At 46.6% G+C, this 72,089-nt stretch overlaps 1 protein-coding gene across 1 annotated transcript; it reads left to right on the plus strand.

Annotated features, from left to right (window-relative positions):
• Window positions 1–5,915: 5,915 nt before the first annotated feature.
• LOC139234719 (pyroglutamylated RF-amide peptide receptor-like) lies at window positions 5,916–44,316 on the plus strand. Its single transcript, XM_070865400.1, has 6 exons — window positions 5,916–6,264; window positions 20,435–20,587; window positions 22,664–22,725; window positions 25,880–26,115; window positions 31,068–31,165; window positions 43,814–44,316. The coding sequence occupies exons 1-6, from the start codon at window positions 5,916–5,918 to the stop codon at window positions 44,212–44,214; spliced, it is 1,299 nt and encodes a 432-aa protein (XP_070721501.1). The 3' UTR covers window positions 44,215–44,316.
• The last annotated feature ends 27,773 nt before the right edge of the window (window positions 44,317–72,089 follow it).

Raw genomic sequence — 72,089 nt, forward strand, 5'->3', positions numbered from 1 at the left:
GAAGAGGACATCACCATCATCGATCCACCAACACACACCCAACCAGCAATCGACCTCACTGCCAATCAAGAGGATGAACCCACCATTCCCAACAGTCCCGTCAGACCAGCCGCGCCACAGTGCAGCAATGGTCCGACCAACTCACCTATGCCAGAGTTTGACCTCAGACGATCAACCAGGGAGCGTAGGGCCCCGGATCATCTCAACTTGTAAATAATTTGTATCAAAGACTTTGGGGGGGCGGGGGAGTGATGTTATGTATGTAAACATTGTAACTGTGTAAGACTTACCACCAGAGGGCGCAACTGTTGGAGGCCAAAGGGTCACCTGCACACCTCGTGCAAGCGAGTATAAAAGGTTGTCTGCCATACTGCTTAGGCACTCTGGAGTTGTATTAAAGAGACTAAGGTCACATCAGTTTTAGCTCACAGTACTCAGTCTTGTGGAGTTCTTCCATACCTAACAATACTTGCGCGTGATACATGGTGCTGTGAGGTGCTGGCCTCTTCTGAGCACTAGGAGCCACCTATAGATGCAGAAGAGGAGAATATATTAGAATGCTGACTGCGTAACACCTCTGTAAATATTACTTCAATGGGAATATGTAGTGTGGCATGGCATTATGCTCCAGTGGGTGAGAATCATGATGAATAAGGGGAGAAGAATCATGGAACAGTACAGCACAGAAGGAGGCCATTCGGCCCATCGAGTCTGTGTCGGCTCTTTTGAAGAGCGATCCTGTTAGTCCCGCTCCCCCGCTCTTTCGCTGTATCCCTGCCATTTTTTCTCCTTCAAGTATTTATCCAATTCCCTTTTGAACGCTACTATTGAATCTGTGTCCATCACCCGCTCAGGCAGTGCATTCCAAAACCTAACCACTCACTGCATAAAAAAGTTTTTCCTCGTGTCGCCTCAGGTTCTTTTGTCAATCACCTTGAATCTGTGAATTCTCGTTAGCGACCCTTCCGCCAATGGAAACAATTTCTCTTTGTTTACTCTATCTAAATCCTTCATGATTTTAAACACCTATTAACTCTCCTCTTAGCCTTCTCTGCTCTAAGGAGAACAACCCCAGCTTCTTCAACTTATCCAGGTAATTGTAATCCCCCATCCCTGGAAGCATTCTAGTAAATCTCCTCTGCACCTTCTCAAAGCCTTTACATCCTTCCGAAAGTGTGGTGCCCAGAATTTGACACACTACTCCAGCTGTGGCCGAATCAGTGTTTTATAATGGTTTAGCATAACTTCCTGGCTTTTATAAGAACATAAGTACATAAGAAATAGGAACAGGAGTAGGCCATACAGCTCCTCGAGCCTGCTCCGCCATTCAATAAGATCATGGCTGATCCGATCATGGACTCAGCTCCACTTCCCCGCCCACTCCCCATAACCCCTTATCCCCTTATCATTTAAGAAACTGTCTATTTCTGTCTTAATTTATTCAATATCACACCTCCCACAGCACTCTGAGGCAGTGAATTCCACAGATTTACAACCCTCTGAGAGAAGAAATTTCTCCTCAGCTCAGTTTTAAATGGGCGGCCCCTTATTCTAAGATCATGCCCTCTAGTTCTAGTCTGCCCCATCAGTGGAAACATCCTCTCTGCATCCACCTTGTCAAGCCCCCTCATAACCTTATACGTTTCGATACGATCACCTCTCATTCTTCTGAATTTCAATGAGTAGAGGCCCAACCTTTCCTCATAAGTCAACCCCCTCATCTCTGGAATCAACCTAGTGAACCTTCTCTGAACTGCCCCCAAAGCAAGAATATCCCTTTGTAAATATGGAAACCAAAACTGCACGCAGTATTCCAGGTGTGGCCTCACCAATACCCTGAATAGCTGTAGCAAGACGTCCCTGCTTTTATACTCCATCCCCTTTGCAATAAAGGCCATGATTCCATTGGCCTTTCTCATCACTTGCTGTACCTGCATACTATCCTTTTATGTTTCATGCACAAGTACCCCCAGGTCCTGCTGTACTGCAGCACTATGCAATCTTTCTCTATTTAAATAATAACTTGCTCTTTGATTTTTTTCTGCCAAAGTGCATGACCTCACACTTTGCAACATTATACTCTATCTGCCAAATTTTTGCCCACTCACTTTTGTACTCTTTGCCTCTATTTATAAAGCCCAGGATCCCATACGCTTTATTAACTGCTTTGTTAACCTGCCCTGCCACCTTCAAAGATTTGTGCACAAACACCCCAAGGTCTCTCTGTTTTTGCAAATGCTTTAAAATTGTACCCCCATTCTTCCTACTAAAATGAATCGCCTCATACTTTTCTGCATTGAATTTCATCTGCCATATGCCCGCCCATTCCGCCAGCCTGTTGATGTCCTCTTGAAGTCCTATTACTATCTTCCTCACTTCCAATTTTCACGCCATCTGGAAATTTCAAAATGTTGCCGCCAAGTCCAAATCGTTCCAACTATTTAGTACACAACTAAAACCATATTTAAATCAATGGAAAGGTTCGGCAGTTGCACAGAGTATGGCCACCTCAGAAACACAATCACTGACAACAGACACGGCGGCCATTCTGCACGCAGCAAGACTCTGCAATGAAGAGAACGGCCCATTCATCTGTTTTTGGTGGTCGAGGGTTGAAATGTTCGCCAGGACACCGGGAGAACTCCTACACCAATACAGCCGGGCTGTGCTCCCCAAGAGAGAACAGGAAAATGATGGCAGCAGCCCAGGAGGCCTCTGACTTCTTGTCCAGTTTCTCTTTGATCTCATTGCCAACAACTGAGAGTGGACATCTCGAAGGCACATAATGGCATAAGATTACCAATTGCTTCACATGCACTTCTCCTTCCTGCTTCAGTATTCTGCCTTGTCCTGCAAGCAGAGAAGTTTAGAAATATAGAAACATAAAAAACAGGTGCAGGAGTAGGCCATTCGGCCCTTCGAGCCTGCACCACCATTCAATAAGATCATGGCTGATCATTCACCTCAGTACCGCTTTCCTGCTTTCTCTCCATACCCTTGATCCCTTTAGCCATAAGGGCCACATCTAACTCCCTCTTGAATATATCCAACGAACTGGCATCAACAACTCTCTTCGTGTTTTTGCCACCAAAGTGGATAACCTCACATTTATCCACATTATACTGCATCTGCCATGCATTTTCCCACTCGCCTAACCTGTCCAAGTCACCCTGCAGCCTCTTAGCATCCCCCTCACAGCTCACACCACCACCCAGCTTAGTGTCATCTGCAAACTTGGAGATATTACACTCAATTCCTTCATCTAAATCATTGATGTATATTGTAAATAGCTGGGGTCCCAGCACTGAGCCCTGCGGCACCCCACTAGTCACTGCCTGCCATTCTGAAAAGGACTAGTTTATCCCGACTCTCTGCTACCAACCAGTTCTCTATCCACATCGGTACATTACCCCCAATACTGTGCTTTAATTTTGCACACCAATCTCTTGTGTGGGACCTTGTCAAAAGCCTTTTGAAAGTCTAAATACACCACATCCACTGGTTCTCCCTTGTCCACTCTACTAGTTCCATCCTCAAAAAATTCTAGAAGATTTGTCAAGCATAATTTCCCTTTCGTAAATCCATGCTGACTTGGATCAATCCTGTCACTGCTTTCCAAATGCGCTGCTATTTCATCTTTAATAATTGATTCCAACATTTTCCCCACTACTGATGTCAGGCTAATCAGTCTATTATTACCTGCTTTCTCTCTCCCTCCTTTATTAAAAAGCGATGTTACATTAGCTATCTTCCAGTCCATAAGAACTGATCCAGAGTCGATAGACTGTTGGAAAATGATCACCAATGCATCCACTATTTCTAGGGCCACTTCCTTAAGTACTCTTGGATGCAGACTATCAGGCCCTGGGGATTTATCGGCCTTCAATCCCATCAATTTCCCTAACACAATTTCCCGACTAATAAGGATTTCCTTCAGTTCCTCCTTCTCACTAGACCCTCGGTCCCCTAGTATTTCCAGAAGGTTATTTGTGTCTTCCTTCGTGAAGACAGAACCAAAGTATTTGTTCAACTGATCTGCCATTTCTTTTTTCCCCATTATAAATTCTGACTGTAAGGGACCTACGTTTGCCTTCACTAATTTTTTTCTCTTCACATATCTATAGAAGCTTTTGCAGTCAGTTTTTATGTTCCCAGCAAGCTCTCTCTCATATTCTATTTTCCCCCTTCTAATTAAACGCTTTGTCCTCCTCTGTTGAATTCTAAATTTCTCCCAGTCCTCGGGTTTGCTGCTTTTTCTGGCTAATTTATATGCCTCTTCCTTGGATTTAACACTATCCTTAATTTCCCTTGTTAGCCACGGTTGAGCCACCTTCCCCGTTTTATTTTTATTCCAGACAGGGATGTACAATTGTTGAAGTTCATCCATGTGATCTTTAAATGTTTGCCATTGCCTATCCACCGTCAACCCTTTAAGTATCATTTGCCAGTCCGTTCTAGCCAATTCACACCTCAAACCATCGAAGTTACCTTTCCTTAAGTTCAGGATCCTAGTCTCTGAATTAACTGTGTCACTCTCCATCATAATAAAGAATTCTACCATATTATGGTCACACTTCCCCAAGGGGCTTCGCACAACAAGATTGCTAATTAGTCCTTTATTCAGTTGTTGGAAGTTTGAAGTGAACATGCAGCCATACTCAAGTGCTTAACCTTCAGTCTGTGAGATGCACTGAGTACATGTGACAAAAGAACATACTTCATTGGGGTATTTGACAATTCAGAAGGACAGACAGAAAGGAAAAGGTGGTGGGGTAGCACTGATAATGTGGATGAGATCAGGGTGTTAGTGAGAAATGATATTGGCTCAGAAGATCAAGATGTTGAATCAGTTTGGGTGGAGATAAGGAATAATAAGGGAAAAAAGTTGTGTTCTTATTGGCTGTAAAACATCTTGGGATGTCCTGAGGTGTGAACGGTGTTCTTTCTTTATGCCTTTACTGACCTTATAAGATCATAAGAAATAGGAGCAGGGGTCGGCTATTTGGCCCCTCGAGCCTGCTCCGCCATTCAATAAGTTCATGGCTGATCTGATCCTGGTCTCAACTCCACTTTGCTGTCCACTCCCCATAATCCTTGACTCCCTTATCATTCAAAAGTCTGTCTATCTCCACCTTAAATATATTCAATGACCCATCCTCCACAGCTCTCTGGGGTAGAGAATTCCAAAGATTCACGACCCTCCGAGAGAAGAAATTCCTCCTCATCTCCGCTTTAAATGGGCAACCCCTTATTCTGAAACTATGCCCCCTAGTTCTAGATTCCCCCATGAGGGGAAACATCCTCTCTGCATCTACCCTCAGAATCTTATATGTTTCAATAAGATCACCTCTCATTCTTCTAAATTCCAATGAGTTTAGGCCCAACCTGCTGAACCTTTCTTCAAAAGATAACCCCTTCATCTCAGGAATCAACCGAGTGAACCTTCTCTGAACTGCCTGCAATGCAAGTTTAACCCTCCTCAAATAAGGAGATCCAAACTGCATGCAGTACTCCAGGTGTAGTCTCACCGACCTTCTGTATGCTTCAACGGATGTTTTTCTTCCTGATCAGGTTTCACGCCCTAAAACCTGTCAAAATGCATTTCCATCAGTATGTCTTTCTGCCCCTGGACTAAAGCACCTGGGATTACAGGTGCTATCTTCACGGATTGACAGATGCACCTATCTGGCTGAATTCCCTCGGTGAAATAAAAGCGGCTGATCACTTACAGCAGCGATGCTTTGTATTTATAAAGGAAGTCGTACCTGGGTGGTTGGGCAGGATCGGGAGAGAACTACAACAGTCCCCACTCTTGAACCAGTTGGCACAATTAGCAATCTTCAGAAAGCTACCTTCTCGACTGGCACTGTCTTATCGCAGCTGTAGGAAGGAGGGTGAGAGAGCGAGAAAACAACATGAAAAACCCCGGCTCCTTTAACTTTACCCCCGAAATCCTCAACCAGTTGCTGGATTTTTACAACCTCTCCCGCGAGACATTCATCCAGACGTACAAACTGCAGCCGCTGATGTACGTCCCCGAGTTGCCCTTCGCCGCCGAGGTAACTTTTGTGCTAATCTACTGCATGATCTTCCTGCTCGCCTTCTGTGGAAACAGCCTGGTGTTGTGTGTTGTGAAACGGGCGAAAAAGTCTCGGACGGTTACCACCATGTTCATCTGCTCCCTCGCCATCAGCGACCTGCTCATCACCTTCTTCTGCATCCCATTCACCCTGCTGCAGAACATCTCCTCGGAGTGGATTGGGGGTGAGTGAACCAGTCTGCCTCTCACACACACTATTATTTTTACTGCATCAGTGTATTTCATCCAATAAACCTCTAAACAGGGGTCTCCGACTGCAATATAGGACAGCTTAAATGCTGATATTATTGCAATTATTCTATATGGAGTGACGCTCTTGAATATTTCTTGTAACACTTAACTACAACTTGCATTTATATAGCGCCTTTCACGACCACCGGACGTCTCAAAGCACTTTATATCCAATGAAGTACTTTTGGAGTGTAGTCACTGTTGTAATGCAGGAAACACAGCCGCCAACCTGCGCACAGCAAGCTCCCACAAACAGCAATGTGATAATGACCAGACAATCTTTTTTTGTTATGTTGTTGAGGGATAAATATTGGCCAGGACACCGGGGATAACTCCCCTGTTCTTCTTCGAAATAGTGCCACGAGATCTTTTACGTCCACCTGAGAGAGCAGACGGGCCTCGGTTTAACGTCTCATCCAAAAGACGGCACCTCCGACAGTGCAGCACTCCCTCAGCACTGGACTGGAGTGTCAGCCTAGATTTTTTGTGACCAAGTCCCTGGAGTGGGACTTGAACCCACAAGCTTCTGACTCAGACTATGGAGTGATTACACTTCTTTAAGTGACGTTGTTAAACATTTATTGTCAAACTTAATTACTGCTTGCATTTTTATAGCGCCCTTAACGATTCAACGACCCCCCCAGAAATTTAACCAAAAAGTTAAGGAAGTTTTTTTTTAACTGCATCTGTGTTAGGTTTACGAAGATCTCCATTCCTAGGTCCCTGCACATGATGAGAATGGCCAATTTATATCCCCATACTTTCAAAAGTGATTTTTGTTTTTAATGTCCTCATTCCTGTGATAATATTTCTAACAGTTGCTGCTTATTTTCTTTTAACTCATTCACAAAATATTTAATTCTGTAGAACAGAGCATTGGCCACAGCAAACGTTACAATTCCATGCCGTGGTCTCAGACCTGTCCTTCGGGGGTACATCACTCAACTACTTCCACTCAGAAGGTTGTGGGTTCAAGTCCCACTCCAGGGACTTGAGCACAAAAATCTAGGCTAACACTCCAGTGCAGTGCTGAGGGAGTGCTGCACTGTCAGAGATGCCGTCTTTCAGATGAGACGTTAAACCGAGGCCCCGTCTGCCCTCTCAGGTGGATGTAAAAGATCGCGTGGCACTATTTTGAAGAAGAGCAGGGGAGTTATCCCCGATGTCCTGGTCAATATTTATCCCTCAATCAACATAACTACAAAACAGATTATCTGATCATCACCACGTTATAGTTTGTGGGAGCTGCTGTGTGCAAATTGGCTGCTGCGTTTTCTACATTATTTTTGGTCGAAACTTTAAATCAAGTACTCCCTTTTGGCACTAGAACCCACAAATTAACAATTTAAAACTGTTACGAAAACCTTTAATCAAATTAAAATTTGGTTGCCAGGGGTGATGATGCACTCCAGTCCCTCCGGCGTCCACCTCTTGCGGAAGGCCACGAGTGTACCGGTGGACACCGCATGCTCCATCTCCAGGGGCACCCTAGCTCGAACGTATTGCTACATTACAAGAATAACTACACTTCAAAGTACTTAATTGGCTGTAAAGCATTTTGGGACGTCCTGAGGTTGTGAAAGGCGCTATATAAATGCAAGTCTTTCTTATTTCTTTTACTTTGATTGATGATAGCAGGGCAAAGTTCAAACAGTTGGTCACACACTATGCCACAGCAGCCCTTTCGAATCTCCTTCTTGTCATTTGCCTCCACTCTAATGTTACAGAGCCATCCAAACTACCAAGATTTAATTTAACTGGAATTTGACGGTTGAGAGCCAGCCAGACATCTCCTTGGAAATTGGGATGAGGATTGGGGATTCATCATTACTGATTCTTGACAGCTGGAGAGACAGACGGAAAGAAACGACTCAGACCCAATGGGAACAGAACGAAGTATTAATATGTAGGAGAAAGAAGTTCACTGCGAGGTAGCTAACTAAGCACAAAAGGAAATTGGGCGCGTAATTGCGAAGCTGCACCCAAAATTACGCCCATTCCTGCGCTAATTTTGCCGATATCTAATTACACCCAAATCTCCTGCCAATCGCATTAGCATACACTGGAACGTAAAATTAGGACCTGAGGAGGCACCGCACTCACAGCAAATATTTCTCCTTTGAGTTGAAAATTAAAGTTTCAAGCAATCTATGATTCATGCACATTAGCCATAACCTGCTTAAGAACCAGAAATCATGGAGGCTTTCCAATGTTTAATGTTACTGATGCCATAAAAATGCACTGAAAGAAACAGAAATAAAGAGCAGGTGTCAGTGAGGATAAATAAAACATTGCAAACAAAACACTACTTTGTTTCCTGCTGTGTCTAAAATTCGGGGCTTGATTTTACACCCGTTTTGAACTAGTGTAATTGCAGGAAATTCATGTGTAAGCCTGGGGGTAGAGCTATTATAATATGTCCGGGCACGGGGATCGACAGACGGTTACAGTAGCGTGATTACCTGCGCGACACACTGGCACCCGAGTTTACTTGCTCTTTTACGCCGGGTATTTGCTTTACGCCACAGTTGCACGTGTCTCTGGGGGCAAATTCCAACCCGTGGTACATTGAGAATGATTTGTTGGACCAAATGGACTTTCCCTGCTCTGCATGTTCGGACAAGGTCCCGGGTGCAATGGATTATGTTAATAACTAGAATGATTCAACGATTAGACATCGAATCGTGAAATATACTGCTGGCGTTACATTAATGCGCGCTCTATTTCTGCGTTCCAGTTCAGTAATTCCACGAGCATCTATTAGAGCGCATTTTGCTTGATTCTATCACACGCTACAAAGTTATTCTGTGAAGTGGCTGGTCAGCCTGAATCTTTTTGCAGTCGCATAGTTGAGCTTGTTATCGGTTCCCGAGCTGATAATCAGACCCATTGCTCTTGTTCCCGCGGATGATGCGAAAGCTGATGTATAACTGGAATTACAGCAGTGGCCGCGGTTACTCTGGTCGGAGCTGAAGCTGTACATGAGAGGAATGATACTGACTCTGTTGAGGACAGTAGGAATTGGATTTAGTGGTGATGGTACTCCCATAATGGTGTTGGGTAGGGAATTAGACAGGATCGATGCTGAGAGGTTGTTCCCCTGGGCCGGAGAGTCTAGAACTAGGGGGCATAGTCTCAGGGTAAGGGCTCGGCCATTGAACACTGAGATGAGGAGGAATTTCTTCACTCAGAGAGGGTTGTGAATCTTTGAAATCTCTGCGCCAGAGGACTGTGGATGTTGAATGGTTGGGTGTACTGCAGCCGGGCTGATATTGCACAGATCGCCCGTAGCTGTCTGGAATGAGACATTGCCACACAAATTGAGGGTGGCAGTGCCCTTCATAGCCACCACGAGAGCAATGCAGGCAGATGATCGAGGCTTCAGGTCTTCCTGCAACAACAACAACTTGTCTTTATATAGCTCCAAAGGGCCGAATTAGAGGAGCGCAGACATCTGGGGTGGGGTGGCGGGGTGTTTGTGAGGCTAGAGGAGATTACAGAGATAGGGAGGGGCGAGGCCATGGAGGGATTTGAAAACGAGGATGAGAATTTTGAAATCGAGGCGTTGCTTGGGAGCCAATGTAGGTCAGCGAGCACAGGGGTGGTGGGTGAGCGGGACTTGGGTCACAGACATGCCCTATTGCATCTTTGGTGAATCGTGCTCTTCTAATGCACAGTTAACCCGAATGCTACACTGCCTTTATATTCAGTGAAAGGAGAGGGGTAAGAGATCACTTGGGGAACTGCAGCCTTCTTCATCCTGTACTCCATCCTGTGCTCCTCCTCCTCCATGATAATGGCATACAGTGATACATCCACATGGGATGTTAAAGCTGCTCCTGAGATGCCCTAACTGCGTGTGCATTGGGGCGGGGGGAGGTGGTCTGAAAGCCTTCCCGTGGACTGACCCTGTGATTCACAATCAGATATATGGTATTTGTAGAGGCAAATGCAAAAGTAGAAATGAGTACGAAATACATTTCCAAGCGGCAGAAAGCAGTGTTTAAACTTACCAGGTTCTGCAAGCTCACAAACTGCTCTCCTCCGCCTTATCAGGTGATCCTGGTAGCTGCCTGACTTGCGAAATCACAGTCTAATTCTGACGTATGCTGATGAGGCCAGTAAGGACCCAACAGGTAGATCAGTGGAAGGTTCAGTGAGAGCAAGTGCTGCCAGTAGCGATTGAAATGGCATCGACTGTACGTGGAGTGAAAGTCACAGATTAGCTAAGTCTCACTGCATTATCTGATGACATGGCTAGCCACAGAACTGCCCACAGGCCAGGAGAAGAGCAGCTAGTCGAAACACTGAGCCGAAGCTCTCTTCCTGCACAATGGGCTCAATTTTGGTCAGTAGTTGCTCCGTTTTTTTTGGAGTAACCTGCTTTTTCTGGCGTAGCTTTAAAATCCCCAGTTTCCCCAATCAATTTGCACCAGTGTAACTCACTTAGTTACGTTTTTTTTAGGTTAGTTTTTTTTCTCAAAAGGGGGCGTTACCAGCCACCTACGCCAGTTCTGCCCATTTAGGCAACTTTGGCCAGCTAATAGTTATTCCATTTCTACTTGGGCCAGCGTATGTGGCCACTTGAGAAAACCCTTGCGGAAAGTTAAAGAAATCGGCACAGGTTAGTACATTGGAGGCCATTCAGCCTGGGCTAGGGGGCAGGACAATGCACCGGGAGGCCACTCGGCCAGGGCTAGGGGTGGGCAGGAGAACTGATAGAAATCACCGGCAGGCAAGAGCACTACCAGTTCTCCTGCCCGCCCCTAGCCCTGGTCGAGTGGCCTCCCGGTGCGATCGATCTCTTAGTGCTCCCGCCTGCCGGTGATTCCTATCAGTTCTCCTACCTGCCCCTAGCCCAACAAAGGAGGCAGAATTTATGAGACAGAGAATTTTAGCTAAAGGAGCCCAGCAACACAGATTCGAAGAGAGGGAATGATGTAAATTCAGCACCAATGAGATGGCAAAATAGCGGCAGTGTGAGGAGAAACAGCACAAGGCTGACAAGAGGGATTGGGACCGTTGTTGCAGACTCGCAGCACTACTGCGCATGCGCGGACATCACTGTGCCTGTGCAGACGTCCCAGCACATTTTCCAGCACAGAATGACTGGCCACGCTGCGCAACTGCAATGAAGCGGCCAGACAGTGGGCAAAGTTCCAACATTTATTTTCGGCGCATCTGAGAACGTACATAAGCGGTGCAACTCCAGTAAACAGGCTCGTCCAAAATTGAGCCCTATCAGCTGACGAAAGTACTGACTTGTGCCAATGCAGCACACAAGATGATTTTTGTTCATTGCATCAGCTCATCTGAAATCAAACAGGAGTTTTTATTTTGCTGTTCTGCCCCAACAAGAACAGCAAGTGAGGAGTTGTTCAAAATTGTAGACCAGGACATGACAAATTAAAGAAAGCCAAATGGAATTGTCCCATCAAGGTTTGCACAGCGGGGCAAAAAGCCATGATGTTGGACATGTTGGAGAGTTAAGGGTTAATACTCGAACTGACCTGTATGACTATAACTAGTCATGGGGCAACAGGCTTTTTAAAATAAACAGAAAGACTGCAGGTTGCCTGTGCAAGGAAATAAATGACTGGGATAACATTGACCATGAGTGATAATGTATAACTTTAGTGACTAGTGGAATAAACATAGGCAAAGGGATCAATTAACCATGGTATAGAGTGGATGTTTAAGTAAGTAAGCTGCCAATAAACTATTCTTGAAAGGATCGGAGAACAGATAAATCATGAGGTCATATCTGTGAAATGTACCTTTGAGGTACGCAAACTGGGATATATAAGTGTGGGAGAGGTGGAAAGAGAGAGGAACACAAAGCTGCCCCTTTTTACTGTATAGATTAATCACCTATGCTGTATATGAATAAAGTCTGTTCCATATATTCCACTATCGAGTGTCTCGTGCTTACTCGAAGCGTGTCGTAGTGAACCACAATAGGAAGGAGATTGACTGATGGTTAATTCAACACATGAAAGACTTTCTATTTAGGATGACAGCTGTTGTACTGCATGGTATATGGTGCCACTGTTGTATACACAGGGGAGTGCTAGTGGCGAAAGCGATGCCAAAAGAGCTCTCAGATGTAGTCAAGGTTGTGAGCTTCCCCCAGTCATCATGATTCATGGCGCGGCCCTCGACAACGTGGACCGTTTCCCATAGCTCGGGAGACTCTTATCAACAAAAGCAGACATTGATGCGGAGATCCAACACTGCCTCCAGTGCGCCAGTACAGCCTTCGGCCACCTGAGGAAAAGAGTGTTTGAAGATCAGGCTCTCAAATCTGCCACCAAGCTCATGGTCTACAGGGCTGTAGTGATACCCGCCCTCCTGTATGGCTCAGAGACGTGGACCATATACAGCAGACACCACAAATCGCTGGAGAAATACCACCAACGATGTCTCCGCAAGATCCTGCAAATCCCCTGGGAGGACAGACGCACCAACGTTAGCGTCCTCGACCAGGCCAACATCCCCAGCATTGAAGCAATGACCACACTCGACCAGCTCCATTAGGCAGGCCACATTGTTCGCATGCCTGACACAAGACTCCCAAAACAAGCGCTCAACTCGGAACACCTACACGGCATGCGAGCCCCAGTTGGGCAGAGGAAACATTTCAAGGACACCCTCAAAGCCTCCTTGATAAAATGCAACATCCCCACCGACACCTGGGAGTCCCTGACTAAAGACCGCCCTAGGTGGAGGAGGTGCATCTAGGAGGGCGCTGAGCATCTCGAGTCTCGTCGCCGAGAACATGCAGAAAACAGATGCAGGCAGCGGAAGGAGTGTGCGGCAAACCAGTCCCACCCTCCCTTTCTTTCAACGACTGTTTGTCCCACCTGTGACAGAAACTGTGGTTCCCATATTGTACTGTTCAGTCACCTAAGAACTCAATTTTAGAGTGGGAGCAAGTCTTCCTTGATTTCGAGGGACTGTCTATGATGACCTCCCCTCGGTGCTGTGTGAAGAGATGGGATCTTTGCACCAGCAAATTCTGCATCACACTGAAGATTGATGTTTGTCTCGCAGTTTTGAAAGTATCTGCAAATTGGAGGACTGCTGTGTGTTTTGGTCAGCTCTGAATCACCACTTCACTATCATTTCCTCGGCCTGCGCTTCAGGTTTTAAAGGGCTATTTTGCCAACCAATTTGACAAGCATGATGCATTCTTTGAAAGGCAAGAACAATTCAATAAATTGTGCACTATCGAACAGATGCATCGTATTTACTAAGACTGGGCGAATCATCCAGTGTTCTTTTATTATCAAGTATACTCAGCGATAGAGGCCTGGTATTTTTCTATTGATGTTGTTTTCTGTCTGAAGGAATATGTTACGTTAACTGAGAAAATAAAAGCCTTTTTTTCATGAAAAGGTACAGGGTCAGATTTTGCTGAAAGAATATTGACATCAACAACACAAGCTGATATCCTGTGAATTGCAAATCGCCACCAGTTACTGGCCGATTTGTGCCGCTCCGCCATTAGAAAGAAAAACTTGCATTTATATAGCGCCTTTCACAACCTCAGGATCAAAGCGCTTTACAGACAATGAAGTACCTTTGAAGCATAGTCACTGTGGTTATGTAGGAAACACGGCAGCCAATTTGCACGCAGCAAGCTCTCACAAACAGCAATGTGATAATGATCAGATAATCTATTTTAGTGATGTTGATTGAGGGATAAATATTGGCCAAGACACCGGAGATAACTTCCCTGCTCTTCTTCGATATAGTGCTATGGGATCTTTAACATCTACCTGAGACAGGAGGCAGGGCCTTGTTTACATCTTGTCCGAAAGATGGCACCTCTGATAGTGCAGCACTTGCTCAGTATTGCACTGGATTTTTGTGCTCAAGTCTCTGGAGTGGGACTTGAACCCAAACCTTATGACACAGAGGGGTGAGTGGTACCAACTGAGCCATGGCTGACACTTCACTAAATGGCATCTCGCACTAAACCTCCCCATGAGTTTCATAAAGTTGCTGTATTTGCATATTAATTGCCCATTAAACTTGCCACAGAAAGTTAAACCTAGTAATTAGCAGTTTAAGTACCATTTCAACACGTGATAATTGTTAATAACCGACAATCAGCCTCCCTTGCACAGAAGGTAAACAATTGCAAGTGTGTAATCTCATTCCTTCAGGTTGTGAATTGTTTTAGGAGATTTAAAAAACATCAAATTAAATGTTTTTCTTTTTCATTTCTTACTTTTCCTTTCTGTCTCTTTTTTTTCTCTTTCTCGCTTAATCCAACCTTTCTATCCCTCTCTTTATTTCTCTTTCTATATCTGGTTTGACATTGAATTCACTCACTGTAATTCACTCTCCTTAGTCCTTCCTGTTTATTTCTCAATCCTTAAATCTCATTGGTTAAGGAGACGCCTTGTTGGTTCCGTTGTTTACCAGGATCCCAGATTCCCTGTTGCCCGACAATCAACATTGTAGGCAAAATTTTTAAAAGCTAAACTTGTACGAACAAATCTAACTAATGGGGTACATCGCAAGATGTCCCACTTTAGAAAGAGTGGGAAACCCATGGGATGTGAATCTCTAAAAGAGGGGGGGGGGGAAGGGGGGATGCTCAGCAAGAGCAAATTGTGAACCTCTGCTTTATTACATTTGTCACCGTGGTAACCCAGAAAGGCAGTTCTAATAGGATGGGGGTAATTTTCACCATCACTGCTGGTGGTAAGCGAGCGGAATGACTATCGACTGTTGTAGAACCAGCTCGATAGTCATCCCATTGGTAGAGTTTGCCACAGAACACAAAATGGAGCCAGCCTACTCAGGATGGATTACCCCCTGAGATGTCTGCACTCCTCAAATTCTGCCCTCTTGAGCATCCCTGATTATAATTGCTCAACCATCGGTGGGCATGCCTTCAGCTGCCTGGGCCCTAACCTCTCGAACTCCCTCCCTAAACCTCTCCGCCTCTCCATCTCTCTTTCCTTCTTTAAGACGCCCCTTAAAACCTATCTCTTTGACCAAGCTTTTGGTCACCTGCTGTAATTTCTTCTTATGTGGCTCGGGGTCAAATTTATCTGTTTTGTAACACTGCTGTGAAGCGCCTTACGACGTTTTACTACGTTAAAGGCGCTATAGAAATAAAAGTTGGTGTTGTTGTATGTACACTAGTAGTTGTGGATGTAGTTGGAAGCTATGAGCCAAACTAACAGTATGCTTCAGGACAGAGGTGGGACTAACCATGCTGAGTCAGAGGCAAGCCCACACGTACAATTGCTGCCCTTCAGAGTCAGTCATTGTGTGTGCAGCACTGTTGAGATGTGGTAAGGTACTATAAAGTAGCAGGTATTGTTTTGCATTTCAATATTTTTTCGAACGAACAAATTTATATTGCACCTTTCACAACTTCAGGATGTCCCAGAAACTCACAGACAATGAAGTCCCTTTTGAAATGTAGTTACTGTTGTAGTGCAGGGAAACACAGCAGCCAATTTGCGCACGGCTAGCTCCCACAAACAGCGGAGATAAGCGGCCAGGTAATTTGGAGTTGATTGAAGAATAAAAGTCGGCTAGGACACTAGGTGAACTCTCCTGCGCTTCTTCTCACAGGGCCGTGGGATCCTTTAGCTTTCACCCGACCAGGCTTCAGTTTAACATCTCATTTGAAAGACGGCACCTCCAACAGGGCAGCACATCCTCAGTACAGTACTGAAGCGTTAACCTAGATCATGCGCTCAGGAGTGGAACTTGAACCCATGACCCGTCTGACTCAGCAGCAAGAATGCTACCAGTGAGCTAAAGTCGACACCTTTAACTTGTTTTTTTAGTACATGTACACCAGTTACTCTTGAAGTTAACAAATATACTGTTATACAAAAATTGTATTGCTTATAAGCCTTGCTTACTGTGGTATATGATTGGATTAAGGGTGTACTGTACTGATATTTCTCTTACATTAATGAAGATCTAATATCTTCTGATTGGTTTTTAGGGCCATTGGTTACATTTTACGCCTATATGACAACATAGAAGTCTATAAAAAAAATGAATGGATTTCTTACATGCAAATGGAAAATTGGCTCAGCTGTACAAGGAGAATGGTGAAACTATTTTCATTTAATAAACACATTCCTTCAGCTTTGATAGAATACTTAAGGAGCCACAGTCTTTGTGAAAATATTGCTTAGCAATCATTTTTTCATTTGGAGATGGTTTCATCTTTATGTTTACATCACTGTTGTGTACATTGTTATGTTGCATTGCTGGGTTAACACTTCTGACTCTTAATTATTTATTCATCTGCCAACTGTGGTTCATATTTCAGTTTTATTAAAATATCACACAAATATTATTTATTGTAAAGTTGTATTGTGCATCAGTAATGTTAAACAAAGAAATAAAGAGCTTTAATTTATATAGCACTTTTCACAACCTCAGTATGTCCTAAAGCACTCTACAGCCATTGAATTACTTTTGCAGTGTAGTCACTGTTATAATGTAAAAATGCAGCAGCCAATTTGTGCACAGCAAGCTCCCACAAACAGCATGTGATCATGACCAGATAATCTATTTTAGTGATATCGGTTGAAGGATAAACATTGGTCCAGGACACCGGGGAGAACCCACCTGCGTTTCTTCAAAATAGTGCCATGATTTCTTTTACAGCGCAATGAACTTTTTGACGTTCCATACAATTGAGGAAGAAGGCCATGGAGGGATTTGAAAACAAAGATGATAATTTTAAAATCGAAGTGTTGCCAGCCCGGGAGCCAGTGTAGGTCAGTGAGCACGGGGGGTGATGGGTAAATGGGATTTGGTGTGAGTTAGGATACGGGCAGCAGAGTTTTGGATGAGCTCAAGTTTACAGAGTGTGAAAGGTGCAAGGACAACTACCTGTTGGTTCGATCTCCTGGTTGGGTTCGTTAGCTTATTATTGGCATGCAGCGGGTGTGGGTGTGGGGCACATTATTCAGCACTGCATAGAAAAGAAAAGTAACTCCAAGCACATCCTGCAGTACATTCGTAGATGCTTCAGACTTTTCATTGTCTCGATTGTCTGGTACGGCCTGTATTTCAAAAAGATAATTGCCTTGAAATCCCGACCTCTCTGGGTCCGTACGGAGTGTGTACGGACCCGGGAAGGCATCGCGAAAGCTGGTTTTTGGCGCGCAATGCACATGTGCCGATAACCGGCTTTTCCGATCTGTCAAGTTTCTGGCTTGAGATTGCGCTGTTTGCCAGTCTCTTGCCCTGTGAATGTCCTGAAAACTCTTGCACCCGGTAAAAGCAAGCGCATAGCCTACTTTTACCAGCATAAGAGTTTTAAAACATCAAAAACAGATCAAAATAAAATTTAAAAATACATATTTAATTTAAAAACCTTGCCCACTCGGGTAATTTTAATTTTAAATCATAATTAAAACTTTTTTTTTTAAATCGGCAAATATTTTTTTCAAAAACATTTCTATCAACTTTAATTTCTATAATGTATTTACGTGAGGTGTTTTCAAAATTTTTTTAATGTAGTGTTTGGATGTGCTTTTCAGTCATGGGCCTAGAAATCCCAGCATCCCCGGGTCCGTACGGAGTGTGTACGGAGTGTGCACGGAGTGTGCACGGGTTGTATACGAAGTGTGTACGGAGTATGTACGAACCCGGGAAGGCATTGCAAAAGCCGGTTTTCAGAGCACAATGCACATGCGCTGAAAACCGGCTTTTCTGATCTGTCAAGCTCCAGCCTGAATACCTGAAATTTCCATCCCTCACCTTTCTCTCTCTCACTAATCTGAGAGAAGTCCGGCGAGAACAAACCAAAAAAACCCACTGGAAATGTGCATGCGCGACCGCCGTTTGTTGTCGGCAGCATTCGCAGGTGTGGGAATAGGAGAAGGGTGCTGACTTTTATTTTTAATTCGGGTAGCATGGTGTCAGGGACAGGGAAGACTTCTTGGGGTTAATGTTACCTTGGGATCATGGTGTAAAAGGGACAATATCAGATTGGCTACTCGTCATACACTCCGCCCCATATTCATTTCTGTTGCAGTTGTAAGTGGCACCCGTGGCTGAGTGGGAAGCACACTCGTGTCTGCGTCACAAGGTTGTGGGTTCAAGACCCACTCCAGAAACTGGAGCACATAAATCTAGGCTGACACTCCAGTGCATGCCACATGCCCTACATGAGACTCCCAAAGCAAGCGTTCTACTCGGAACTCCGACACGGCAAGCGAGCCCCAGGTGGGCAGAGGAAACCTTACAAGGACACCCTCAAAGCCTCCTTGATAAAGTGCAACATCCCCACCGGTACCTGGGAATCCCTGGACCAGACTGCTGAATGTGGAGGAAGAGCATCCAGGAGGGGCAAATCAAGTCGAGTCTCGTTGCTGAGAGCATGCAGAAATCAAGCACAGACAGCGGAAGGAGCGTGCGGCAAACCAAGCTCCCCACCCACACTTTCCTTCAACCACTGTCTGTCCCACCTGTGACAGAGACTGTAATTCCCGCATTGGCCTGTACAGCCATCTCAGAACTCACTTTTAGGATGGAAGCAAGTCTTCCTCGATTCCGAGGGACAGCCTATGAGGATGAATCTGACACTCCAGTGCAGTACTGAGGGAGTGCTGCACTGTCAGAGGTGTTGTCTTTCGGATGAGATGTTAAACTGAGGCCCTGTCTGCTATCTCAGGGGGATGTAAAAGATCCCATGGCACTATTTCGAAGATGAGCAGGGGAGTTATCCTTGGTGTCCTGGCCAATATTTATCCCTCATTCAACATCAATAAAACAGATTATCTGTTCGCTATCACATTGCTGTAGTGGGAGCTTGCTGTGCGCAAATTGGCTGCTGTGTTTCCTGCACTACAACCGTGACTATCCTTCAAAAGTACTTAATTGGCTCTAAGTGGTCGTGAAAGGCGCTATATAAATGCAAGTCATCCTTTTTTTCTTTTATTGGAAGGGAAAATCAGGTCGGGCGTCTAATGATCGGCTAATTCATTATTAACCATTATACATCATCGCACAACGTTAAAATTATCCTCTCACTCTGTAGCTGAGAAACAGTAGTTACTGGTTCAGGAGGGGGCCGAGTGAATTGCTTCAGCAGCTGTCCAGGAAGCTTGTGGTTATTTCCTCTTGTCTGCCTCTGAGGAAGCCATATTGCAAAAGGAGGGGGTTGGCACAGTACTAAACTCTGCTTCCATGGCTAAGTGCAGAAGAGGAACAGTGTTCCACAACAAATACTGAAGCAGCAAAAGGCCAAAAATAAAGACCTTTCTAAAACAAACCCACCAAGTTGTCCTTTTAATACAGCACCTAGGCAATGATGAAGAAACGGTGTCAGGTTTTGATGGGAAATTTGCCCCTGAACTTGACTCAGCACTCTTACAGGAAATCTGTGCGCAGAGCCATCTGACATTCATTTGCATGTAATTTACAATACGATACCATATTTGGGGGCAGCCAGTACAGCTGTAGAGGAAGTTCGGAGGGCAGTGCTGTTCAGGTGCGGAACGGAGGGTGGGGGCCAAAGGATTAGTACCCGTTTTTCTAGTGCGCTGCACCTGTTTTTCAGGCCCCTTATCTGGGCACTAAAGAAAGGGAAAAAAGACTTGGATTTATGTAGGGTTTTCCACAACCACCGGACGTCCTAAAGTGCTTTAAAGCCAATTAAGAACTTTTGAAGTGTTCTTCTTAGGCTGTCCCCGGGAGTCGAAGATGACTTGCTTCCACACTAAAATGAGTTCTCAGGTGACTGATGAGACCAATGCGGGATCTACAGTCTCTGTCACAGGAGGGACAGACGGTGGTTGGAGGGGTGGGTGGGGTGCTTGCTTTGCCCTATGCTCCTTCCGCTTTTTGTGCTTGGCTTCCGCATGCTCCTGACGCAGAGACTCGAAGAGTCTTTGAAGTGTAGTCACTGTTGTAATGTGGGAAACGCGGCAGCCGATTTGCGCACAGCAGGCTCCCACGAACAGCAACGTGATAATGACCAGATAATCTGTTTTAGTGATGTTGATTGAAGCATAATTCAATCTTGCAAAACTGTAGATTAACATTGTTGGTCAAACTTTCTGTAGATATTTTCTAATCTTTTAATTGATATTTGATTTCCAGGGGCTTTTGTCTGCAAGATGGTTCCTTTTGTTCAGACGACCGCTGTGGTGAGCTGTATCCTAACAATGGTGTGCATAGCTGTGGAGCGGTATGAAGGGATCGTGCACCCACTGAGGAGGCACTATCAGAACACAAGGGCGTACAAAATGCTGGGTAGGTCTTCAATAAAATAATCATTGCTATGTAGGTTAACTACATTTTTTTGTTGGAGTTGTTGATTAAGGAAGTTGTTGACAAAACCACAAGGAGATCTGTCTGCTCTTCGTTTGAGAGGCCCATGAGATCTTTAATGTCCACTTGAACCACCAGAACAAGGGCAGACAGAGCCTCATTGCTTCATCCACACCATGCGAGCACCATCGGTGCAGGCCGGAGAGCGGAAGGAGCAACATGGTGTCATACCACTCCAGGGAGCAGCACGTACTGGAGCAGGAGAGCAACGGCAGTGAAAAGGGACATCACCAAGATCCAGGTGATTGGAGCGTGGGCAGATCCAGCAGGAGCGGCGAGGTCAGGGCGAAGGAGTGACGAGAGATTGTAGAGGCACATGATCAGGGCCCAGGAGAGGGGTGAGTTCGGGACCAGAAGAGGCGAGGGCCCAGGGGCAGCACGGGCCAGCCCACACTGCGATATGTGCGCGTACTAGGTCCGTGCAGCAGAGCTGGTCTCCAGTCGTCCTGGTTAATCCTTGTTACTGGACCAAGACCTAGCTCTGTCAAGCCCATGTGGTGGCTGGTGTGCAACGGTCACCACACGTTAAAAAAAATCCACGCACAGGCATCTTCCACCCTTCAAGGTTTAGTTCGGAACCTGGAATTTGAGGTCCTTCATTGAAACACCTGTGAACTTTTTGACGTGGAAGCAAGTCATTCTCGATTCGAGGGACTGCCTTTGATGATGACGATGATGATGGCTTCATCCACAGGATTGCACCACCTCTGGCGCACTGCTCCCTTTCTACTGCAATAGAATGCTCATCTGGATTTGAGTTCAAATCTTGGTATTGGGCTTGAACTTTATAACCTAGAGGTTGCTCAAAGTCATGGAGAAAATTAGCAAGAGATGGTGCATTATTTAGAAAATAAAATTGAGTGCAAATGCACATTGGGGCTGATTTGGTTACAAGCGTAAGTCAGTTTTAATTGGTTAAGAACTGATGCCAAATTCGCAAGAAGGAGAAAGTGCTAATAAAGCTCAATTTTCCAGTATAAGCTCATTCGCATAATCGTCCACCGGCAGACTTGGATTGGTCTAGGGCAGCATCAGTCATGAACCAGCGTAATCGGGCAGCATAATAGAACATAATTGTTCCTTTCTTTTTCTTTCCATTTAAAAAGTATTCCTTGATGTATTTAAGAGTGAGAACCTCCGTAGTTTTATTAATACAGCTGAAATTGGGTTTAACACCAAGTAATCATAATAAGGCTGTCCTGTCCTCCACCTGTGAGTAACCTGATTTTAAATGACAGACAGTGACTTTAACAAACTATACTAAACCATTTAACAGTTTCATTGATATACATGAGTCAGTTTTTAGTAAATTAACTATTTTTTGATATGAAATAACTTTAAAAGCGTGCCTGTGCGCTGAAGAAAATGAATTCAATTTGAATAACCTTCCCGAACCAGTGCTTTGAACGATAAGGGAGTCAAGGGTTATGGGGAGCGGGCAGGGAAGTGGAGGCCAAGATCAGACCAGCCATGATCTTATTGAATGGCAGAGCAGGCTCGAGGGGCCAAATGGCCTACTCCTGCTCCTATTTCTTGTGTTCTTATGTTTAATTGGCGGAAACTGGCAATGGGGTTGTGGCCAGTTTTGTGGGCGGGGCCCGATTCGGGCGAGTTGAATCTTGAACCAGGGTAAAAGGGCACGGGAAATCCAAAATTAAGTGGTCTTAGGCGTAACTCACGTTTAAAATTCATCAAGCTTTTATGCTGGTTTGGCCAAATCTGTCCAGACTGCGCTGAGAGTACGGACGGAAACAAGTGGCAACTCGATCCCAGGTGCTACAACATGGCAGTTCTGGTTCTCCGACTGTTGTAATCTGCAAGCACTGCTCCTCGATGGGATCCCGGAATTAGCTTAAGGTTTCGCTTGAAACCGTGCATCACGGTGACAACAGCACAACTAATTTCTCCATCTGTAGCATCCTCCAGTGGGCTAAAGTTTATTGTCCACACAATTTGACTGGAGTATGAGTCATACTAATGTGTATTGTTCCTTGTCAGGGTTCGTGTGGTCAGTGGCTGTAACCGTTGGATCACCAATGTTGTACATTCAACAGCTTGAGGCAAGTTCTCCTATTTACTTTATATTAATATGTCATTCAAAATAAAAACCTTTTTTGATTATTGATTAATTTAACGTATGTATAAAGGTTTTCTGAGATAATGGCCCAGATTTTGCACTTATACTACATCATTAACATCCTTAGGTGCCCCGCAGGAGCATTATCAAACAACATTTGAGATCAAGCCATATGATGAGATATTCGGACATGTTACCAAAAGCCTGGTCAAAGAAGTAGATTTTAAGGAGCGACTTAAAAGGAGGAGAAAGAGGTAGGGAGGGACTTCCAGAAGATAGGGCCTAGGCAGCTGAAGGCACGGCAGGAAATGGTGGGGCGAAGGAAATCGGGGATGCACAAGAGGCCAGAATTGGAGTAACTTGGAGGGGTGTAGGGGCTGGAGAAGGTTACAGAGATAGGGAGGGTTGCAGAGCTGGAGGAGGTTACAGAGATAGGGAGGGGTGTAGGGACTGGAGGTGATTACAGAGATAGGGAGGGTTATAGGAGGTTACAGAGATAAGGAGGGTTGTAGGGCTGGAGGAGATTACAGAGATAGGGAGGGTTATAGGAGGTTACAGAGATAAGGAGGGTTGTAGGGCTGGAGGAGGTTACAGAGATAGGGAGGGTTGTAGGGCTGAAGGAGGTTACAAAGATAGGGAGGGTTGTAGGGCTGAAGGAGGTAACAGAGATAGGGAGGGTTGTAGGGCTGGAGGAGGTTGCAGAGATAGGGAGGGGCGAGGCCATGGAAGAATTTGAATATGAGGATGAGAATTTCTTCTATTCTCACTCCCTCACCATTACCTCTGGAAATCCCCCCCAATTCTCCGCCCCTCTCCAACTCTTTCCTCCTTTGAGTCGCTTCTGAAAACCTACCTCTCTGATGAAGCTTTTGGTCATCTGCCCTCGTATCTTCTTATGTGACTCCGTGTCAAATTTTGTTTGATAATGATGTTGTAAAGCGCCTAGGAACACTTTAATATGTTAAAGGGCACTATCTAAATGTGACGCAATTATCTGCACAAAACATTTTTGTGTCCTCTGTGCATGCGCGCGGTCGGCCCTGACCCTTTTGGTGCATGCGCACCCCGTCCCCTTCTGCACATGCGCGCCGGCACCACAGTCGTGGCTGCAGTGCAGCGTGGGTCATGCCTTGTTCACCTCAGTGGGCGTTCTGGATCCATGCTGGCCGGGGGGAGGGGAGAGGATCAGAGAGAGAGAGAGAGAGAGAGGGGTTGGGGGGAGAGAGAGCGGGGGCGAGAGGGGGGGGGGTGGAGAGACGGGGGAGGAGGGAGAGGGAGTGGGTGGGGGAAGAGAGAGAGGGGGGAGGAGAGAGTTGGGGGGAAGAGAGGATCAGAGAGAGAGAGGGGTGGAGAGAGGATCGGGGAGAGAGAGAGAGGGGGGTAGGGGATGGGGGGGGAGGAGGGTGGGGGTTGAGAGAGAGGGGAGGGAGAGAGAGGAGGGAGAGAAAGAGAGGGGAAGAGAGAGAGGGGGGAGGAGAGCGTTGGGGGGAGAGAGGATCGGGGAGAGAGAGAGAGGGGGGTAGGGGACGGGGGGGGGAGGGTGGGGGTTGAGAGAGAGGGGAGGGAGAGAGAGGAGGGAGAGAAAGAGAGGGGGAGAGAGAGAGGGAGAGAGAAAGAAAGGGAGAGAGAGAGAATGGAGAGAGAGAAGGGGGATCGGAAGGAGAGAGGAGATCAGGAACCCGTGGTGGGGGGGGGGGGGGGCGTAAAGAGTATGGAGAGCTCAGTGGGATGGCGGAAGAATGTGATCCAGGTCTAAAGCGAGGGTTGAGAGCGAGAAACTGATCCAGATGGTAAGACTGGATGAACTCCGGAAGTCGTGACACTGTCACTGTTCACTTCATATCCAATAAACCTGTTAATAATCCATTACCCACACACAATGCTACACATATTATCAGGAACTTGTTGGGGGGAGAAGGTCATGAATTCGTGGGGGAGGAATTTGGGCAGCGGGGGGAGGTCAGGAACCCGGTGGTGTGGGGGGTGGGGGGGTGGTGGTGGGGGAGGACATGGTGGGGAAAGGTCAGGAACTTGGTTGGGGAGGGGGGGGGCAGGTCAGGCATTTGGGCTGGTGGGGAGAAGGTCTTAACTTGCGAGAGTGAACACTGCCTGTTCCAAGTGAGCTCTGTTCTGTCTGGAATCGGCAGTCAGAAAGGCTCGAATTAAACTTTGCAAAGGAGAAACTGCTGGATGTATCTTATCCTGCAAGGGGACCAATCAGCAATCAGGACTTGTCATCAAGGGGGTCCAATCAGAGCTTTAGGTGTTGCAAATTAACACATCCATATAAAAGCAGAGTATTTTTGTTTTACATTAGTGGTGTTGCTGGCCCAAGAGCCAATGTAGATCAGCGAACATGGGTGATGGGTGATGGGTGAATGCGACTTGATGAGAGATTGTCAAGCTAGATGGGGAGATTTACGGTGTACATTGCCGATCTCACTGTTGCCGCAGCATCTGGACCAAAGCAAAATTAATTGTTGACTGACTTGACCAGCAAATGATAAATTTTGGTGCTCCATGTTTAAGCAGTGATGTAGCTTATCCGATAATAATGCCATTTGTATTTCCAGAAGGTGCCACATAAAAGTTTACTGCACAAGATAAAAGCTCACTGGGTTGAGGGTAATATATTAGCATAGGTAACGGATTAGCTAACTAACAGAAAACAGAGAATCGGGATAAATGGGTCATTTTCCAGTTGGCAAACGGTAACTAGTGGGGTGCCACAGGGATCGGTGCTGGGGCCTCACCTATTTACAATATATATTAATGACTTGGATGAAGGGGCAGAGTGTAATGTAGCCAAGTTTGCTGATGATACAAAGATGGGTGGGAAAGCAAGTTGTGAGGAGGGCACAAAAAATCTGCAAAGGGCTATAGACAGGCTAAGTGAGTGGGCAAACATTTGGCAGATGGAATATAATGTGGGAAAGCGTGAGGTTATCCACTTTGGCAGAAAAAATAAAAGAGTGAATTATTATTTAAATGAAGAGAAATTACAAAATGCTACAGTACAGCGGGACCTGGGGGTCCTTGTGCATGAAACACAAAAAGTTAATATGCAGGTACAGCAAGTAGTTATGTTCTTATGTAAACAGCTGTCTTAAAAGCAGGACTGTGCTTTGTATTCACAGGTGAAATATGATTTTCTCTTTGACCGACACTATGTTTGCTGCCTTGAACACTGGAACTCGCTCTCACTCCGGCAATTCTATACCATTTTCATCTTGGTGGCACTCTTCCTGTTGCCACTCATGACAATGCTGCTGCTTTATAGCAGAATTGTCTTTCACCTCTGGATCAAAAAGCAAGTTGGGGATTGCTTTGTTTTCGGCACCCTGAACCAACGGGAAATGTCCAAGATTATAAGGTGAGCATTTTTCTCAAACATCATACGTCGAATTACAGCACAGAGTACTGTGTGCAGTACTGGTCACCACATTACAGGAAAGATGTGATTGCACTAGAGAAGGTACAGAGGAGATTTACAAGGATGCTGCCTGGAGTAGAGAATTTTAGCTATGAGAACAGATTGGATAGGCTGGGGTTGTTTTCTTTGGTTTTTTGGAACAGAGGAGGCTGAGGGGAGACCTTATTGAGATGTATAACATTATGAGGGGCCTAGATAGAGTGTGTAGGTAGGACATATTTCCCTTAGCAGAAGGGTTAACAACCAGGGGGCATAGATTTAAAGTAATTGGTCAGAGGTTTAGAGGGGATTTGAGGGGAAATTTCTTCACCCAGAGGGTGGTGGAGATCTGGAACACACTGCCAGAAAGAGTGGTAGAGGCAAGTGCTTGGATATGCACTTAAGAATATAAGAGAATAAGAAATAGGAGCAGGAGTAGGCCATTTGGCGCCTCAAGCCGGCTCCGCATTCAATAAGACTATGGCTGATCTGATCATGGACTCAGCTCCACTTCCCTGCCCGCTCCCCATAACCCTTTACTCCCTTGAAGTGCTATAACCTACAGGGCTACGGACCAAGAGCTGGAAAGTGGGATTAGGCTAGATAGCTCTTTGACAGCCGGCACGGACACAATGGGCCGAAATGGCCTCCTTCCGTTTTGTAAATTTCTATGATTCTATGAAACAGGCCCCAACTGGTCCATGTCAGTGTTTATGCTCCACATGAACCTCCTCTCGCCTTACTTCATCTCACCCTATCAACAGATCCTTCAATTCCTTTCTGCCGCACGTACTTATCTAGATTCCCTGTAAAGACATCCATGCTATTCCCCTTTACACTCCAGTTGGATTTTTTTTTTGCCTTTTCTTCTCTTGGCCAATTTTCTCCCCTCCACTCCTTTCCTGGCGTCATTGATTCCACGGCGGGAAGCACTTCTAAAGATACCAGGCCAGCATCAGTACCACACACACGTGGTCTGTATTCATGTATGAACATGGGCTCTAATTGTTGCTGTCCTATCTGACTTTATGGGGGACGGGAGCTCGGTCCTGTCATCCAGCAGGGGCTGATTGATGGTCATCAGGAATGGGAACCCACCCTTCATCCAATGGAACTGAGGCATACTACTGTTCATGCCGAGTTCAGCTAACAGACCAGGAATTGACCCTGGGACCTTCCTGATATGTGTAGCAATAATCACAAAACATGTTATTCTTAAAGAGAAATTTGAGTTGACTTTTGAGATATGTTTACTTCATGTTCTTAATTTTTGTAAATTCAAAAAAAATTCTGATAGCTTTTCTTGTAATGCACTATAAGATAATGTCTCAGCGAATGGGATTGCTTGAATATTTGGCAGCTTTTGGCAATTATCTTAAGGTCATGTTAACTAAACTGTGACTTAATTAGGCAAAAATAAATAGAAGTGGAATAATGTGCGATGTAGAGGCTAAGTACACTGCATTTTTTGATTCTGGGATCAGACCAAGCTGATGGGATCAAAAATCTCTCACGCTCACTGAAATAGGTTTGGGCAGCTCAACACAGTTGGTAACGAATGCTGTTCCATACCATAACATTGCTGGCATTTTGCAATTGGCACTGTTGCTTAGAGATACATAAGGATGGCTGTGAAGACAAATCACAGAGTGATATTCTTTGGAAGTTAAGGTTAAGACCTTTAAGAGAGCAGAGTAAACGCAGTTACACCCTGAATTTTTCTGTACGATACCCCAAGTTGGAACGTTCCATAGGCGCCCAAAATTGAATGGCATTCTATTTCCCAGTGGTTACATCCATTGGATCCATTACAGACCCAATCCACGTCCAGACCGGGATCAAACAGGGCTGCATCATTGCCCCAACCCTCTTCTCAATCTTCCTCACAGTCAACAAGCTCCCCGCTGGAGTGGAACTATCTACAGAACCAGTGGGAACGTGTTCAAAATTTGCCTTCTCCAAGCCAGGTCCAAGACTACCCCAACCTCTGTCATCGAGCTACAGTACGTGGACGATGCCTGCGTCTGCACACATTCAGAGGCTGAACTCCAGGACATAATTGATGTATTTACTGAGGCGTATGAAAGCATGGGCCTTATGCTTGGCATCCGTAAGACAAAGGTCCTCAAATGCCAGTCCTCGCTGCACAGCACTGTCCCCCAGTCATCAAGATTCATGGCAGGGCCCTGGACAACGTGGACCATTTCCCATACCTCAGGAGCCTTTTATCAACAAAAGCAGACATTGATATGGAGATTCAACACCGCCTCCAGTGCGCCAGCGCAGCCTTCGGCCGCCGGAGGAAAAAAGAATGTTCGAAGATCAGGCACTCAGCTCTTGGTCTACAGGGCTGTAGTAATACCCGCCCTCCTGTATGGCTCAGAGACATGGACCATGTACAGTAGACATCTCAAGTCGCTGGAGAAATACCACCAACGATGCCTCCGCAAGATCATACAAATCCCCTGGGAGGACAGACGCACCAACATTAGTGTCCTCGACCAGGTCAACATCCCCAGCATTGAAGCACTGACCACACTTGATCAGCTCCGCTGGGCAAGCCACATTGTTTGCATGCCAGACACGAGACTCCCAAAGCAAGCGCTCTACTCAGAACACCTTCATAGCAAACGAGCCAAAGGTGGACAGAGGAAATGTTACAAGGACACCCTCAAGGCCTCCCTGATAGAGTGCAACATCCCCACCGACACCTGGGTGTCCCTGGCCAATGAGTGGAGGAAGTGCATCCGGGAGGGCACTGTGTGCCTCGAGTCTCATCGCCGAGTGCATGCAGGCAGCGGAAAGAACATGCGGCAAACTTGTCCCACCCTCCCTTACCCTCAACAACTGTCTGTCCCACCTGTGACAGGGACTGTGGCTCTCATATTGGACTGTTCAGCCACCTAAGGACTCATTCTGAGTGGAAGCAAGTCTTCCTTGATTCCGAGGGACTGCCTATGATCAGGGTTACCTCCTTCACTTGGAGTAGGCAAATTCTTAGAAGTTTTTCATGGCATTAAGTAGATCATACTTAACATTCAGTGAGTGTGAGGGATCTTTGATCCCATCAGCTTGGTCTGATCCCAGAATCAAAAAAGGCAGCGTACTTAACCACTATGTCACACATTATTCCACTTCTCCTACTTATTTTTGCCTAATTAGTCACAGTTTAGTTAACATGGCCTTAAGATAATTGCCAAAAGCTGCCAAATATTCAAGCAATTCCATTCGCTGAGACATTATCTTATGAGTGAATTACAAGAAAAGCGATCAGAATTTTTTTTGAATTTACAAAGATTATTAAAAACATGGAGTAAATATATCTCAGGAGGTAGACAAAAAGAAGGACACTATAGACCAGTTAGTCTAACATCTGTCGTTGGGAAAATGCTGGAGTCCATTATTAAGGAAGCAATAGCGGGACATTTGGAAAAGCAAAATTCAATCAAGCAGAGTCAGCATGGTTTTATGAAAGGGAAATCATGTTTGACAAATTTGCTGCCGTTCTTTGAGGATGTAATGAGTAGGGTGGATAAGGGGGAACCAGTGGATGTGGTGTATTTGGACTTCCAGAAGGCATTCGATAAGGTGCCACATTAAAGGTTATTACACAAGATAAAAGCTCACGGGGTTGGGGGTAATATATTAGCATGGATAGAGGATTGGCTAACTAACAGAAAACAGAGAGTTGGGATATTTTCCGGATGTCAAACAGTGACTAGTGGGATGCCGCAGGGATCGGTTCTGGGTCCTCAACTATTTACAATCTATATTAATGACTTTGATGAAGGGACCAAGTGTAATATGGTCAAGTTTGCTGATGATACAAAGATGGTTGGGAAAGCAAATTGTGAGGAGGACACAAAAAATCTACAAACGGATATAGACAGGCTAAATGACTAGATAAAAAATTGGCAGATGGAGTAGAATGTGGGAAAATGTGAGGTTATCCACTTTGGCAGAAATAATAGAAAAGCAAATTATAATTTAAATGGAGAAAAATTGCAAAGTGCTGCAGTACAGAGGGACCTGGGGGCCCTTGTGCATGAAACACAAAACGTTAGTATGCAGGTACAGCAAGTAATCAGGAAGGCAAATGGAATGTTGGCCTTTATTGCAAGGAGAATAGAGTATAAAAGCAGTGAAGTCCTGCTACAACTGTACAGGGTATTGGTAAGGCCACACCTAGAGTACTGCGTACAGTTTTGATCTCTGTATTTAAGGAACGATATAATTGCATTGGAGGCTGTTCAGAGAAGGTTCACTCAGTTGATTCCGGAGATGAGGGGGTTGACTTATGAGGATAGGTTGAGTAGGCTGGGTCTATACACATTGGAGTTCAGAAGAATGAGAGGCAATCTTATTGAAATTTATAAGATAATGAGGGGGCTCGACAAGGTGGATGCAGAGAGGATATTTCCACTCATAGGGGAAACTACTACCAGGGGACATACTCTTAGAATAAGGGAATAACTGAGATGAGGAGAAATTTCTTCTCTGAGGGTTGTAAATCTATGCAATTCTCTGTCCCAGAGAGCTGTGGAGGCTGGGCCATTGAATACATTTAAGGCGGAGATGGACAGATTTTTGAGAGATAAGGGAATTAAGGGTTATGGAGAGTGGGCAGGGAAGTGGAGCTGAGTCCATGATCCCATCAGCCATGATCTTATTCAGTCGAGGAGCAGGCTCGAGGGGCCGTATGGCCTACTCCTGCTCCTATTTTTTATGTTCATATACCATAATTAATTTGGCATGTTATATGTTTTTAAATATTTATTATTCCAGTAATGTACAGTGTCTGTAAGATACAAGTCTGGGTATATGATATAATATGTACATTTTATTGATACCAATATCCAACCTTTACTATCCTATCTTATCAAGGACTGACAGTTATTAACATCTTTTTTAAGGAAGAAGAAACGAGCGATTGTTATGATGATAACAGTTGTCGTGCTCTTCACCATATGTTGGGCCCCATTCCATGTGGTACACATGCTGTTTGAATTCAGTAAGCCAATCTTTGATTTTTGCCTTGTTAATTAGTTTCATTCACTAGGTCTGCCATTAAATTATAACTCTGTTGAGAGTATCTTATTCTCTACACATTAGACCACTTTGATACAGTGTCAGCTGTGGCCTAGTGGGTAACGTGCTTGCTTCTGAGTCAGAAGGTTTTGGGTTCAAGTCCCACTCCAGGGACTTGAGCACATTAGAAAAAAATCTAGGCTGACACTCCAGTGCAGTGCTGAGGGAGTGCTGCATTGTCGAAGGTGTTGTCTTTCAGATGAGATGTTGAACAGAGGCCCCGTCTGCCCTCTCAGGTGAGAGTAAAAGATCCCATGGTATTCTTTCAAAGGTGAGCAGGGGCGTTCTCCCTGGTGTTCTGACCAATATTTACCTCTCAATCAACATAACAAAAACAGTTTATCTGGTTATTATCACATTGCTGTTTGTGGGAGCTTGCTGTGTGCAAATTGGATGCCGCGTTTCCCACATTACAACAGTGACTACACTCTAAAAGTACTTCATTGGCTGTAAAGTACTTTGAGGTGCATATTGGTCTTAATTTTTCTTTTTGATTTAGTTAGCGCAGCATTTCCAACAACTTAAAGGTCTAGTGATGAACTAGCACAGGTATAGGAGGGATGGGGGCGCAGGGTGTGGGGGTTGGGGGGCGCTCCTGGGTCGACAGGGTATGATCAGTTCCGACTTAAAATGGCAATCGGGTCCTATATACGCCATAGGATCCCGATTGAAACAGGCAGGGCTTTGGACACCCGTCGGTAGGCCCCTTTCAAAATGGTGTCGGTCGCATTGTCAGATGCAACAGGCAGTAAGGCCACCGACCAATGTTCCCGCTAAAGTGCACGGCCGCGTAGTAATCTGAAAGTTCCCGCGCAGGCCGCTTACCGGCTTTTACATTGTAAATGCTGCATATGCGCAGACATTTAAAGAGACTGCACATTAAAAGAAACAGGCCAGGCAGAACACAGCGCAGCTTACAGGGAACATTGCTACTGACCCCATTTTAATGCCATTACCGCCCCTGTTAACGACAGGCAAGAACAGTCAAAATCATCCCTGTAAAGTCAGGTAAATGATGTTTGGTGTATAGAATTCCATGTGAGAGTACATTTGGAGTTCTATTTGAGGGAGATTAACTCTGCAACTAATTGGAGATATTTGCTTTTAAAAAAATGATATCATCTGAATGACAGATTGAAACATTTACTGATTAGTTTCCAGTTTAGACATTTCTACTTTTATTGCAATCAATTACAGCCTTTGCACCACTCCCTGCACTAAATTGGCAACAGACAAGAACTAGTCTAGTCCCTAGATCGCTGGCTGTATATTTCAGCAGACAAATCCACCAGCTTTTTGGAGCAAAAGCTAAGTTAAGATTCAATTCTTTGATCTGATCTTGGACTATATTGTCCTTTCTTTCAATTGCTGGGGCATCTCCAGTGGATCAGCAAGTTTGTCCAGTGAGTAGATGAGCTATACAAATTGGATGGGGTCTATTGTGTTCCGAACATGATGAGACTGCACACAGGGAGGTTAAAGTAACAGTGACCTCAGTCTTTAATAAGACACTGCAGAGTGAGGAACAGGCCTTAGGGGCCGGCTTATATACAGTGCTCCCAAGGGATGCTGGGATCCCTTGGGACTTCAGGGGATGCGCTCCCTGGTGGCGGAACATGGGAGTGCATGCTTTACAGATACACAACATCACTCCCCCCCAAAGTCAAAGTGAAAACTATTTACAAGGTGAGGCGGTCGGGAGCCTTTCTTTCCCTGGTGGACCGCCTCGGTACAAATGTCTGTTCTGGTGTGTTGGCTGTGCCCTGCATGGCTGCTCGGTGAGCCTGGCCTTGCTGGGCTGTTGGGCATGATGTGTTCGATTTCCTGGTCCGGTGTGGTGTTGTTGATCATTTGGGTGTGTGTTGTGGGCTCAAGAAAGGTGGTGTTTGCTGTGGGTTGTTCAGGACAGTCTGTGAACCGCAGCCTGGTTTGGTTCAGGTGCTTTCTGCAAATTTGTCCATTGTCTAGTTTGGCTACAAACACCCTATTCACTTCTTTAGCTATCACCGTGCCTGCGATCCACTTGGGACCATGTCCATAGTTTAGCACATATACAGGGTCATTCAGATCAATTTCCCATGACACAGTGGTTTACATTTTGTTGCTGCTGCCTGCTCTCTACCTGATCATGCAGGTTGGGGTGAACCAGCGAGAGTCTGGTTTTAAGTGTCCTTTTCATGAGTAGCTCAGCCGGGCCACCCCTGTGAGCGAGTGGGGTCTCGTGCGGTAGCTGAGCAGTACTCGGGACAGGCGGGTTTGGAGTGAGCCTTCTGTGACTCGTCTAAGGCTCTGTTTGATGGTTTGTACTGCCCGCTCTGCCTGCCCATTGGAGGTTGTTTAAACGGGGCCGAGGTGACATGTTTGATCCCATTGCGGGTCATGAATTCTTTAAATTTGGCACTGGTGAAACATGGTCCGTTGTCACTGGCCAGTATGTCAGGCAGGCCATGGGTGGCAAACATGGCCCTCAGGCTTTCAATGGTGGCGGTGGCGATGCTTCCCGACATTATTTCACATTCAATCCATTTTGAAAAAGCATCCACCACCACCAGGAACATTTACCGAGAAACGGGCCAGCATAGTCGACATGGATCCTCGATCATGGTCTGGAGGGCCAGGACCACAAACTTAGTGGTGCCTCTCTGGGCGCTTTGCTCAAATGAGCACATGCGCTGCATTGCCGTACACACGACTCTAAGTTTGAGTCGATAGCGGGCCACCACACGTCGGATCTGGCTATCGCTTTCATCATTACTCTACCCGGGTGTGTGCTGTGGAGATCTGAGATGAACATCTACCTGCCCTTTTTTGGTAGCACTACACGGTTACCCCACAACAGGCAGTCTGCCTGAATGGACAGCTCGTCCTTTCGCCGCTGGAACGGCTTGATTGGCTCTTACATTTCAACGGGGATGCTGGCCCAGCTCCCATGCAGTACACAGTTTTTTTTATTAGGGACAGCAGAGGATCTTGGCTGGTCCAAGTCCTAATCTGGCGGGTCGTTACAGGTGATTTATCATTTTCAAACGCTTCCATGACCATCAACAAGTCTGCGGGCTGCGCCAGCATCAACAAGTTTGCAGGCTGCGCCATTTCCACCCCCGTGGTGGGCAATGGTAGCCGACTGAGAGCATCCGCACAGTTCTCGGTGCCTGGTCTGTGGCGGATGGTATAGTTATACGCTGATAGCGCGAGCGCCCACCTTTGTATGCGGGCTGAGGCATTAGTATTTATCCCCTTGTTTTCAGCGAACAGGGATATGAGGGGCTTGTGATTGGTTTCCTGCTCAAATTTGAGGCCAAACAGGTACTGATGCATTTTCTTTACCCCGAACACAAACGCTAATGCCTCTTTCTCAATCATGCTGTAGGCCCTCTCGGCCTTAGACAAGCTCCTGGAAGCATAGACGACAGGTTGCAACTTCCCCGCAACGTTAGCTTGTTGTAATACACACCCGACTCCGTATGACAACGCATCACATGCGAGCACAAGTCTTTTACACGGGTTAAACATAGAAACATAGAAACATAGAAAATAGGTGCAGGAGTAGGCCATTCGGCCCTTCGAGCCTGCACCGCCATTCAATAAGAACATGGCTGATCATTCCCTCAGTACCCCTTTGCTGCTTTCCCTCCATGCCCCTTGATCCCCTTAGCCGTAAGGGCCATATTTAACTCCCTCTTGAATATATCCAATGAACTGGCATCAACAACTCTCTGCGGCAGGGAATTCCACAGGTTGACAACTCTCTGAGTGAAGAAGTTTCTCCTCATCTCCGTCCTAAATGGCCTACCCCTTATCCTAAGACTATGTCACCTGGTTCTGGACTTCCCCAACATCGGGAACATACTTCCCGCATCTAACCTGTCTAGTCCCGTCAGAATCTTATACGTTTCTATGAGATCCCCTCTCATCCTTCTAAACTCCAGTGAATAAAGGCCCAGTTGATCCAGTCTCTCCTATATGACAGTCCAGCCACCCCTGGAATCAGTCTGGTGAACCTTCGCTGCACTCCCTCGATAGCAAGAATGTCCTTCCTCAGATTAGGAGACCAAAACAGTACACAATATTCCCGGTGAGGCCTCACTAAGGCCCTGTACAACTGCAGTGAGATCTCCCTGTTCCTATACTCAAATCCCGTAGCTATGAAGGCCAACATACCATTTGCCTTCTTCACCACCTGCTTTACCTGCATGCCCACTTTCAGTGACTGATAAACCATGATACCCAGGTCTCGTTGCACCTCCCCTTTTCCTAATCTGCCGCCATCCAGATAATATTCTGCCTTCGTGTTTTTTTCCCCAAAATGGATAACCTCACATTTATCCACTTAATACTGCATCTCCATGCATTTGCCCACTCACCTAACCTGTCCAAGTCACCCTGCAGCCTCTTAGCGTCCTCCTCACAGCTCACACCGCCACCCAGTTTAGTGTCATCCGCAAACTTGGAGATATTACACTCAATTCCTTCATCTAAATTGTTAATGTATATTGTAAAGAGCTTGGGTCCCAGCACTGAGCCCTGCAGCACTCCACTAGTCACTGCCTGCCATTCTGAAAAGGACCCGTTTACCCCGACTCTCTGCAATACAATACAAGCAGCTTGTTGGACCATAAAATGTTTCTGGCTTTCTCAAAAGCAATTACTTGGTTTTTTTCCCCATACCCAGTTCTCAACTTTGCGCAATAACACATGTAGGGGCTCTAAAAGTGTGCTTAGCCCTGGTAGGAAGTTACCAAAATAGTTGAGGAGTCCCAGGAACAACCGCAGCTCCGTGACGTTCTGTGGCCTGGGTGCGTTCTTGATAGCCTCTGTCTTGGCATCTGTGGGCGGAATGCTGTCCACCGCGATCTTTCGCCCCAAAAACTGCACTTCTGCTGCCAGGAAGACGCATTTCCACCTCTTCAGCCGTAGGACCTCCTCCAGGTTTTGTAGGTGCTCAGCGGTGTCCCGACCCGTGACCAATATGTCGTCCTGAAAGACCACTGTGTGTGGTACCGACTTGAGTAGGCTCTCCATGTTTCTCTGGAAGATCGCTGCAGCCGACCGAATTCCAAACGGGCATCTGTTGTAGATGAACAGTCCCTTGTGCGTATTGATGCAGGTGAGGCCCTTCGAAGACTCCTCCAGCTCCTGCGTCATGTAGGCTGAAGTCAGGTCGAGCTTGGTGAACGTCTTGCCTCCTGCCAGTGTCGCAAATAGGTCATCTGCTTTAGGTAGCGGGTATTGGTCCTGCAGCGAGAAACGATTAATAGTTACTTTATAATCGCCGCAAATCCTGACTGTGCCATCACTTTTTAGTACTGGAACAATCGGGCTGGCCCACTCACTGAATTCCACTGGGGAGATGATGCCCACGCATTGCAGCCTGTCCAGCTTGATTTCCACTCTCTCCCTCATCATGTGAAGTACCGCTCACGCCTTGTGGTGAATGGGTCGTGCCTCTGGGACCAAGTGGACCGCACCTTCACCCCGGAAAAGTTTCCAATGCCTGGCTCAAAAAGGGAAGGAAATTTGTTAAGAACTTGGGTACATGAGACCTCATCGACATGTGATAGCGCTCGGATGTCATCCCAGTTCCAGCGGATTTTGCCCAGCCAGCTCCTTCCAAGCAGTGTGTGGCCATCGTCCAGAGTGGCAGTTCATGCACCATGCCCTCGTAGGTGACCTTGATCATGGTGCTGCCCAGGACAGTGAGAAACTCTTTGGTGTACGTTCTCAGTTTCGTGTGGATTGGGCTCAGGATTGGTCTGAATGCCTTGTTGCACCAAAGTCTCTCAAACATCTTTTTACTCATGATGGATTGGCTAGCGCCAGTGTCCAGTTCCATGGGTAAGCCATTCAATTTTACATTTAGCTTTATAGGTGGACATTTCGTTGAAAATGTGTGCACTCCGTGTACTTCAGCATCTGCCTCCTCTCTCTGAGGCTTGAAATTGCTTTGATCCACCATCTTCCTCTGCCACGTGTAGTTAGCAGGTTTTGCAGAGCTTGCAGCTCATTTGCAAGCTCGTTGGAGGTGCCCCATTGTTCCACAGCTCTTGCAAACATACCCTTTGAAGCGGCATGAATAGGCTGAATGGAAGCCTCCACAATGCCAACAAGGTGTGAATTGCCTTGCATTCATCCTTTGTTGGGGACTCAGTCATCTGGGTCACCTGAGGCCTGCTGGCAGTTGCAGACTCGTGGGTTCTGCCCTCTACATTTCTGCTCGCAAACACAGTTCCAGTTAATTTATGAACATTGCTAGCACTTGTGTGCTGAGAGATTTGTTTGGTATTATCACTGGTGGACATAAACGCCTGTGCTATCGCAATGGCCTTACTGAGGGGCGGTGTCTCTACAGTCAAAAGTTTTTGTAGGATGGTCTCGTGGCCAATGCCCAGTACAAAAAAGTCTCTGAGCATTTGCTCCAGGTAGCCATCAAACTCACATTGTCCAGCAAGTCGCCTTAGCTCGGCAACGTAGCTCGCCACTTCCTGACCTTCAGATCGCTGGCACGTGTAGAACCGATACCTCACCATCAGCATGCTTTCCCTCGGGTTAAGATGCTCCCGAACCAGTGTACACAGCTCCTCATATGACTTGTCTGTGGGTTTCACCGGAGCCAGAAGATTCTTCATGAGGCTGTAGGTCGGTGCCCCGCAGACTGTGAGGAGGACTGCTCTCCTTCTTGCAGAGCTTCCTTCTCCGTCCAGCTCGTTGGCTACAAAGTACTGGCCTCGCCGTTCGACATAGGCTTCCCAGTCCTCACCCTCCGAGAACTTCTCCAGGATGCCCACAGTTTGCTGCATCTTTACATTGGATTCGTATTCTCGTCGCCAGTTATTGTGTTCCACACACAGGGAGGTTAAAGTAATAGTGATCTCAGTCTTTAATAAGACATTCCAGAGTGAGGAACAGTGCTCCCAAGGGATGCTGGGATCCCTTGGGACTTCAGGGGATGAGCTCCCTGGTGGCGGAACATGGGAGTGCATTCTTTACAGATACACAACAGGGTCCAGGTCTGATCCTGTGATATAATCCTTACAACATCACCAACACATACATTATATAAGATGGCTCTTACTGGAAACTATCACGTGACCTTGTTACATGACCCTTTTATTATCCATCAGGAGTTACATTACCACAGTATTCCAATGGGTGGAGCAGTAGTCCACCAGAGGGAGCTGTATTACGGATCTTTGAATCTGTGATGAATTTGCTGGTCTCAGTTGGGCCGGAGGTGGCAGCACTGGTAATTGGCCTCAGCACCCCGGATTGACCAAGGGGAAAAGTGGCCATAATGTCCCGCTGCTGATGTCCATTGAGTGCTTCCTGATGGATCAGCTGCAAACCAAATCAGGCTCAATGATGATAGGCTGCAAATCCTTCCTGTTGATACTTGAATAATGATCAACTGAGTGAAGTATCAGAGGGTGGCCATGCACCTTTAGGGGACGAGAAAGTTAGCAGAGGGAAACAATTTTTCTTTCAATGGCGTGTCTTAACTCTCCTGAGAGCTGGGCTTTTTGAAAAAGGTGGTGCGGCACCTCACAGGTGTCTGCCAACCGACGTTTGCCATGCAGGGATCCCTGTGCTGAGAATCAGTCCGGGTTCTGATCCTCACAGATTGGCTCAGGGTCTCTGTGACTGGCTCAGGGGGCTCCGTGATTGGCTCAAGGGCTCTGTGACTGGTTCATGAAGCTCTGTAATTGGCTCAAGGGCTCTGTGACTGGTTCATGAGGCTGTGTGATTGGCTCAAGGGCTCTGTGACTGGTTCATGAAGCTCTGTAATTGGCTCAAGGGCTCTGTGACTGGTTCATGAGGCTGTGTGATTGGCTCAAGGGCTCTGTGACTGGCTCAGGGGGCTCAGTGATTGGCTCAAGGGCTCTGTGACTGGTTCATGAAGCTCTGTGATTGGTTCATGAGGCTGTGTGATTGGCTCAAGGGCTCTGTGACTGGTTCATGAAGCTCTGTGATTGGCTTAAGGGCTCTGTGACTGGTTCATGAGGCTCTGTGATTGGCTCAAGGGCTCCGTGACTGGTTCATGAGGCTCTGTGATTGGCTCGGGGGTTCTGTGATTGTGGTTCAGTGCAGATTTACAAATTTACGAATTTACGAATATGACGGACAGGTCATCACAACTTATACACTCCACCACACCCGAAACCCTGTGACCATGTGATCTCCTGGGAGAGGCAAAAAAAACAGATTAAGAACCCAGGCCAATTTGGGAAAAATATCTGGGAAATTCCTCTCCGACCTATCTAGGAGATAGAAGCTAGTCCAGGAGATCACTCTGGCCATTCAATTCCCTGCAGCACCTTCCTTCTGTAAGAGGTGATCTCCGCCGCAGCCAGAAACAAATCCAGCTTTTGCTTGAAGGAATTCAGTGAGTCTGCATTCATCACATGAAATGGCAGCTTGTTCCAGAGGTCTACTATTCTCTGGGAAAAGAACCACTTCCTGACATCTAACCTAGATCTAGCCTTATACAGCTTAAATTTGTGGCCCCTGGTCCTACCTAACTTATTTAGTTGAAATAAACAGTCGGCTGGAACACCGTCTATTCCCTTCATTATCTTATAAACCTCAATCATATCCCCCCTAAGTCTACATTGCTCTAAGGTATAGAGACCCAACTCTTTTAGCCTATCTTGATAACTAAGATGCTTTGGATGGAATTAGTCTAGTGGCCCTCTTCTGCACCCTTTCCAAAGCCTCAATATTACCCACCATGTGAGGAGACCAAAACTGGACACAGTATTCCAAGTGCGGCCTGACTAAGGTCTTGTACAAAGGACAAAACAGTACGCCTCGTCTTATACTCATTTGTCCAAAGGATACACCCCAACGCCCTATTTGCTCTAGCTAATACTGCACGGCATTATTCATGCACCTTTAAGGATGTATGCACTAGAATGCCCAAATCTCTTTCTATCTCCACCATCTTTAATGCCTTTTCCTGGAAGGTGTATGAATGTTGAGCATTTGCCCTGCCCGCATGCACAACACTGCACTTATCTAAATTATACATCATTTTCCAGTCATGAGCCCAGTCTCCCAACACATTAAGATCTGCCTGAATCAGACGAGCCTCTTCTACAGTTCTAACACTTGCACAGATCTTCGTATCATCTGCAAATTTGCAAATTTTGCCGCCAATCCCTGAATCCAGATCATCAATAAAAATAGTAAATAGCAACGGTCCCAACACTGATCCCTGCGGGACACCGCTGGTGACTGGTCTCCAAATAGATCCAAATTCATCTATAAATACTCTTTGCCTGCATCCTGCCAGCCAGTTCTGTATCCAGCTCAATATATTTCCACTAATACCCGAGGCTCTGATTTATAGAGAAGCCCCTTGTGCGGTACCTTATCAAAAGCTTTTTGGAAATCTAAGTAGAAGATGGCTACTGGGCTTCCCTCATCCAACAACTTTGTAACTTCTTCAAAAAATACAGTTACATTTGTGAAACATGACCTCCTTTTTATGAAGCCATGTTGGGTGTCCCAAATATGTCCCACCCTATCCAAGTATTCATATATTGCATTCCTTACGATTCTTTCCAGCATCTTCCCTATCACTGATGTTAAACTGATGGGCCTATAGTTACCCGGGTCTGCCTTGTCACCTTTTTAAAAACGGGGACGACATTAACCTCCTTCCAATCTGTAGGAACCATTCCAGCGTGCAGTGAGCTATTAAACATACAGGCCAGGGGCTCGCACAGTACATGTCCCATCTCCTGGAGGACCCTCGGGTGGATATCGTCCAGCCCTGGTTCTCTATCTATTTTTAAGTTCTTAATTCTTTCTAAAACAATATGCTTACCTATGTTAATGTAACTAGTAGAAAAACCAGTATCATTAACTTCGAATATTTGAAGATCATATTCAAGGGTGAATACTGATGCAAAGTACTCCTTTAATATTTCCGCCAGACTCAGTGAGTCCTTTGTAATCTGTCCTTGAACACCCTTCAGTGGCCCAATACAGTCTTTGATATTTCTCTGACTCTTCACATCAGTAAAAAAGCTCTTCCCATTACCGCCACAGTTGTCTACAATCATTTTTTCCATTAGTCTTTATGCTGTTCTAATAGCAGCCTTATTTTTCTTTAGTTGTTCTTTATTTTCAACCTTATTTATTTGAGTGTTAAATTTCCTTAGTTTATAGAAACATTTCTGTTTACGTCTTATTTGTCTTTGTATATACCGAGTCAGCCACCTTTGCTTTTTCTTACCACGTTTCCCTCTTTTGATTTTGGGTACATGTTTGTTTACCACTTTTTTAATCTGATTCTTAAAAGTTTTCCATTTATATTCAACATCGGTCGTATCACCACTGCAGAGGGTTAGCCAATTTACCTGTTCCAAATCATCTGCCATTTTGGAGAAGTTTACCCTTCTGAAATCCGGTACGAGTTGCAGGTTCTCAGTACCTTTAGTTCTACTAGCTAATTGGAACAGTGTAATGTTGTGATCACTGTTGCCCAGATGTTCCCCCACTTGGAGGTCCGATACGAGATCAGGCTCACTACTAAACATCAGATCCAATATATGACTTTCCCTAGTTACTTTATTAACATGTTGAGTCAGGAAACAGCCTTGTATGCTTTAAAATGGATGCTGAAAACTATCACTGCTTTACGGTGCAACTCGAGCTCAGTAATAAATTCCCATTTGTCAAACACAATGGACTGGATTTTCGTTCCAGCAGTGTGGCAGCGATAGGGCCAGACCTTCACCCCTTGACCCCACTGTAACCCCAGCCTATTATCCTAGGTCGGCTAGGGGGTGCATTGTCCATGCAGGGCGGGCTGCTGGAAGAACTTGCACCTCCAAATTGGGCACTGCGACCCCCCCACCCCCCCCATTTCCGCCAGCGGCAAAGATAAAATTGAGTCCGTGCTGCGGCCGGGGACATTAGTGCGGCAGAAGAGCCACGAAGATGGCAGAAACTGAGGCCTTAAGTGTTTGGGGGCATAATTGGAGGGAGCGGCTGCCTCTACTACACCCTTCCTCCTATCAGCATTTGTACATATTGGGGCGCTTACCATTGCTACCCTGGGTCTATCACTAGCCTCTATCAGGTAGTCCAAGGAGCAACAGTTAAAGGAAGGGCGGGAGGGAAATGGAATGGGACTCTCGAACCTATCCCTTTCCCACTGGAATTTACATATGGCAGGTTGGGAAGAGGCTGCCAGCGAAGGTTCCAGCAGGAACGGGGAGCAAAATTTAGTTTGGGGAAGGAACGTCTACATAGGCCTTGCCACCCGCTAGTTGCCCCTTTCCCGTCGTAATCCTGTGCAATAGTGGGGGAGACTCCAGCCGCATTTCCCCCAATCCTCTGGGTACTGTTATATCAGAAGAGAATGTGGGCAGGTGACCTGTGAATTATCTGCTGGCCATGCTTTAACTGTCGCACCAGCTTTCATCAGCACTTTAAATACTTAAATCAAAGTAAAGTGAATTGACAAGATTGATCCAAGCACATGGTTCATTGAGTGAAGCAAGGGGGGGGCACGAGCTCAATATTAGGACATCAGGAGCAAGAAGGAAAGTTAGACAAACCTCTTTTCACACAAAGGGGAATAGACTAGTGGTATAGGTTACTGGGAAAAGAAAATTGGGCAAGCAGTGCTGACCTGTGTCCAAAGTTCCAGCACGCCAACCTTTGCATGTGTTTGCTGTGATGTTCACAGGTTTATAGAGCTGTTAACTCTTCATAGGACTGTTCCTGGGCCTGGCCAAGGTGGCTATTAACAGGTCCAGGCAGTGAGTGGTCGAGAGTGTCGATCGGCCTGTCTGCCTGCCTCTCGCCCACGGTTAAGTTCACGCCAGGGTGTACCTGGAGATGGAACATGCGGTGTCCACCGGTACGCTCACGGCCACTGGTGGGACTGGAGTGCATCATTACCCCTGGCAACCAAATTTTAATTTGATTTAAACTTACTTTAATGTTTTATTTGGAAATTTGTGGGTTTTAGTGCCCTTACTAAAAGGGGCCACTTGATTTAAAGTTATGTTCAAAATAGTTGTAGAACTGTTGCATTGTGAGTGGCTTAGCCAGTCACATGATGTGCACCAGACTCAAAAAAACCCCAGTCAGTAGGGTCTCGGTCATCCATGATGAGGTATGCAGTTGTGAGCCTAGTGGATGAACTGGTAATGTGTCGTGTGATTCTTAAACCTTGGTTAATAAACCAACTAGTTCTTAATAGCAATGTGTTGCTATGAATTCTTAAGCAAAGAACCCATGAAGCAAATACATTACATCTGCTAATTCATAATATTTAGCCCATGATAAAAAGATGGCAAGGTAGGATTTATTGCTGAAAAAGAGATGGGCTTTTCCTGGGTGATGCTTCCGAAGGCAACCCTCTCTAGTTGCCGTGAGAACACGGAGATCTATCACTGCCTTATTACTGAACTCCATAGCAATTGTTTATAACTGAGTAACTTGCCATGAAACTTCTCGGGGCATTTGAGAATCAACCACATAGTGTAGGACTGGGGCTCACGTGTCGACCAAACCTCTTGTGGTCTTAAATATTGACTGAGTTCTGTTTCCACAGATGAATTCGAGGAGGAATATGATGATGTCACCATCAATATGATCATTGCCACTGTGCAAGCGATAGGATTCTTCAACTCCTTCAACAACCCTGTTGTCTACACTCTTTTGAATGAAAACTTCAAGAAAGATTGTTTCTCTTTCCTATCATTTTGTGTTCACAGGTCACGTCGAGATGCCACTTCAAGCGCGCGAACACCGAACGTGGCCGCAAAGCAAATTGCCTGGTCACAAGATCCACACCCAAAGAAAAAAAGAAAGTTGAAGAAAAATAACCAGATTGAGCATGTTGAGCTTAACTGGTGTGTGGATGCCAAGACAGCGGCCGTTGAGACAGGGCACGTGTCCTTTCTTGCATGTCGTGCTTACCAGGAACTACCATGCACTTCAGGTTGTGGTTGAGAATGTCTCCTTTCGTCGGGTCTGGTGCTGCTTTACATTTAGAAATGTTTGTATAGCTGCAGTTGTCTAAAGTGATTGTTTTAAATAATACAGGGTGTATAGGGCAAACATTTCAACAGAATTCTTTAAAACGTATAGTACATTATAGAATGGCTATTACTACCTCAGGACGCCCCAAAGCGCTTTGCAGCCAATTAAGTACTTTTTGACGTGTAGTCACTGTTGTAATGTTCGAAATGTGGCAGGCAATTTGCGCACAGCAGCATCCGATAAACAACATCATCATCATAGGCAGTCCCTCGAAGCGAGGATAACTTGCTTCCACGCAAAAAAAGGATGAGTTCACAGGTGTTTCAATGAAGGATCTAATATGTCAGATCCCGAACTACATCGTGAAGGGTGGAAGATGCCTGTGCTTGGATTTTTTTTAAATGTGTGGTGGCCCTGGCATACAGCACCACACGGGCTTGACAGAACTAGGTCTTGGTCCAGTGGCAAGGATTACCCAAGACTAACTGGAGACCAGCTCTGCTGCACAGACCGAGCGCGCACACATATCGCAGTGTGGGCTGGCCCGTGCTGCCCCTGGGCCGTCGCCTCTTCTGGGCCTCAGATTCACACCTCTCCTGGGCCCCGGTTACTTTCCTCTACGGACTCTTGCCGCTCCTTCGCCTCTCCTGCCCGCACTGCAATCAACGACCTGGCTTCGTAGCCGTCGCCCGCCTGCTGCAGCAGGCGCTGCTCCCTCCAATGGCCCCGGCCTGCTGATGGTCTTACAGGCCGGGACAGAGCCGAGTTCCGGGCCGGGCCACCACACGCTGCTCCCTCCAATGGCCAGTGTGATAATGACCAGATAATCTGTTTCGGTGATGTTGGTTGAGAGAGAAATATTAACCAGGACACCAGGAAGAACGCCCCTGCTCTACTTTGAAATAGTATCATTGGAACCTTTACATCCACCTTGAGAGGGCATCTTTGGTTTAATGTCCCATCGAAAAGCAAGCACCTCCGACACAGCCTGGATTATCCGCTCACATCTCTTTAGTGGGACTTGAACCCACAACCTTCGAACTCAGTGGCAAGAGGACTACTACTGAGCCACGGCTGACACTTATGATCAGTGCTGATAAGGTGAGGTCCAATTTGAGGGGATTTACTTTTGGGAATTATTTTCAGGGTTGCAAATTAGATCCAAATGAGTAAAAAGACACCAAAACCTGATAATGTTACTGTAATGGGTTCCTAGGCCCATGAAGATCGCTTACTGGGTAATGACTGAGCACAGGCTGTTAGTTGACCCATATTAAGTTCTTCCCAACATGTTCAATATAATTCAAATATAATCAGTGGAGGGAGGGAGGGAATATTCAATCTGCAGATTTAGGTAGTTCAATTCGCAAACAAATCTGAAGGGACAACACTGGCCCCGATTCTTCTGCTCGCTGAGTGTGGTTATGGACTGTGATTGTTACATATTATCAGCGAGTTGGTGAGATTGGAGAGAAGCTAGAAAGAGACATACGTTCAGGAATCATCATCATAGGCAGCCCCTCGGAATCGAGGAAGACTTGCTTCCACTCTTAACATGGGTTCTTAGGTGGCTGTACAGTCCAATATGAAAACCACAGTCCGTGTCACAAGTGGGACAGATAGTCGTCGAGGAAAGGGGTGGGTGGGACTGGTTTGCCGCATGCTCTTTCCGCTTGATTTCTGCATGCTCTCGGTGACGAGCCGACGGGCCAAGAGTGTTCAGGAGTAGGGCGGGGGGAGCAGGAATGTTATGCATATGCATGAATATGCTTGCTTCTTCCATTCCACAGCGTGTTTCATAGAATCTTACAGCACAGAAGGAGTCCCATCGTGCCTGTGCTGGCTGAAAGATATATATTTTTTTATTCGTTCTGGATGTGGGCGTCGCTGGCAAGGCCAGCATTTATTGCCCACTCCTAATTTCCCTCGACAAGGTGGTGGTGAGCTGCTTTCTTGAACCACTGCAGTCTGTGAGGTGAAATATACTCCTGGATTGGATTTGTCCTGCTTTATGTGAACAGGACATACCTGGGCCTAATCCAATTAGTCCCACACCTCTGTTCTTTTCCCATAGCCTTGCACATATTTCCTTTTCATGTACTTATCCAATTCCCCTGTGAACATTACTATTCAATTTGCTTCCACCACCCCCTCAGGCATTGCATAATAATAATCATAATAACTCGCTGCGTAAAAACATCTCATCTCCCCTCCTGCTTTAGGGGATTATACGACTTTGCAATAGTTACCATGTAGTGATTGGGGAAAGTAGATCTGTTTAGGGATTATCGGGAGGGACAGTTTGGACCTGTGTGGAATTGGAGGCTTCAAGGAGCACAAGTGGTCTTGGTGCTTTACTAAAGGAGGGTTAAGGGATGTGGTAATAAAAAGATATTTATTTCCCATCTTTTAATTTTTTCTTTTTATCTTCTGGTGGCCGTGGTCTCTTTCCCTTGGGAGGTATCTTTTATATTACCTTGTAATTGTTACGTAATGAGATGTCAAATTCTATGATGTGCATTTATTTCTTGAGCAACACATTGCAATGTCATTGCTTTCTGACTTGTTAGCATTGTATCTGATAAAGCTTCAATAAACAGTTAATGCAAAACTACGACCTCTGAGAGTGATAGATTCTTGCTGCTCTTTTATGTTTTAAACTCCTGAATGTAGTAATTGGTATTTCCTGCTTTATATTATCATTAGAGATATTATTTGGCTGTTGGCATGTCAATCTGTATCAACTCTTAGTTTGAATTGCCTCAAAAGCTACAAAATCAATTGTTGTTTTAAAGACAAAATGAGAGGGTTCAGTGAAATACAATACATGAAAATCCTATAAGACCTAGCATTGCAACACACTCCAGGTGGGCCTTCCATGCTCCGTAAACTCCAAGGCATTTCACTGAGGTATAAAGAAAATATTGCACGCCGAGCCAAAGGATGATATATTAGAGGGATGTCTCAAAATTTGGTCAGAGGTGGGTTTTAAAAAGTAGAGGAAGGTGATGCGGCTGAGAACTTTAGAGAGGGAATTCCAAACCGTGGGGGTGAAATGGCTGAAGGCACAGCTACTAAAGGAAGGGCCAAGGAGAGGATGCACAAAAGGTCAGAATCATAACCATGGAAAGTTCAGGGTTGAGAGGTGCAACCACTGAACCACAGGTGACTCACAGGAGGTGATAGTGCAATTAATCAGGTTACAAGACACAGGAAGATTACAGTTAGAGGGATTTTGTTTTGTTCTCAGGATACGGGCGATAGTGGCAAGTTTTCATTTATTGCCCATCTTTAGTTGGCAAGAGAAGATGGTGGTGGCCCTACTCCTTGCAATCCTTGTGGTGATGGTGCTCTCACTCTGGTATTAGGTAGGGAATTCCAGCATATTGACCCAGCCACAGTGTAGGAACAATGATGTAGATCCAGGTTAGGTTGGTGTGTGACCGGCAGGGAACTTGGAATTGATTGTGTGGCAGTGGAAGGGGTGGAGGGGTTGGGGGAAGGGGTGGAGGGGTTGGGGGAAGGGGTGGGGATTGGGAGAAGGGGTGGAGGGGGGTTGGTGGAAGGGGTGGAGGTTGGTGGATGCGACTGGTGGAGGGATTGGTAGAAGGGTTTGGTGGAGGGGTTGGGGGAAGGGGTGGAGGGGGGTTGGGGGAAGGGGTGGATATCGAGCCTGGTGGCAGGGTGTTAATGAAACAAACTGCTCTGTCTTGGATGGTGTCAAACATCTTAAGTGTGCTTGAGGTTGCACCCATCCAGGTGAGTGCAGAGTATTCCATCACATTCATGACGTGAGCCTTATAGATAGTGGATGGACTTTCAGGTTATTACAGAGTACCCAACCTCTGCCCTGTTCCTGCAGCTATGGTGTTGATATGGCTGGTCCAGTTAAGCTTCTGGTCAATGGTAATCCCCAAGATGTTGCTCGTAGGGGTGTCAGCGATAGTGGTACTATTGAGGAATGAGGGGAGATGGCTGGGATTTCTCCTGTTCAAAATGATCATTATCTGGTACTTATGTGGTGAAAATGTTAGCTGCCACTTGTAAGCCCATGTCTGGATGTTATCGATGACCTGCTGTAGGCTGGCATGGGCTGTGTCATTATTAGGAGTTGTGCATGGAGCTGAACGGTGCAGAATCCTTGGCCACTAGTCCCATTTCTGATGCTATGATAGAGGGAAGGTCATTGCTGAGGTAGTTGAAGAAGTTTGGGCCTTGAGGAATGGATGCATTGATATATTGGGGCTGTGATGGCTGGCCTCTGACAACACAACCATTGTCCTTTGTGTCAGGTAGCCAATGGAAGATATCCCCCTTAATCCCAACTGACCAGTTTGGTTCGGGCTCTTTGGTACCATACTGGGTCAAGTAGTTACTCTCAACTTTTTTGTTATTTTCTTTCCTGGGACGTGGGCATCGCTGGCAAGCCCAGCATTTATTGCCCATCCCTAATTGCCCTTGAGAAGGTGGTGATGGACCGCCTTCCAGAACCGCTGCAGTCCGTGTGGTTGACTTATGAAGAAAGGTTGAGTAGGTTGGGTCTATACTCATTGGAGTTCAGAAAAATGGGAGGTGATCTTATCGAAACATATAATGAGGGTACTCAATAAGGTGGATGCAGAGAGGATATTTTCACTCATAGGGGAAACTAAAACTAGGGGACATAGTCTCAGAATAAGGGGCCGCCCATTTAAGACTGAGATGAGGAGGATTTGCTTCTCTCAGAGGGTTGTAAATCTATGGAATTCTCTGCCCCAGAGAGCGATGGAGACTGGGTCTTTGAATATATTTAAGGCGGAGATAGACAGATTTTTGAGTGATAAGGGAGTAAAGGGTTATGGGGAGCGGGCAGGGAAATGGAGCTGAGCCCATGATGAGATCAGCCAAGATCATATTGAATGGTGGAGCAGGCTCGAGGGGCCAAATGGCCTAATCCTGCTCCTGCTTCTTATATTCTTATGTTCTTATGTGAGGTGAAGGTACTCCCACAGTGCTGTTAGGGAGGGAGTTCCAGGATTTTGACCCAGTGACAATGAAGGAATGGCGATATATTTCCAAGTCAAGATGGTATGTAACTTGGAGGGGAACTTGCAGGTGATGGTGCTCATATGCGCCTGCTGCCCTTGTCCTTCTGGGTGGTACAGGTCAAGGGTTTGGAAGGTGCTGTCAAAGAAGCCTTGATCAGTTGCTGCTGTGCATCTTGTAGATGATGCACACTGCAGCCACAGTACGCCAGTGGTGGGGGGAGTGAACGTTTAAGGTGGTGGATGGGCTGTCAATCAAGCGTGCTGCTTTGTCCTGGATGGTGTCAACATTCTTGTGTTGTTGGAGCTGCACTCATCCAGGCAAGTGGTGAATATTCCATCACACTCCTGACTTGTGCCAAGTAGATGGTGGAAAGGCTTTGGGGAGTCAGGAAGTGAGACAGAATACCCAGCCTCTGACCTGCTCCTGTTGCCGCAGTATTTATGCTTTTTTTTTTAAATTATTCGTTCATGGGATGTGGGCATTGCTGCCAAGGCCAACATTTATTGTCCATCCCTAATTGCCCTTGAGAAGATGGTGGTGAGCCATCTTCTTGAACCGCTGCAGTCCGTCTGGTGAAGGTGCTCCCACAGTGCTGTTAGGGAGGTAGTCCCAGGATTTTGACCCAGCGACGATGAAGGAACGGCCGATATATTTCCAAATCAGGATGGTGTGTAACTTGGAGGAGAGCGTGGAGGTGGTGGTGATCCCATGTGCTTGCTGCCCTCGTCCTTCCAAGTGGTCTTTGGAACAGAGGAGGCTGAGAAAAGACCTTATTGAGGTGTATAAAATTATGAGGGTCCTAGACAGAGTGATTAGGAAGGACCTGTTTCCCTTAGCAGAGGGGTCAACAACCAGAGGGCATAGATTTAAAGTAATTGGGGGGAGGTGGAGGGGATATGAGGGGAAATCTTTTCACCCAGAGGGTGGTCTGGAACTCACTGTCTGAAAGGGTGATAGAGGCAGAAACCCTCACCACATTTAAAAAATACTTGGATGTGATTTCTCAATCCAGGCATTTGAACCCACACCGACCTGAGTCAGAGGCGAGAGTACTACCAACTGAGCCACAGCTGACTGGGTGTTGAGGAAGGACAGAATGGACAGGAAGCGATGGTGTAGCTCAAGTAGGGTGGTCCCTTTGAAAGTGCTGTTCCTCAATTTTTGGCTGCGCTTCAGTCCCACATTCTTGATCTTGGCCTTCCCGGTGTGGAGGGGAGCGGGTAATTCGGAGGGCCTCCTCATTGAACTGGCCCTGGGCAGGGCCAAGATGGCCATTAATCAGTCCAGGCAGCGCGCGGTTAAGGGGAGCGTTCGATCTGACTGGCTGCCTCTCTTCAGCGGTTATGTTCGTGCCTGGATGTCCCTGGAGATAGAGCACGGATGGTCCACCGGTACGCTCGAGGGCTTCTGTGACCGGTGGGCACCGAACGGACTGGAGAGCTTCATCACAACCCGGAATCGTATTTTAATTTGATTTATTAAGTTTAATTTAAGTTTAGTTTAAGTTACAGGGCTAGAACCTCCACTTTTGTGCTTAGTGGCCAAAAATAGGCGTTATTTTCTGCGTGGGCGGTAAAAAAGGGTTTTCACATCGCCGGCTTCTCGCCCATTCTCACCGCACCTAGTCTCCATTTTTGAAAATGGGTGTTACTGCGAGTGATATGAAATGGACGGTAGCGTTACATTTTTTTGACTTTCTGCCATAAAGTGTGGCCGTCCTTAGCAACGGCATGGCAACGCTAGATTCCCGTGATTCAGGAGGTCAAGGTTCATCATGACATGCGCAGAAGAGGAGACAGAGAGAGAGGGGGCTCAGAGGCACTGAAAGCGTGTGTGTCTGTGGTGTGTACTTGTCTGGCTGTTGTGGGAGGCACGAGGGAGATTCACCAGCAGCAAAAAGCCCACTAAACACCAAGAACATAGTCGGCACCGAGTTTTTGTCCAACAAATAGATATAACATGGAAGAGATGGAGGAGGCCCTGGAGCTGGTAGCCAGGAACACTGGTGGCAGAGGGCTCCCAGCGTTCCCAGAGCGTGGCACTGCACCCCAAGGTGCCGCAGCCCCATTGCCAACCACACATGAGAGCCAGCAGCAGCATCTTACTTCTGGCTCGGAGCTGCTCCCACCTCGGGACCGTCCTCTCCAGTATTCGTCCAAGCAGTGTTTCTGCCGTCAACCCCACCCCTCCCCACCTCCCCAATGAAACATCGCCTGAGGAGCTCCTCGGCTAGGTGGCTTGGAGTCAGGAGGGGAAGGGAAAGTGGTAGAGGTAGGGAGGAGAAGCGGGGTGGGGGAAGGGTTGGTTCGCACAGAAATACTGATGATATCAGACTAATGTTCGGTTTAAATGTTTTTTTATAACAAAACTTTGTAACGCATTGGCTCAGATAACTACACCGTTACACGCTGGTGATTCCTTAACATCACAGGGTATAATGACACTTAACTTCAATCAACTTAAACTTTAACTGTCACCAAGGTGATGCCCACCATTGATGTATCACTTGCACACTCAACAGTGTGGCAGCCTTGTAAATAACACCAACGTTCTTTCAGGCAAAGCGATCATTGATGAGCTCCTGACGTAAGGCCCTTGCAGCTATCATGCCACCATGGGCCCTTTCATGTGGTCTACAGGGGGGAGGGGTCATGGCTTCAGTGTCAGCCTGATTGTCTGGGCCGATGTCAGCGTCCGCCTCCTCGTCCTCGAAATGGACGAAACAAGAGCGAAGCAAGAGCCCAGCGATGTGATATTGCCCAGCGAAAGCTCAGCGACGGTGAAGGCCAAAGCTTCCCTAGCAACTAGCTTCTGCGCATGCGTGTTTTTTTTTTGGTGGATATGTTTTCCCGCATTTCAGGAGGTCAGGGGTTATCCACACATGCGCAGAAGGGGGAGAGAGATCGAGAGGGGATAGAGAGAGAGAGATAGAGCGAGAGGAGGAAGGCAGAGATAGAGAGGAGAGAGAAAAGAGAGAGAGAGAGAGAGAGAGAGAGAGATAAAGAGATAGGTAAAGAATATGTCTGACAGTGATGAAAGTGTTAGAGATGTGGAGACGGGGAGGAAGAGTTCCAAACACTCTTCGGATGAGGCCAACGAGGCCCTTGTCGCGGAGGTCCACTCCCGGTGAGCCTAATTGACCGCGGGGGAGCGTGATGGAAAACCAGCACCACGGGCATACCATCAGATATGGAACGACTCGTTTAAGGCTCTGTTTGATGATTTGTACTGCCTGCTCTGCCTGCCCATTGGAGGCTGGTTTAAATGGGGCCGAGGTGACATGTTTATCCCATTGCGGGTCATGAATTCTTTAAATTCGGCACTGGTGAAACATGGCCCGTTGTCACTGACCAGTATGTCAGGCAGGCCGTGGGTGGCAAACATGGCCCTCAGGCTTTCAATGGTGGCGGTGGCGATGCTTCCCGACATTATTTCACATTCAATCCATTTTGAAAAAGCATCCACCACCACCAGGAACATTTTACCGATAAACGGGCCTGCATAGTCGACATGGATCCTCGACCATGGTCTGGAGGGCCAGGACCACAAACTTGGTGGTGCCTCTCTGAGCGCATTGCTCAACTGAGCACATACACTGCATTGCCGTACACAGAACTCTAAGTCAGAGTCAATACCAGGCCACCACACGTGGGATCTGGCTATCACTTTCATCATTACTCGGGTGTGTGCTGTGGAGATCCGAGATGAACATCTCCTTACCCTTTTTAGGTAGCACTATGCGGTTACCCCACAACAGGCAGTCTGCCTGCCTAAATGGACAGCTCGTCATTTCGCTGCTGGAACGGTTTGATTGGCTCTTGCATTTCAACGGGGAGGCTGGCCCAGCTCCCATGCAGTACACAGTTTTTTTACTAGGGACAGCAGAGGACCTTGGCTGGTCCAAGTCCTAATCTGGCAGGCTGTGACAGGTGATTTATCATTTTCAAATGCTTCCATGACCATCAACAAGTCTGCGGGCTGCGCCACCATCAACAAGTTTGCAGGCTGCGCCATTTCCACCCGCGTGGTGGGCAATGGTAGCTGACTGAAAGCATCCGCACAGTTCTCGGTGCCTGGCCTGTGGCGGATGGTATAGTTATACGCTGATAGCGCGAGTGCCCACCTTCGTATGTGGGCTGAGTCATTAGTATTTATCCCCTTGTTTTCAGCGAACAGGGATGTGAGGGGCTTCTGATCGGTTTCCAGCTCAAATTTGAGGCCAAACAGGTACTGATGCATTTTCTTTACCCCGAACACACACGCTAATGCCTTTTTCTCAATCATGCTGTATGCCCTCTCGGCCTTAGACAAGCTCCCGGAAGCATAGGCGACCCAGGTTGCAACTTCCCCGCAACGTTAGCTTGTTGTAATACATACCCGACTCTGTACGACAGACGCGTCACATGCTAGCACAAGTCTTTTACATGGGTTATACAATACAAGCAGCTTGTTGGAGCATAAAATGTTTCTGGCTTTCTCAAAAGCAATTACTTGGTTTTTCCCATACCCAGTTCTCACCTTTGCGCAATAACACATGTAGGGGCTCTAAAAGGATGCTTAACCCCGGTAGGAAGTTACCAAAATATAGTTGAGGAGTCCCAGGAACGACCGCAGCTCCGTGACGTTCTGTGGCCTGGGCGCGTTCCTGATAGCCTCTGTCTGTGGGCCGAATGCCGTCCGCTGCAATCTTTCTCCCCACAAACTCCACTTCTGTTGCCATGAAGACACATTTTGACCTCTACAGCCGCAGCCCTACGCGATCCAGTCGCTGGAGGACCTCCTCCAGGTTTTGTAGGTGCTCGGCGGTGTCCCAACCCGTGACCAATATGTCGTCCTGAAAGACCACCGTGTGTAGTACCGACTTGAGTAGGCTCTCCATGTTTCTCTGGAAGATCGCTGCAGCCGACCGAATTCCAAACGGGCATCTGTTGTAGATGAACAGTCCCTTGTGTGTGCTGATGCAGGTGAGGCCCTTCGAAGACTCCTCCAGCTCCTGCGTCATGTAGGCCAAAGTCAGGTCGAGCTTGGTGAACGTCTTGCCTCCTGCCAGCGTCGCAAATAGGTCGTCTGCCTTAGGTAACGTGTATTGGTCCAGTAGCGCGAAACGATTAATAGTTACTTTATAATCGCCGCAAATCCTGACCGTGTCATCACTTTTGACTACTGGAACAATCGGGCTGGCCCACTCGCTGAATTCCACTGGGTAGATGATGCCCTCGCGTTGTAGCCTGTCCAGCTCGATTTCCATTCTCTCCCTCATCATGTGATGTTCCACTCGTGCGGGTCGTGCCTCTGGGACCAAATGGATCCGCACCTTTGCCCCGGAAAAGTTTCCAAAGCCTGGCTCAGAAAGGGAAGGACATTTTTTCAGAACCTGGGTCCATGAGGCCTCACCGACATGTGATAGCGCTCGGATGTCATCCCAGTTCCAGCATATTTTGCCCAGCCAGCTCCTTCCAAGCAGTGTGGGACCATCGCCCGGGACAATCCAGAGTGGCAGTTCGTGCACCGTGACCTCATAAGTGACTTTGACCATGGTGCTGCCCAGGACAGTGATAAGCTCTTTGGTGTACGTTCTCAGTTTCGTGTGGATGGGGCTCAGGGCTGGTCTGAATGCCTTGTTGCACCACAGTCTCGCAAACATCTTTTTACTCATGATGGATTGGCTAGCGCCAATGTCCAGTTCCATGGCTACGTGTAAGCCATTCAATTTTACGTTTAGAATTATAAGTGGACATTACGTCGAAAATGTGTGCACCCCGTGTACTTCAGCATCTGCCTCCTCTCTCTGAGGCTCGAAATTGCTTTGATCCACCATGGACCGATCTTCCTCTGCCACGTGGTGGTTAGCAGGTTTTGTAGAGCTTGCAGCTCGTTAGAGGTGCCCCATTGTTCCACAGCTCTTGCAAACATACCCTTTGAAGCGGCATGATTAGGCTGAATGGAAGCCTCCACAACACCAACAAGGTGTGAATTGCCTTGCATTCATCCTTTGTTGCGGACTCTGAGTCATCTGGGTCACCTGAGGCCTGCTGGCAGTTGCAGACTCGTGGCTTCTGCCCTGTACATTTCTGCTCGCAAGCGCAGTTCCAGTTAATTTATGAACATTGCTAGCACTTGTGTGCTGGGAGATTTGTTTCGTGTTATCACTGGTGGACATAAACGCCTGTGTTATTGCAATGGCCTTACTGAGGGTCGGTGTCTCTGCAGTCAAAAGTTTTCATAGGATGGTCTCGTGGCCAATGCCCAGTTTAAAGAAGTCTCTGAGCATTTGCTCCATGTAGCCATCAAACTCACATTGTCCTGCAAGTCGCCTTAGCTCGGCGACATAGATCGCCACTTCCTGACCTTCAGATCGCTGGCATGTGTAGAACCGATACCTCGCTGTCAGCACGCTCTCCCTCGGGTTAAGATGCTCCTGAATCAGCATACACAGCTCCTCATACGACTTATCTGTGGGTTTCACCGGAGCCAGAAGATTCTTCATGAGGCTGTAGGTCGGTGCCCCACAGACTGTGAGGAGGACCGCTCTCCTTTTTGCAGCGCTTCCTTCTCCGTCCAGCTCGTTGGCTACAAAGTACTGGTCTAGCCGTTCGACATAGGCTTCCCAGTCCTCACCCTCCGAGAACTTCTCCAGGATGCCCACAGTTTGCTGCATCTTTACATTGGATTCGTATTCTCGTCGCCAGTTATTGTGTTCTGCACACAGGGAGGTTAAAGTAATAGTGACCTCAGTCTTTAATAAGACACACCAGAGTGAGGAACAGGCCTTAGGGGCTGGCTTATATACAGTGCTCCCAAGGGATGCTGGATCCCTTGGGGCTTCAAGGATGAGCTCCCTGGTGATGAAACATGGGAGTGTATGCTTTACAGATACACAATACGTACCTCCCCCAGAAATGGTCCCAGTGCCTCAGGAATATAAAGCCATCGCACCTACACCCTCTCTCCAGCCACACATTCAATTTCTCTATCCTCCTATTTCTGTACTTACTAGCAGTAATCAGGAGATTACTACCTTTGAGGTCCTGCTTTTTAATCTCTCTCCTAGCTCCCTAAACTCTGCATCCAGGACCTCATCCCTCTTGCTATCTATGTCATTGGTACCAATATGGACCACGACCTCTAGCTGTTCACCCTCTCACCCCCAGAATGTCTTGCAGCCGCTCGGTGACATCCTTGCCCTTGGCACCAGGGAGGCAACATACCATCCTGGCATCACGTCTGTGGCCACAGAAACGCCTGTCTGCACCCCTGACTATCGAATGCCCCACCACTCTTCCATTCTTCTTTCTGCCCCCCTGTGCAGCAGAGCCACCCGTGGTGCTGTGGACTTGGCTCTGGCTGCACTCCCCAGAGCCACCATCGCCCTCACCAACACTCAGTACAGAGTACTGGTTGGAGAGCGAGATGGACTCGGGGGACTCCTGCACTACCTGCCTTGTACTCCTCCTCTTCTGTCTGGTGGTCACCTGTCATGTATGTAACCAGAATGTAACACCACTGTATTACTGTATACACTCAACCTAGATGCACACCTTGACCACAAGGGGTGAACTTGTGGGAGACACTCCTTACCTGATCACACAGGTATAAAAAGGGAGGTCCCACGCAGGGTCATGGTCTTTGGAGTCCTATGAATAAAGAGTTAAGGTCACAGAGTGACCTTGTCCTCAGAATGTGCCTCATATAGTTTCATACTGTAGAGTAAGGACTTTACATTGGCGACGAGAAACGGGAATTCACGACCCACGAGAATGGCCACCGGTAGCACAGAGGAACGGTACTGTGTTGGGGAAGACTGGGACGATTTTGTCGAGAGGCTTCAACAAAGCTTTGTCACGAAAGAATGGCTGGGGGATGCAGCGGCCGACAAGCGAAGGGCTCATTTTTTGACCAGCTGCAGATCAAAGACTTACGCGCTCATGAAGGACTTACAAGCACCCGAAAAGCCGGCGGACAAAACCTTTGAAGAACTTAGCAAATTGATCGGGGAGCACCTCAAACCGGCGAGTAGCATACATATGGCCCTACACAGATTCTATACCCACCGACGTCGTGAAGGACAGAGCACACTGGACTTCGTAGCGGACCTCCAGCGTTTGGCCAGCCTCTATGTTCACAGGCGCCTGCAGGGGGGGAAGATGCTAAGGGACTTCTTTATCGAGGGCATCGGTCATGCGGGAATTTTCCACAAATTCATTGAGACCAAGGATTTGACCTTGGAAGCGGCGGCTTTGATAGCTCAAACTTTCATGGCGGGGGAGGAAGAGACGAAAATAATATACGCGCGCAATTCTGCCTCTAATGCAGCGACGGATCAGGGAGTCAACATCATCAATGTGACTCAGAGCCCCGCAGGCAGACACTCCCCAGGCAGCAATATATCCCAGAGTAGGACTTCAACAGAGACAACGGCAGGCTGAACGGACATTCACGCCATTACAGTGGAAAATGCAGCCTGGGATGGGGCCATTGACACCCACCAATAGGGTACTTAAGAACAGTCAAAGGGACAGTCAACGCGGAATGCCTGGCCATAGTCCCTTTGTTCCCAACAATGGAAACTTTAACTCATGCTGGAAGTGTGGTGGAAAACACTCAGCTAGATCTTGCAGATTCAACAGTTTGTCTGCAGGAACTGCAATCTCAGTGGCCACTTAGCTCGAATGTGCAGGAAGTCTGCAACCAGACTAATATATGAAGCGGATGGACCAGAAGAGGGTTCTTTGAGGCAGGATGACTTTTGGGGCAAATCGATGGATGCCAAGGTTCAGCGAGTTCATGTGGCGAATATTCACAGTTCATACACCAAAACGCCACCAATGATGATGAGGGTTTTAGTAAACGGTATCCCAGTATGCATGGAGCTGGACACTGGGGCCAGCCAGTCACTCATGGGCGTTCAGCAATTTGAGAAGCTGTGGCCACTTAAAGCCAGTCGACCCAAATTAGCACGTATTGAAACACAATTACCGACTTACGCTAAAGAAATAATTCCGGTGCTAGACAGTGCAATGTTGGCTGTCACACACAATGGGTTAGTGAATCTGCTGCCGCTCTGGATTGTCCCGGGCAATGGTCCCGCCCTGTTGGGGAGGAGCTGGTTAGCCGAGATGAACTGGAAATGGGGGGATGTTCACGCAATGTAATCTGAGGATCGAAGTTCGTGCTCACAAGTCCTACAACAATTTGATTCACTATTCCAACCTGGCGTTGGGACTTTCAAAGGCACTAAAGTAGTGATACACATCACCTTGGACACCAGGCCAGTGCACCACAAAGCCAAAGCGGTGCCGTATGTGATGCGGGAAAAGATCGAGAGCGAATTGGACCGGCTGTTGAGAGAGGGCATCATCTCGCCTGTTGAATTCAGCGACTGGGAGAGCCACATCGTTCCCATCCTAAAAGAGGATGGCTCTGTCAGGATCTGTGGTGACTACAAGGCCACCATCAATCGGGTGTCCCTACAAGATCAATATCCGCTCCCGAGAGCGGAGGACCTCTTTGCCACGCTGGCAGGCGGTAAGCTGTTCACCAAGTTGGACCTCACTTCAGCCTATATGACCCAGGAACTGGCCGACGAATCTAAACTACTGACCACCATCACCATGCACAAGGGACTGTTCGTTTATAACAGGTGCCAGTTTGTCATTCGATCAGCGGCCGCGATTTTTCAACAAAACATGGAAAGCCTGCTTAAATCCATTCCTGGAACGATAGTATTCCAGGACGACATCCTATCACGGGTTGAGACACCGAGGAATACCTCCACAACCTGGAGGAGGTGCTACGCCGACTGGACCAGGTAGGCCTGTGACTCAAGAAGTCTAAATGTGTGTTCTTAGCTCCTGAGGTTGAGTTTCTGGGCAGGAGGGTTGCTGCAGATGGGATTATGTCCACCGAATCCAAAACAGAGGCGATTCGACGAGCACCCAGGCCCTGCAACACATCGGAGTTGCGTTCATTCCTGGGACTGTTGAACTATTTCGGGAATTTTCTGCCGAACTTGAGCACGTTATTAGGCCGCTACACGTGCTCCTGCGTAAGGGTTGTGATTGGTTTTGGGGGGACTGTCAGGAATGGGCTTTTGATCGGACGTGAAACCTACTTTGTTCAAACAAGTTGTTGACCCTGTAAAAAATTGGTTCTGACATGTGATGCATCGTCCTATGGGGTTGGGTGCGTGTTGCAGCAGGGCAATGCTGAGGGTCAATTACAACCTGTGGATTATGCCTCCAGGTCGCTGTCTCAAGCAGAACACGGATATGGGATGGTCGAGAAGAAAGCGCTTGCATGTGTCTATGGTGTAAAAAAAATGCATCAGTACCTCTTTGGCAGGAAGTTTGAATTAGAAACGGACCACAAGCCATTAACATCCCTGTTGTCAGACAGCAAGGCTATCAATGCCAACGCATCAGCTCGCATACAGCAATGGGCTCTCACGCTGGCTGCTTATGACTACTCCATCCGGCACTAGCCCGGCACTGAAAATTGCGCTGACGCGCTCAGCAGGCTTCCGCTGGCCACCACTGAGGGGGCAGCGGAGCAAAATGCTGAGATGGTCATGGCTGTCGATGTCTTTGACAGCGCAGGCTCCCCCATCACAGCCCGCCAGACCAAAATCTGGACAAACAGAGATCCCCTCCTAGCCCTGATTAAGAAATGTCTCCTGACTGGGGATTGGGCGCCCGCACACGGAGCATGCCCTGAGGAGGTCAGACCGTTCCACAGACGGATGGATGAGCTCTCCATCCAAGCCGACTGCCTACTATGGGGCAGCCGGGGTAGTTATGCCCCAGAAGGGCAGTGAGGCATTCATCAGGGAACTCCACGGCGAGCACCCAGGCATTGTGCTGATGAAGGCCATTGCCCGGTCACACGTTTGGTGGCCCGGAATTGATTCAGACCTGGAACACTATTCGCAGGTGCACGACGTTTGCCCAGCTGGGTAATGCCCCCAGAGAGGCCCCACTCAGCCCATGGCCCTGGCCCACCAGGCCATGGTCACGCATTCATGTTGACTACGCAGGCCCGTTCATGGGTAAGATGTTCCTTATTGTGGTAGATGTGTACTCGAAAGGGATTGAGTGCATCATTCTGAATTCATGCATGTCATCCACCACCGTGGAAAGCCTACGTGCGATCTTTGCAACCCATGGCTTGCTGGACAGGCCGGAATCACCACAGGTGACAGACACTCACGTCAGTGTCCAACAACCAGAGCCCCAACTGCGACGCTCCACGAGGGAGCATAGACCACCTGAAAGACTAAATCTATGATCCCAATAAGACTTTGCTGGGGGGGGGGGGGGGGGGTGATGTAACCACAATGTAACACCACTGTATTACTGTATACACTCAACCTAGATGCACACCTTGACCACAAGAGGTGAACTTGTGGGAGACACTCCGTTTAATTTGATTTTATAGGTTTTAAATTCTAATTTATTTTAAATGCCGATTTTAGTGTCCCCCACCCCTTTTATAGGGGGCACTTGAAAAAATTATGATTTTAGTGTCCAAAAAAACCCCCAAAAAACATTAAAAAAACTACAAAAAAATAAAAAATAAAACAAAAAAGGGCCTTGAAAAATGTTTGGAGTGTCCCCCAGATCGGGGGGCACTTGATTTAATGTTTACTTTTTGACCCCAAAAAGAGTTGTGGGAGACACTCCTTACCTGATCACACAGGTATAAAAAGGAAGGTCCCATGGTCTTTGGAGTCCTGTGAATAAAGAGTTAAAGTCACAGAGTGACCTTGTCCCCAGAATGTGCCTCGTGTGGTTTCATACTGTAGAGTAAGGACTTTACAGTCACCCACTTCCTGCACACTCTTAAGCTGTGGGGTGATCACCTCCTCAAACATGCTATCCACAAAATTCTCAGTCTCGCGGATGCACAGCAATGACTCCAGCCACCGCTCAAGCTCCGAAACCCGGAGTTGCTGCAGCTGGAGACACCTCCTGCACACGTGGTCGCCCAGGCTGCGAGAAGTATCCAGGATGTGCAATCCATGGGACTGAGCGGCCCTGCCATGCCTCTAGTTAGTAGACTCAGAACTATCGAGCAGAAATAAAATCTAAAACTTAGCAAAACACACCCAGCAATCAGCTGATTTAATGAATGAGAATTTTTAGATTAGAAATATCACTTACCTAGGTTTACTTTTTTTAATTGATATCCTCCCACTATTTCTAAATAAACCACTCTGACTTTTAACTCTCAGGACCTATACTCAATTTACAAGTGTTGACTTTACAGCCAATGAAGAGCTGTTGTAATGTGAGAAACGCAGCAGCCAATTTGCACACAACTTTTTTAGTTGTGTACTTTAATCAAGTGCTCCCTGATTAAAGGGGGGGGGGCACACTCAAAAAACTTTTCAAGTGCCCCTTTGTTTTTTTTTTGTTTTTATTGTTTGTTTTTTGAGGGCACAAAAACACAAATTATACAAGTGCCCCTAGCTAAAAGGGGGGGCAGGGGCACTAAAACCGACAAACATAGACAAAGTAAACTTTAAACACGAACAGATCAAATCAAAATTTGGTTGCCGGAGGTGATGGTGCACTCCAGTCCCTCCGGCGCCCACCTCTCGCGGAAGGCCACGAGCGCCAATTTGCACACAGCAAGCTCCCACAAACAGCAATGTGATAATGACCAGACCATCTGTTTTTGTTATGTTGATTGAGGGATAAATATTGGCCAGGACACCGGGGATAACTCCCCTGCTCTTCTTCAAATTAGTGCCATGGAATTTTAACGTCCACTTGAGAGAGCAGACAGGGCCTCAGTTTAACATCTCATCTAACAGACGGCACCTTCGACAGTGCAGCACTCTCTTAGCATTGCACTGGAATGTCAGGCTAGATTTTGTTTATGTGCTGTGGTCCCTGGAGTGGGATTATGAACTCACAACCTGCTGACTCAGAGGCAAGTGGGCTACCCACTGAGCCATAGCGTACACACTGTTCTCCTTTCTCTGAGCAGTGGATAAGGATGATGTGCCACTAATCAGAATGGAATGAACAAAATTTCTACTTTTTAAAGGTAACCACAGTCAACAAAAGGTTTCTGCTGCTATTTGTCCCAATCACCCTTTATAACCAGCCACAACGAGCAACACTTGACCAGGTAGGGTTTTTTTTGATCACCAATATAAAGTCTGTCAATCAGAGTGAAGCTGCCATTTCAGCAGTGTTAGTGTCTATTAAGGTGAGTGGAAGTAGAGAGGAAAAAGTGATTAATGGAAGGAAGAGGGTTTTCTAGGTCTGTATTAGAATCTGTGCAGAATGAGTTTATATTTGTGATGTTTGATACTGGGTTGCTCGCTGTTGCCATGGAGCTGTTGTATAGCTGCCAGTAACTAGTCCTGTCTTTATGGTGCTGTAGTTCATGAATCTCATCCTCATTGCAAAGTTTAAGGAAAAGCAGTATTCCCCAATATCGAGCTGAATGTTCCATTAATTAATTAATAGTCCTTGAGTCCTACCTGTACTTAACAATGTCTCCCACTGTCTCAGGATTGGCTCAGTGCACTTCCAATTCTGATGAGAAATGGCTGGCAATGCAACCTATAGAGTGACCGTCTTGTTGGGGCTCCTGCTACTTCTGGCAGGTAAGGTGGGCTTTCTTTCAGTGCCTTTTTGCAAGTTTAAAGGGAGGGTCTATTTAATTTTTAAACCAACTCCTATTCGAAACTTCACTGCAGCAGATCCAACAATTTTCGATGCAACTCTTTTAGAGTAAACCAATAAACATTAGGTCAAGTGACCCCCGATCTGGGGGACACTCCAAACATTTCGCAAGGCCCTTTTTTTTTTTTGTATTTTTGTAGATTTTTTTGGGGGCTCCACAACTCTTTTTGGGGGAGACAAAATAAACATTAAATCAAGTGCCCCCTGATCTGGGGGACACTCCAAACATTTTTTGAGGCCCTTTTTTGTGTTTTTATTTGGGCATTAAATCCATATTTTTCAAGTGCCCCCTATAAAAGGGGAGGGGGACACTAAAACCGGCATTTAAACAATTTTCTATGCACTCTTGCTCCAGTTCATGCAGCTGTGCTTGTTTCCAAAGTAATTGCTAATAACCCACCAAAAGCCTGCAAATAAGAGACTTCAAACAAGTAACCATTGCTTTGGTTGAAAGTCTTAATCCATGGAGTGCTTTCCATGCATCTCATTCAGTGCTTGCTAGTAGGGCAAAGTGGCAGTGAAATGACTGCACAATGTTTGATCTGATGCCAAGTTCAATTAAATGTCTTTTTTTCCTTTTACAAGGGACACTGTCCGAAGTAGACTTGTTACAAATTGTCTGCTGTGTATTCCCTACATTACAACAGTGAACTGTATTTCCAAAGTACTTCATCGGCTATAGATGTGCTTTGTGATGTTATGAAAGATGCAATATTAAATGCAACATAAAGGACATAAGAAATAGGAGTAGGCTATTTGGCCCCTCGCTCCTGCTCTGCCATTAATAAGATTATGGCTGATCTAATCTTGGTTTCAACTCCACTTCCCTGCCTGCTCCCCATAACCCTTGACTCCCTTTTATTGTTCAAAAATCTGTCTATCTCCACCTTAAATATATTCAATGACCTAGCCTCCACAGCTCTCTGGGGTAGAGAATGCCACAGATTCACGACCCTCCTGAGAGAAGAAATTCCTCCTCATTTCTGTTTTAAATGGGTGACCCCTTATTCTGAAACGATGCCCCCTAGTTCTAGATGCTTCCTTTCCTTTCCTTTGACACTTGGTTGTAGCAATTGAATCACAGTGCATTCCCATTGATGTAATAGTGTCACACTTTTATGAACTTCTCCCATGAATTGAGGCATGCTTTGCCTGATGCCAGTCAAATGACCACCTAGATGGATGTGACTTTTTAATCACCTCTGCCACACACTGCCCCAGTGTATAATCAAAAACTGAATTTGCACAGTAGCTCTCCCATTTGCAATGTGCCTTTTCCGTGCTTTGATTTTCTGCTATCTTTGTAGCAGGCTAGTTTTTCTAAGTACAGCTGAGCTTATGTCCTTGATATCCATTTTCCCAGATGGCTACCAACTATATTCTATGATTTTTATATGTGGTACTTTGAATCCACCTTTTTGGATGGATACCATCTATTGATTTTTGCAGTGGACACATCCTTTAGTGGCACTTTAGTGGAATACAATGTTGGAAAATGTGAGGTCATCCACCTGGGTGGGGGGAGGGGGGAAACCAGTAAGGGAATATTATTTGAATGGGGAGAAATTACAACATGCTGAAGTGCAGAGGGACCTGGGGGTCCTTGTGCATGTATCCCAAAAAGTTAGTTTGCAGGTAATCAGGAAGGCGAATGGAATGTTGGCCTTCATTGCGAGAGGGATGGAGTAAAAAGCAGGGAGGTCCTGCTGCAACTGTACAGGGTATTGGTGAGGCCGCACCTGGAGTACTGCGTGCAGTTTTGGTCACCTTACTTAAGGAAGGATATACTAGCTTTGGAGGGGGTACAGAGACGATTCACTAGGCTGATTCTGGAGATGAGGGGGTTACCTTATGATGATAGATGAGTAGACTGGGTCTTTACTCGTCGGAGTTCAGAAGGATGAGGGGTGATCTTATAGAAACATTTAAAATAATGAAAGGGATAGACAAGATAGAGGCAGAGAGGTTGTTTCTACTGGTCGGGGAGACTAGAACTAGGGGGCACAGCCTCAAAAGACGGGGGAACCAATTTAAAACCGAGTTGAGAGGGAATTTCTTCTCCCAGAGGGTTGTGAATCTGTGGAATTCTCTGCCCAAGGAAGCAGTTGAGGCTAGCTCATTGAATGTATTCAAATCACAGATATAGATTTTTAACCAATAAGGGAATTAAGGGTTATGGGGAGCGGGCGGGTAAGTGAAGCTGAGTCCATGGCCAGATCAGCCATGATCTTGGGTGGTGGAGCAGGCTCGAGGGGCTAGATGGCCTACTCCTGTTCCTAATTCTTATGTTCTTATGTTCTTATGTTCACTTTGAAATATCTTCCATTCTTTCTATTATCGAATGGGTCACTGGCCTGTATCTAATGTTTCAATTTTTTAATTTCCCCTTGAGATGAGAAGTGTCTTTTATGTGATCTAGCTTAACTGCCCAATTAATTTTGTTTTAATTTGTACATGTGGGAAATTAATTAATTCTTTAAAAAATTGCCATTTTGAAACTAAGCTAAACTTCTTCTAAAATGGAACCTTGTTGGCAAAGTACGGCAACATTCCTACGAGAAGCAAAAAGTTCTAGTTTACAAACCAAAAAGACCTTGGGAGGCAAAGTGAAGATCGATAACATAGAAATTGCATGAATAACAAGATAAAGGTAGAATAGAAATGAAAACTATAGCAGCTGTTTGACCATTTTAAGGCATCCAGAAGCCAGACTGGAGGAAGTGCTGTACCAATGTATTAATCAATCATTAATTGTAACTTGCGTAATTACATAATGACCGAATCTGATATTGTATAAAGGAAGATGCCTCCAGCCACTTCTTTGAGCGTTCCTTATGGAATAGCTCCCCTGCTAGCTTGTAATTAATAAAACTGCATTTACTTTAAGGCTAACGGACTCCGAGTGGTGGTTTGAAATTAACCCTAACCGATACATTTTGGTAGGAAGAACCAGGAGAGGCAATATAAAAGCGTACAATTCTAAAGGGGGTGCAGGAACAGAGAAGCTTAGGGGTATATGTGCACAAATCGTTGTGGTTTTAAGTGGGTCCACAGTGCAGCCTGTATCTGAGCAGTGAATGACTGACCGCAGCTTCAGGATTTCTGTGTTTAGATTTGTTTAGATGCGCATGTGCTAAATCCTGAAGTTGCGGTCAGTTTCAAAGGGATAATGTTTGTTATTACCCACTGCAAATTTGGGGCCAGTCATCCATCATAGGCAGTCCCTCATATCGAGGATGACTTGCTTCCATGCCAAAAAAGGATGAGTTCACAGGTATTTCAATGAAGGCCCTAATATTCCAGATCACAAACTACATGCTGAAGGGTGGAAGATACCTGTGTGTGGATTTTTTTTTTAAACGTGTGGTGGCCATTACACACCAGCCACCACACGGGCTTGACAGAGCTAGGTTTGGTCCAGTGGCAAGGATTAACCAAGACGACTGGAGCCCAGCTCTGCTGCACGGACCTAGTGTGCACACATATCGCAGTGTGGGCTGGCCCGTGCTGCCCCTGAGCCCTCGCCTCTTCTGGCCCCAAACTCATGCCTATAACCTACACTACTGATTTATAGGACATTGTATGCGGAGACATTTAACGTGGAGTAGTTCACCAAGTTTTTCCTCTTGGATATAAACTATGCTCCAGTTCCACTTCTTTGGACTAGCTTGTAGTGAAAGTTACGGTTTAGTTATACTGTAATCTAATACATAAACTGTTGCGTCCTTAGATGCTCTAACAATGATTCCACGAGGCAGTGTGTTGTACTTGAACTGTAGTGACCTTAGTCCTTTATTAGTTAACTCCAGAGTGAGGATCACACCTGGTGGCCTGCCTTTTTATACAAGTAACCTACAAGTCTCCCACTGCTGTGCCCTCTGGTGGCACACCTTGTGATAGTACCAACAGTAGCCATGTAGGATACATGACATAAACTAGCTGCTATGAGTTGCCCTAAGCAATGGTGTTTTTTTTCAAAGGCCTGCAGATTTGGTGTAAAGGAGCTGAAACAATAATGTATTTAAGCTTGTCCCATATTTATGCTGTTTGTCCAAACCTCTAATTTTGTTAAATAACTAGTCACAGGTGTTCAGGAACAATTTTCAGACTGCTCAAAGTCCCACACTGCTTTCTGCTTTCACGGAGCATGCAGGCGTCAAATATCTGAAGACGTTTTATCTTGCATGTAAGTAGCCGTAAAGTCACTTGTTTGCGACCCGATCACTTTTTTTAGAACAATGATGAGCGTTGTAGTAGCTTCTTCGAACTGCGTGAGAATTCTTCAGGATATAAAGGATTCAGTGCTAACTGATCTAGATGGAAATACTGCCTGTTAATCTAAGGAATATAACTTCGTAATCTTGAGTTCTATAGACCTTGAAACAGATTAACTGCAAATTATGTAAATCTAACCTATTAGCTATCTAGTGGTGGGTTTTGGTCTCCTTACCTAAAGAAGGATATACTTGCCATTGAGGGAGTGCAACAAAGGTTCACCAGTACAAAAATACTGCAGATGCTGGAATCTGGAATAAGAACAAAAAATGCTGGAAATCTCAGCAGGTCAGGAAGCATCTGTGGAGAGGAAGCAGAGTTAATGGTTTGGGTCAATGACCCTTCCTTCACCAGATTGATTCCTGGGATGGGGGGAATTGTCCTGAGGAGAGATTGCATAGACTAGGCCTATATTCTCTAGAGTTTAGAAAAATGAGAGGTGATTTCACTGAAACATACACAATTCTTACAGGGCTTGACAGGGAGGGCATTTCCCCTGGCTGGACAGTCTAGAACCAGAGGTCACAGTCTCAAACTAAGGGGTCGGCCATGTAGGACTGAGATGAGGAGAATCGTCTTCTCCTACCCCAGAGGGCTGTGGCGGCTCAGTCGCTGAGTATATTCAAGACAGGGATCGATAGATTTTTGGATATTAAAGTAATCGGGGAATATGAGATTTGGTGGGGAAGTGGAGTTGAGGAAGATCATCAGCCATGATCTTATGGAATGGTGGAGCAGACTCGAGGGGCCAAATGGCCTACTCCTGCTCCGATTCTTATGTTCTTATGTACATGACTTAACTGCTCAAACACTTTGGCTTATCCGCTGAACTTGACATGAGTAATTAAAGACTACACCCTTTTGAGTAAGCATCAGTGGCTGAATTTTCCAGTATGGGTGAACCATGTAAACCAAAAGGTCCCAATCGGCTGAGGGTGATGCAACTGAGCAAAGGCAGAAATTGACATCCAGGTGGGAGTCCTGCTTCTTGGCGACTATCCCCTGAGCACTTCACTAACTTGTGGAATCTGGAAAGACCGAGCTGGGCAGTGATGGTTTCTAGTCGAGCAACTGTCTCTTGCAATGTACTCTTTTCATATAATAAATAATAATTGCTTGTTTTGGGGCATTGAGGCTTAGTCATCCATGGAATCGGTGTTAGTAAAAATTGATGTCTTGAAAGAAGTAAAAGAATATTTGCTACAACAGCACTGGCTTTCTTCGTCCCATTTCCAGCTGTTCGACAGGATTTGTTGGAAACAGATGTCAGCACTTTGACTTGTTAGCTGTGTTGTCTGAGGATCCAGGTACACGGAAAATCCTCATCTTCGTTATGATCCCTGTTTTGGTCACCAGTATGGGTGCTACAGTCTGTCTCTGCACACGGTAAGTGGTATATACATTGTTGACTATTGTAACACACTGGATCGATTTTTGGCTTTGTTCATTTCGGGACATTAATGGCGGCGGGGCGGTAAAGGTTGGAGCTCAGTCAGCAAAATTGGGCAGCTGGGCCCTGAGTGTGGGGCGGAGCGCTAAGGGAGGCGTTGCACACCTCTCTTGGGGCGCTAGGCCGGTTGAGCATGGGACAATCCCAAGCTAAACAGCCGGCCCGGGAGCACTCCAAGAGGCCAGGGGAGAAAAGAAACCCCCAAACCATTGCCAATATATAGCACACGCCACCACAACATAAATCGCGGGGAAAGAAAAATGAAAAACCAAAAAACAATCGTCCTGAGGTGACTGTTACTTGCCTCACTGCAGCCGGTATAGGTTGGACCATCCGTTTTCACAGACTGTCCCAGCAGGGCTATGGGTCAGGTGGGACTCTGAAATAGAGCCAGTGTCACAACCAGGGGTGTGGCACACTGGCGCGCCTCTTCCGGGCGGTGATGCTCCGTGCCCTGCCGAAACAGGTCCCGAAAACTCTGGCGGGGCGCTGGAGCCTGGCCGTCCGACCGGAATAGCTTCCTGCTGCCATTGCCACTCCTCTTGGTTGCGAAGAATCCAACAAGAAGAACGAGGAGCTCACAAACTTCTTTTGTCTGGAAGATTGAGATCCTCTGTTCAGATGCTTCCCTCCCCAAGCCCACTGGGCCAAACCTACTCTAAGGTGCCTGCCCCCCCCCACCCCCCCATGCCACAGCCCTGAACTCGCTCCCTTTCTCCAGTTTCTGTCCTACCTCCTCTCATGCCCTCTTTGAGCTCATCTTGTCCATCAGACCCACCTCCTATTCCCACTAAACTGCTCACCACCCAACTTCCTTTTCTGGCTCCCATCTTAGCTGATATTGTGAACAGATATTCTTTCTCTTTTCCTCCTCCCACTCCAACCCCCCCCCCCTCAAATCTGTCATCGTCCATCTATATATAAAAAAAGACTCCCCACCGCCCCCTTTCCTTTCCAGTCCTTGGACGTGCTGTCATGCTCCCAAATCTGCCCACCTTTCCCAGAACTCCCATATTTGAATTCCTCCCTCCAATCGGGTTACCGCCCCTGCCCCAGTACCAAACGGCACTTGCCAAAGTAATGCATGACAACCTACGTGACTGTCAAAGGTAAACTATCCCATCTCGCCGTGTCTGCAGCCTGTGACCTGGTTGACCACTCCCTCCTCATCCTCCAACAGCTCTCCAGCACTCTGTTCCCGAGCTGCTGACTCCATCCCTCGCCCTGGCAACTGTCTTGAGGCTGAACCAGACTGTTCGCAACCTTGGTGTGGTCTTTGACCCCGAGATGAGCTTCCGCGCCATCACTAAGACTGCCTATTTCCAACTCGTAACGTCACCCAACTCCACTCTGTCTCAACTCATTCGCTGCTGAATTCCTTATCGATGCCTAGACTTAACTATTTCAATGCACTCCTGGCCGGCCTCCCACTTTTCACCCTCCATAAACTCCAGCTCCTCCATCTAAAACTCTGCAGCCCGTATCCCGACTCCCAACAAGTCCCGTTCACCCAGTATCCCTGTACCTAGCAACCCGTATCCTGATTCCCGCCAAGTCCCGTTCACCCAGTATCCCTGTGTCCACTGGCCCCCCGTTGAGCAACAGCTCAGTTTATTTTTTTTAAATTCTCATCATTTTTTTTTCAAATTCCTCCATGGCCTCACCCCTCCCTGTAACCTCCTGCAGCCCTTCAACCTGCTGAGATATCTGCATTCTTCCAATTCTGGCCTCTTGTGCATCCGTGCCAAGGCCCTAAACTCTGCAATTCCCTCTCTAACCCCCCTCGCTTCAATAACCCTCTTTCCTCCTTTTAAGACATTCCTTAAAACTGTCATGTATTCAACTGTCATTGTAACCCATGTATAAACTGACCTAAGTTGTACACCGTGAGAACACTGACCACTAGGTGGTGAACTTGTGGGAGATACTCCTAACCTGGACTTTCAGGTATAAAAGGGGAAGCTCCACCCGCCTCCTTCACTTCAGTGCTGGCTAAAGGTTACTGGTCAGTGACCTTCTCTCAAGTATGGGCCTCGTGTGCATTTATACTGTATAGTAAGGACATATTATTGGCGATGAGAAACTGGGATTTAAAGCACGCGAGCATGGCCACTAGCAGCACAGACGAGAGGTACTGTGTTTGTGGTGATTGCCACGATTTTATTGAGACTACAACAAAGTTTCATCACTAAGGAATGGCTGGGACAGGATTCGGCCGACAAACGCAGGGCTCATCTCCCGACGGTTTGTGGATCCAGGACAAACTCCCTGATGAAGGACCTTCTATCGCCAGAGAAGCAGGCGGACAAGACTTTTGAAGAGCTCAGTAAGTTGATCAGGAAACACTTTAAACCGGTGAGCAGCATGCACATGGCGAGACACTGGTTTTACACGCACCGGCGGCGAGAAGGGCAAAGCGTTTCAGACTTCATGGCAGACCTCCGGCGAGCCTATAAGTTCCCAGATGCATGCAGAGCGGAGATGCTGCAAGACTTTTTTATTGAGGGCATCGAGCACGCTGGGGTTTTCAGGAAACTGATTGAGACCAAAGACTTGACCCTGGAAACGGTGGCTTTGATGGCCCAGACATTTATCTCCGGGGAGGAAGAGACCAGAATGATGTTTGACAAAAATCTTGGTTTAAATTCAGCAAATGGACAGAGAGTCAACATTGTTAATGCAACACACAGTTCCCCAGGCAGACAGTGGCAATCTGACATGCCCAAGCATGTAGTCGAATCCAAAGGGGGAATTCAACAGAGACAATGGTTAGCTGAACGGCGATTCATGCCATCGCAATGGACAAGGGTAATCAGGAAGGCGAATGGACTGTTGGCCTTCATTGCGAGAGGGATGGAGTACAAAAGCAGGGAGGTCCTGCTGCAACTGTACAAGGTATTGGTGAGGCCGCACCTGGAGTACTGCGTGCAGTTTTGGTCACCTTACTTAAGGAAGGATATACTGGCTTTAGAGAGGGTATAGAGACGATTCACTAGGCTGATTCCGGAGATGAGGGGGTTACTTTATGATGATAGATTGAGTAGACTGGGTCTTTACTAGTTGGAGTTCAGAAGGATGAGGGGTGATCTTATAGAAACATTTAAAATCATGAAAGGGATAGACAAGATAGAGGCAGAGAGGTTGTTTCCATTGGTGGGGGAGACTAGAACTAGGGGGCACAGCCTCAAAATACGGGGGAGCCAATTTAAAACCGAGTTGAGAAGGAATTTCTTCTCCCAGAGGGTTGTGAATCTGTGGAATTCTCTGCCCAAGGAAGCAGTTGAGGCTAGCTCATTGAATTTATTCAAATCACAGATAGATAGATTTTTAACCAATAAGGGAATTAAAGGTTATGGGGAGCAGGCAGGTAAGTGGAGCTGAGTCCACGACCAGAT

Source organism: Pristiophorus japonicus, chromosome 22 (assembly GCF_044704955.1).
Source record: "Pristiophorus japonicus isolate sPriJap1 chromosome 22, sPriJap1.hap1, whole genome shotgun sequence".
NCBI classification, from domain to species: domain Eukaryota; kingdom Metazoa; phylum Chordata; class Chondrichthyes; family Pristiophoridae; genus Pristiophorus; species Pristiophorus japonicus.

Coding starts and splice junctions, on each gene's coding strand:
- LOC139234719 (XM_070865400.1), top strand. CDS start 5,916: ATGAAAAACCCCGGCTCCTTTAACTTTACCCCCGAAATCCTCAACCAG. Junction 20,588..22,663: donor AAGGGCGTACAAAATGCTGG/GTAGGTCTTCAA, acceptor GTTCCTTGTCAG/GGTTCGTGTGGTCAGTGGCT. Junction 31,166..43,813: donor ACACATGCTGTTTGAATTCA/GTAAGCCAATCT, acceptor CTGTTTCCACAG/ATGAATTCGAGGAGGAATAT.